Source organism: Xenopus laevis, chromosome 4L (assembly GCF_017654675.1).
Source record: "Xenopus laevis strain J_2021 chromosome 4L, Xenopus_laevis_v10.1, whole genome shotgun sequence".
NCBI lineage: Eukaryota > Metazoa > Chordata > Amphibia > Anura > Pipidae > Xenopus > Xenopus laevis.
In genome coordinates this window covers 72,248,799-72,320,887 of record NC_054377.1, presented here as the reverse complement: position 1 = coordinate 72,320,887, position 72,089 = coordinate 72,248,799, and the positions used below count along the sequence as shown (strand labels likewise).

The following is a 72,089-nucleotide window of genomic DNA, read 5'->3' as shown; positions in this document are numbered from 1 at the left end:
AAAACTGTGTACTTAACGACACTTTTGTGTCTTGCCCCATCCTAAATCTTTGCACTCCCCAAAATAGTTACTTTTTATAGTGATCACAGCATAATAATTTCTTGATACAGGTATGGGACATGTTATCCAGAATGTTTGGGACCTGGTTTTCCAGTTATGGGCTCTGTCTTTCGCTTCAATCTACATACCTTAAATCTATTAAAAAATCATTTTTTTAACCCAACCAATATGGATTCCTGCAGCTTAGTTACCATTAAGTACAAGACACGGTTTTGTTATTACAGAGAAAAAGGAAATCATTTTTAACAATTCTGTGCTTAAAATGGAGTCTACAGGAAATGGCCTTCCTGTAATTCAGAGGTTTTGGGGTAACAGCTTTCCAAATAAGGGTTCTAGTTGTTGTGCACAAGCCATGTTATCACTTTCAGTAGTTTGGACAAAGCTTAAAGGAACAGTTCAGTGTAAAAGTGTGCAAAATAAAAAATGTTTCTAATATAGTTAGTTAGCTAAAAATGTAATGTATAAAGGCTGGAGTGAGTGGATACAGAACAGAACAGAATCCAAACTACTGCTTTTCAGCTCTTCAAGTCGCTGTCAGTGATTTGAAGGGGTCAATTTTACACATCCAGTCACTCCAGTCTTTATAGATTACACAGAGCTCTCGACTTTTCAATATAGCTTGCCAGGGGAACTTGTGGTGCTGACGTCATATGCACACTTTGGATTTTTGCCTGTAGTCATGCAAAATCATCAGAAATCATGGGAATGCGTATAAGTGATAGGAGGCCAGGGGAAACAGCACAAAATCTGGTAACTCCTGGTAAAATAGGGGTTGCAAGCTCTGCATTACATTTTTGGATAACTAACTATATTGAAAACATTTTTTTATTTTGCACAGCCTATTTACCCAGTTTTTATTTTCACACTGAACTGTTCCTTTAAGAAGTATGCTTTAGAGCAGTGATCCCCAACCAGTAGCTCGTGAGCAACATGTTGCTCTCTAACCCCTTGGATGTTGCTCCCAGTGGCCTTAAAGCAGGTGCGTATTTTTGAATTCCAGGCTTGGAGGCAAGTTTTAGTTGCATAAAAACCAGGTGTACTGCCAAACAGAGCCTCAATGTAGGTTGCCAATCAACATAGGGACTACTAAATGGCCAATCACAGCACTTATTTGGCAGCCAAAGAACATTTTTCATGCATGTGTTGCTCCCCAACTCCTTTTACTTCTGAATGTTGCTCACGGGTTGAAAAGGTTGGGGATCCCTGCTTTAGAGCATATGCTTATACCTATTGGGGGGGGGGCTGCTTAATAGGTCTTATACTGGAGCAGAGCCAGAACTAGGGGTAGGCAGAAGAGGCAGGTGCTTTGGGTGCAACAGTGGGGGGCTAGGGAAGTACAACCTCTCTTGCCTACTCCTAGTCTGGGACCTTGTTCCCCTGATATTTACCTTGTCCTCTACTACAGCATACACAAACTATCTCTTTCATGAATGCACCTTCGTCTATGGGTATGCAAGTTCTTGTTTGCACGTGCGGGGGAGGGGAGGATGTAGCGGGTCAGAATTATTTCTCTTACCTGGAAGGCGACATACAAAAAGTCATTGTGACCTGATGACTGATTTATTGGTCTACAACACCTTTTATTTTTAGCCTGCCTGAGTCCATTTCTTTATATTCTAATCTGCAGGATTTGAGGAACTGGTATGTCTCTTAAAAGGTTCACCTTTAAATTTACTTTAAGTATGTTATAGAATGGCCAGTTCTAAGCAACTTTTTAATTTACCTTAATATTTTCTTATTTTTGAATTATTTGCCTTTTTCTTGTGACTCTTTCTATTCAGGCCTTCTTCATATTTCAGTCTCTTATTAAAATCAGTGCATGGTTGCTAGGTTACTTTTGACCCTAGCAACCAAACTGCTGAAAACTGCAAAACTGGAGAGCTGCTAAATCAAAAGCTAAATTAAAAAACCCGCAATTGATTAAAATGTAAAACCAATTGCATCAGAATATCACTCTACATTGTACTAAAAGTTAATGTAAAGGTAAACAACCCCGTAATGTTGTCTTAACAAAGGTGCAACAAGCTGCAACATATCCTGCTTTCCAAAGTCTTCTCTGTGCAGTTAAAAGTGGACACTTTTAAAGTTTGCACTCATATTTGGAGAAGTCTTTCTTCTGTTATGCAGGCTAGTGACTCTGAGATCAAAAATACCCTTTTATTGCGACCAATGGAAAGCACAGTTGGTAAAACACTTCTATGTCGTAACTGTGCAACATTACAGAAGATGGGATTTTCACACCATTACACCCATTGGTCATTGCCCTTATGTACTTGTCATATGACCTTGTCTGCCAGTCCCTTTAAGATCAGTATTCCCCTTGTTTGATGATAGTGTTGGATTGCAATTGTTATTAATATTATGGTATAGAGATGAACAGAAGATTGTTTTAATGCACAAGATGGTCATAATAAATAATAAAATATATATCACCAAATCCAGGATTTGGTTCGGGATTTGGCCTTTTTCATCAGGATTTGGATTCGGCCGAATCCTTCTGCCTGGCCGAACCGAATCCTGCGTAACTTTTTGGCATAAAACAAAGAAGTAAAAACTGTTTGCCCCTTCACACCCCTAATTTGCATATGCAAATTAAGATTTGGTTCAGTATTCGACCAAATCTTTCGCAGAGGATTCGGGGGTTCAGCCGAATTATATACAATCACACCCTTCTTCTGCCTTTGTAATGCACCAGACATCTCACTGGGTTTTATTAATGAGTGATGGAAATCCTTGGAAGTTAGTGAGACTTGTTCTTCAGCTTTTCAAAGCCTATTGTTCTACCAAAATGAACTCAAGCTGGCCACATATCCACTCTGCTATTCTTCTGTTCATGCTTTTGAAATGTCTAATGCTGGAGTAAGTGGCATTCTATTCAAACCTTCTGAATTCCAAGAGCATTTACACTTTTGTGCTTATTTTTCCAAGAAACTCTCTGCCAGGGGGGAAATGCAATATCAGAGACAGAGAATGCTAGCCTTCAAATTTGCCTTTGAAGAATAGCTTCATCAGGGATCTGTCAAGCCTGGTGCTATCTTTCCCCATTATAATCTTGAATACATCTCTTTAACAAAGCTCGCTAATGCTTCTTCTTGGCATCCAGTTTCCCACCCAATGTCTTACATTGCTACTGTTATTGCACTTGCACACTCCCACTACCTCACAAGCTTTGAGTTCTACAAACCTTCACCAGTCTCTGATTCACAGTGTTGACAGTATAGAGTGCAAAAGAGATGTTGTAATAAGTGATTTGGGTATGGGGCATATAATATATTGGGTATATGTCTATAAATGTAGATTTATAGTAATCCGTTTGATGAAGTAATATGATTTTTGTACAGTACATGTAAATGTCTGAGTTTCACAATAATGTTTCTATTGTTGAGTTATAGAACATTTTGTCATGCTGCATTTGTTATATTACAGCTCAGTGGAGAATGGGAGGCCACCCGATCCAGCTCACTGGGCCGTGGATGATGTTGTAAATTATTTCAAATCTGCAGGATTTGAAGAACAAGCAAGTGCATTTAAGGAACAGGTACATGGAAATGACTCCTTAGAACCCGATGTTCTGATGAAGTAACATTGTTCTGAATTAATTGTCATTTTTAAATGTGGCCACATGATGTCACTCATAGGTTTCCTTGCATCTAGTGTAGCACCCATTATTTTAATGCAGCTATTGGTGAATACCACAATCGCCACCATTATACACAAGAAGCATAAAACAAAGGCTTTAAGCATATAAAAAGATTCCTTGTCACAGATTTTTTTACCTTTAACTCCCAATGTTTGGGGTTTAGGGCAGCGGCACCACAGTCACACAGTCCCATGGTGAGTCAGTCCAGTGGAAAGCTGTGCACTCTGGACTTGAGAACATGGGCCACAACCATTTAAAGGGGTGGTTCACCTATAAGTTAACCTTTAGTATGTTATAGACTGGCTAATTCTAAGTAACTTTTCAATTGGCCCTCAATTTTTATTTGTTATTCTTCTGAGTCTTTCCAGCTTTCAAATGGGGGTCATTCAGGCCATCTGAAAAACGAATGCCCTGTAAGGCTTCAAATTTATTGTTATTGTTACTTTTTATGTTATGCACCCCCAAGTGCATGTATTTACTTACCTGAAACCCCGGGCCAGTGCTCCTATCAGCAGAAAACTGCACTGGCCCTGGGTTATTGCAGTGAGCACCACAGATCGATCGTATTCGGACTTCTTCTTGCTTCTCACGACTGCGCATGCCCATTAGAGTGAAAAGCCGAACTTTAACTAAAAAGTCGGCCATTTCATTTTACTGCGCATGTGTCTGCCCCGGGAAATTTGAAGAAAGAAGAAGTCGGAAGAGGATCGATCCATAGTGCTTGCTGGAAGAACCCTGGGTGCAGTTTTCTGCTGATAGGAGCACCGGCCCGGGGTTTCAGGTAAATAAATACTTTCACTTGGGGGTGCATAACATTTGGCGCACCCCAAGTGTGAAACAACATTCCTTTAAAGCAGGCCAAAGTCAGGCCCAGGGGCCAATTGCGGGCCGTTTTCAAATTTACACCGGCCCCAGCCTCTGTCAAGAAATGAATAATAATTCGCCCCGCCAGCACAGTGCAATCAGGAATTGCGTAGCCGTAGCAGTAATATTTGGGCACATTAGCAAAATGATCTGCCACTTGGTCTCTCTCTCTCTCTCTCTGTCTGTGCGTGTCTGTGAGAGGTACAGTGTCTGTGTCTCTGTGTGTGTGTGCGCTTGCACCCGCGCGCTTGCCTGGGCTGTTTTTTACTCCCAGTCTGGCTCTGTGTACTGGCATGTAGTGACGTGCCACTCTCGCATACTTCTTTAAGGCTGAAGGTGTCCATAGACGTACTGACGTGCCAGTACAGTAAACGAAAGACTTATGGGAGGGTGGCGCGTCACTACATGCCAGTATCTATTGCCAACACCTTCAGCACACAGGCAGCAGTATAGACCAAGTGGCAGATCATTTCACTTATGTGCCCAAATATTACTGCTACGGCTACACAATTCCTTGTTTAAATGAGGCGCGGAAAATAAGTCCAAGCAGACTCCACTTCTCCACTTCCTAAACGCTGTGTACGCCATCTCCAGGAGTGAATGATCCTGATCGCAAGCTAGTTACCACGGAATGGATGTCAGGCTGAATGGTCGGCCCCCAAACATTTTCACCTCACCAAATCTGGCCCTCGTTGCAAAAAGTTTGGACACCCCTGCTTCAAAGGGATTCTATCATGATTTATATGGTGTAGTTTTTATTTCTAAATTACACTGTTGACACTGCAAATAATTCACGCTACAATATAAAATGTAATTCCTGAACCAGCAAATGTATTCTTTTTTTAGTTGTAATATTGATGTGTAGGCAGCCATCTCAGGTCATTTTGCCTGGTCATGTGCTTTCAGAAAGAGCCAGCACTTTAGGATGGAACTGCTTTCTGGCAGGCTGTTGTTTCTCCTACTCATTGTAACTGAATGTGTCTCAGTGGGACCTGGATTTTACTATTGAGTGCTGTTCTTATATCTTGTGTTAGGGCGCTGTTATCTGGTTACTTTCCAATTGTTCTGTTGTTAGGCTGCTGGAGGGGGGGGAGGGAGAGGGTGATATCACTTCAACTACAGTACAGCAGTAAAGAGTGACTGAAGTTTATCAGAGCACAAGACTGAGCACAGGTCAGACCATGTAGGCCAGAAAAATTCTGGCCCTCGGTAGCACAGAATTTAGACAGCACTGCTCTAGAGTATATCGTTTTTGTAGAGATTTCACCTAGTGACTAGTCCATCAGGATGCATAATTCAGCTGCAGCTGGGCATTGTACATTTTCCCACTAGGTGAAGTAGTCTCAGCCAGTTCACAAATGAAGGAGGATTCCTCTTTTGGATTTAAGCCCTTGGCTTTCAGCAAGCAAAATTCTCAGAATACAGTTGTACCATAGCCACAGTGCTGCTCTCTAGCCATAGAGGTATTATAGATTGCATATATTTGGAACCATATAATATGTCTGGTTCTAATTTGCAATTTACAAAGTCTCTGCATTAAATCATTGCTTAACAAACCGACACCATCCCAGTTTTTGAGATTTTTTTTTTAAAGAAAACATGCCAGGTAAATAGAATTGTCCCCCAAGGAACTTTTTCTGCAAATTAACAGTTTTTCACAAATGCTGCTTTTAGAGATGTCTGCATTTACATGCCGTTATTTTGCTGGGTTGTGATTAAACTGTAAATTAAACTTTCAAAAAAATAACTGTCATTTTGATTTATTTTGTTTCATAGGAGATTGATGGAAAGTCTTTATTGCTTATGACAAGAAATGATGTTTTGACTGGACTTTCATTAAAATTAGGCCCTGCGCTCAAAATCTACGAATACCACGTGAAGCTTTTGCAGACCCAACATTTAAAGAGCGGCTCTTCCTAGGAATGAAGCAAATGGAGTGTATAACACAGCCACATCTTAATCAAATATGCCCAGTAAGATACTTGATTTAGGAAAGAGAAATTGACCAGCCCTGCGTGCAGAAATATTCTGTAACTTCCGTGACCGTTTTGAAAGGGAAGTAAACTGACGTGATTTTCTGCTGACATGAGGAAAAGGCAATTCATAATAGTCCCTTTGGCGTATGTTTATGTCTAACAGTGACAATGGCAACTTGAGTTACTGGAAAAGGCACATAATACTGTGTAAATGTGATTCTACTAAATACTACTTGAGCCATCCATTGATATTTCCATTGGACCCAGGTGCTGACAGCATGTGGCTAGTAAAATATTACGCTTCAAGTCCTATCGGCTCCTGCAAGCCAGAATGTTTGTTTTTGTAAACAAGAGTGATGGCTCAAAATGGTTCCATGCCAACTGCATTTTGCTGTAAGTGATGAACTTGTTGTACATGCATCAAAAGTTGTTGCTAGCAGAGTTGTCTGTTGGGGTTCTGTTCACTTATAGCTATGTCTGGAACCACATTGCACTGCCCAAGGCTTTGCTATGCATTGTGGGATTCAACATCTACGGAGTCCTTTGTTAACAGGGAGCTTCCCCAGAACTAAACTGCAGATTTATATACTTAAGATGACAATCATGCAATGCAAAATATATTTTTATTTGTGTGTTTACATTGATCATGACTGGCAGCCTTACTGACTTTTGGCACTGCTCGATGGAACATAGAATAATAGAATATATGTATTTTCTTGCTGGAGACTTAATATGTGTTATTACTGCTGCTTCTTCTCTTTTGTGCATTATACAGTACATTGGGCTGTGCACAAATCCCAGTATGTGTGAGTCGAGGATGCGGACATTGGTAGCTACGGAAATCTCTTCTTCTGCCTGTGTAGATCTGCCTCTCCTGTTATACCAGACTTACATACTGTATCACCAGCATTGGTTAATATCATTTATCCCCCATTGTCCGGTGCATGTTCACTTGGTGGCAAATATTCAGCCATATCTGATTAGGAACCTTTTCTTTTAGGGAAATGTGATAAAGATTGTCTGGAATTCTTATCTTCGACATGTTCTGGAGCCACAAACAGAAGGAAACAGCTTAAAACAGTGATCCCCAACCAGTAGCTCGCGAGCAACATGTTGCTCTCCGAACCCTTCGATGTTGCTCTCGGTGTCCTCAAAGCAGGTGGTTATTTTTGAATTTCTGGCTTGGAGACAAGTTTTAATTGCATAAAGACTATGTATAGTGCCAAGTAGAGCCTCCTGTAGGCTTCCAGTCCACATAGGGGCTACCAAATAGCCAATCACAGCCTTTATTTGGCATGCCACGGGACTTTTACAGGCTTGTGTTGCTCCCCAACTCTTTTTACATTTGCATGTGGCTCACGGGTAAAAAAGGTTGGGGACCCCTGGCTTAAAATATAAATGTTTATTGAACTTTGCTGTCAGTTTTCCACCACTGCTACAATAGGTGGGTTCTGCCTCTAACACAGGGTTTTTATTCAAGAACCACAAGTGCTGTTGTGTTTGGAGTTTTACATTGAAGTCAGCAAGTTAATGTGAGGTGCACAAAATACATGTGTAGTTGTACTGAGTTGCGACAATGACATTTTTATAGAAAAAAATCCAATGTCCCTTTTCTAATATGAATCCATGGGCATAATTTCACAAATATATGCTCACTAACACCCAAAATGTTGCAGCCACTGAAGGGGTAGATTTAATATACTTTCATAATATATAACTTTGGGACTCAGAGCACAATTTGCAAAATAAAAGGTTTCACAGCACAAAAACAATTCCTATAAGTGTCCCTCTAAAAATTCCTTGCTGGCTTTATGAACAGTACATGCTGCTAAGTGCCCATATAGTCAGGCAGTGGCATTCCATGGACACGAGCCCCGTCCTGTAGCTTTTACCTTAGACCGGCAAAGCCAGTTTGGAGCTGCTATAAGTTAAAGTGCCACACAGGAGCTGAAATCTGCCTGCTGAAATACACATCCTGAAAATCAACCCAATTCACCTCCTGTGTAGCACCAGCCTAAGGAGCAGACAAAGCCTGTGAGTTTCTTCTGGAAGAATAACTACAGGGCAATACAGAGAACTCATAATAAAAAATAATATTGATCAATGCACATTCCCTGGTTCCCTGCTCCTATAAACATTTGTGCCCTAAAATCAACCTTTCTTTTTTTATTATCCTGTTATACTGTATTTATAGCATGGCACCAATATTCAGTAGCACTTGAGATTATACAAGTTTCAGTGCTTGCCCCTGTGGAGCTTACAATCTAAGGATCCTGTCAGTCACACACACACGCAGCTATGGATCATTTTACCAGGAGAAAGTTAAAGGGGTGGTTCACCTTAGTCAACTTTCAGTATTTTATTGAATAGCTAATTCTAAGCAAATTTTCAATTGGTCTTCATCATCCATTCCTTATAGTATTTTAATCATTTGCCTTTTTATTCTGATTCTTTCAAAACCAACCTCTCTGATAGGATGAGTGTCCTAAAATAAACTGTGCTCATAATGTATAACCCATTGGGTTGTAAACACAGAGACCTAATTGCAGTTTTAGTAAGAGTAGTTAGTGTAATATTGTATGCAGTATGAGTGGAATGCTGAAGCACTTTTCACCAGTATACCTGCACTTCCAGTCCCTCATTACAACCCTTTTGAAGATATTTCTAAGTTTTTAAAATGTCAAATAGATTTATTTGATTGTTCCTTCCTTTTTTTTTTTTTCTTTGAAAACAAAAAATATTTTTAATGTTGTCTTATGTAAATGTGATTGGAATATCATGTCCAATATTTGGCCATTGATGTAAATGAATGCCTGTGGTGTCTTAGCCTGAAATTTGCCTTTCATATTTCCCAGGTACTGCCAGACACTACATCCCATTGTGGATGCTGAACGTTTGAGTTCTTGAAAAAGAAAGGATACAGTAAACTGTAGAAATAACCACATACAAAATGATTAATCATTCAACAGTCCAAAGGCTGCTAGTCACAACATCTTAAGTGATATAGTAGTAATTTGGACTATACGAAGTGGTGCTTATAGCAGCGTGGCCACTTTCTTAGGTGCTTCTAATTATGATTGGTGCTTAAATATGTATGTGCTTGAATAGGAATACTGGAAATGCATGAGACAATGATTGTGACGGCTCAGAAAATGTTTTTTACACATCAGTGTAGCTGGGGCTTTTTAATGCTTAATGTGTTGAACCTATATTCAATTGTAAATTAAAAAAAATAATTATTTGAAGAAAATAGGAGCGTATTCCTTATTTTGGTCTAACAATAATATCCTTTTACATGTCAGGAAGTGTCCAGAGCTTTTTTTGTTAATTTATTCTTATGATCAAGGCAGGTATGGGATTAGTTATCCGGAAACCCGTTATCCAGAAAGTTAAGAATTATGGAAAGGTCATCTCCCATAGTAGCAGTACAAACAGATTATTTTATATTCAATTTTTTACAATCTGACATGGGGCTAGACATTTTGTCAATTTCCCAGCTGCCCCAGTCATGTGACTTGTGCCTGCACTTTAGGAGAGAATTGCTTTCTGGCAGGCTGTTGTTTTTCCTTCTCAATGTAACTGAATGTGGCTCAGTGAGACATGGGTTTTTACTATTGCGTGTTGTTCTTAGATCTGCCAGGCAGCTGTTATCTTGTGTTAGGGAGCTGCTATCTGGTTACCTTCCCATTGTTCTTTTGTTTGGCTGCTGGGGGGAAAGGGAGGGGGGTGATATTACTCCAACTTGCAGTACAGCAGTAAAGAGTGATTGAAGTTTATCAGAGCACAAGTCACATGACTTGGGGCAGCTGGGAAATTGACAATATGTCTAGCCCCATGTCAGATTTCAAAATTGAATATAAAAAAATCTGTTTGCTCTTTTGAGAAATGGATTTCAGTGCTGAATTCTGCTGGATCAGTACTATTAACTGATTCATTTTGAAAAAATTTTTTTCCCATGACAGTATCCCTTTAACTCATTGCTGGTAAAGAAAGAGCAGAAATCAAAATAAATGCAGGGGTACTATGAGAAGTAGGGATGCACCGAATGCATCGTTTTGGATTCGGCCGAACCCCCGAATCCTTCGTGAAAGATTCGGCCAAGTACCGAAGCGAATCCTAATTTGCATATGCAAATTAGCGGTGGGAAGGAAAAACATTTTTTTACTTATTCATTGTGTGATTAAAAGTCACACAATTTCCCTCCCCGCCCCTGATTTGTATATGCAAATTAGGATTTGGTTCGGCCAGGGAGAAGGATTCGGCAGAATCCAAATCCTGTTGAAAAAGGCAGAAATCTGGCCGAATCCGGAACCAAATCCTGAATTCAGTGCATCCCTAATGAGAAGGAGGCCCATTTGAGCGCCAACCCTTGCATTAACTAGGTTAAGTGACCCTTGGAATTAAGTATTTGTGTCTCACTGTTTTGAAAAAAGCTGATATAAAGTAGGTCTTTGTAGAAATTTTTGTAAATTCTCTGGTTAAGCGTCTGATAACTTGCAGTGCACATGTGGATTCTATAGACATATTATATTCATTCATAAATCGGCAATATATTCTGCAGCACTGTAAGTAAAACAGTTTGCATACAAACTAACTGATAGAGGTAATGAGTATCCTGCCAACAATCTAAGGAATGCAATGGCCTTGTCCACCCAAGGGCCACTCAGTGATTTGTCCACAAGAGTGATGCAGTGTCAGTGATAAAGTGTACTTGTAGCCTCCAAACATAAACATTCAAATCCTCACTGTTCCCATGGGAAGCCCAAGTCTACCTTTCAGTTAGGGTATAGGGAAACTCAGCTTCAGGGCTTGGTAGTTATAAAGTGTCATCACTAGTCAATGGAACTGTCACTGAGAATGAATCAATGTGCATTTATATATATTGTTTGCAGTTTGAACCATTATGTGTAAAGCAAGTGGCTTATTATACACACGGCACCATTGGATGTTTCTTTTACTCCGTCTATAGATGGCAGAACATATTTCAGGTCTTGTAACTAAAACATTCACTACACTTTCACTAATTCTGCATACAGAAAATGATACCATATGCTCCAGTTTTAGAGCCAGAAGATTAATACATACACCCTGGTTTTTGTAGGCAGAAGCTTACTGCATTCTTCTCTGGAACACAATAACTAGCTGCAAGGCAAAGGAACAAACATTTCTCCACCTCAAGTTTATGCTACAAAGCCAGTAAATCCAGTGCTGCTCCCCGATTACGTAAATACAAAAGGTGGGATAAGACTCTGATGATCTAATTTTCTAAAATGGTTGTCAAGGCCCATATGCCGCTCACCATAAAGCGCTTTTTTGGTGGTATCAACCTTGGGGCCGGTATGATCCACCCGATCTCCCCATACACGGGACAAGTATATGAAAAGGTAAAAAGATGAGTCTTACCCCACTATCGATGTGATCCGGGTGCTGCTGCCCCGAGTCCGTCACTAAGAGGAACATAATCAGAGCATCAACCGTTTCGGCAGCGCGCTCCGGAACCACCTTGAAGAACCGTACTACTTCCAGATCACAGGTAAAAGCTGGCAATCTTTATTTTCATTTACACATCTGATTTACAAACATAGCGTCTGAGGTCTGACGCGTTTCGTGGCTACGCACTTTCTCAGATGCCTCCTCCTCAAGTTTATACTTGGTGCAAAGGAAATTTCTAAACTGAGTTTAAATCATTATTATTGTCTCTTATTTATATAACGCCAACACATTTATGTAATCCTTTACAAATCAAGTTTTCTTTTTATATTTGAACAGCTGCTACTTATAATGATAATACAATATTACTGTTAACTGGTTATTAAAATTCCTTAAGGTGTCTGAGGACTCATCAGTTGGTTCATTATCATTATTCATAATACTTATGTGGTAGTTCAGACTCAAACCACTGTATGTAATAAAAAGTTTGGGAGCAGTAACCCATAGCAACAAATGATGCTGGCTTTTAAACAAGTGACCAGTAAATTCTACCTGCTGATTGGTCGCTACTGGTTGCTGCTCCTGGGCAAACTTAGTGCCTTTTATTGCATAACCCTCATAGTATTTCAAAGTATTTGTCTTTGAGGTTGGTCAGCATGTGGCCTTGTGCCTTCCCAGCATTACTAAGCTAATTGTTTTCTTCTGGAATATAGAATTCGTGTATACTTGCCAGATGTCACTTCCTTTGAGAGATTCCAACGATTCTGTGGATCCACTGTGATTTGATTTTAGTGTTTCCCTAAAGGGTTTAGAATGCCACGGAATTAACTAGCACTAAACAAACCTGGTGGATGAGTGGGGAAACGTTTTCAAGATTACTCCTCAAGTCCACAGTGTAAAGAATGAAAAGCCAATGCTAACAGGTATGTATTTTATTTTGTGCATATTACAGTTTTGAAGATGGTTTCCGTCTTAAAGTACCAGCAATATTTCCATAAGGAATGTCAGCAGGCATCAAGACCTGTTTTAAGACATAAACATAATATGCATTAAATGAATGTTACCTAGTAGGCATATGTAACTTTATTCTGGTTTAAATTATCTCCTGGCTACTTATTTTTTTATATTCTCCAGTGTATGAACTGATCTGCCCCTAGACATTATGGAAAATAACACATGGGATGGTTGTCCGTATTTTTTCCACCCATGAGCTTTGCTACTTGGTGGCCAGTAAAATGCTCCACTGAGCTGAATGGCAATTGCCTGTACTCTGCAGGTGTACTCGCAGGTGTACTCGCAGGTCAGATGGTGTGTATTGTCTGACTTTGCAACTTTAGCTACCAACACACAAAGCCTGTGGCCTATGGCACACACAGAGAAATGCAGCAGGCAAAATGCCCAAAAAGCACCACCTCTGCCTTAAGCCTAAGGGTGATATTCATTTCCACCTCCAGTTATTCGTGTTCAGGAGAAGCCGAAAACTAGAGTTAATCTAATAAAAGAACTGTACTTTCTCCATGCCGTCAACGTCAGTGAATTCCTTTCATGTAATGTTCATGCCGCCCCTTTCACAGGGGGAGTGATTAAGGGGCCAATTCGATTGAATTCGATCGCTATTCAATTAGAATTCGGCCGAATACAGACCTATTTGATCAAAAAACAGACCTATTCGACCCAAAAAAACTTTGACTTAATTTCGGTTGGTTTTTTTGAATTTGAATTTCGAAGTTTTTTCAATTCTAAATTCGACCCTTGATAAATATGCTCCTAAAAGTTTCCATAGCGCAATATGTGTAGTTTTACCTCATCCTGGTTGGTCAGGCCCATTTTGCTCATGTCAATGGTAAAATAGTGTTTGTTAGGAAGGATAATTTCAATTTCTTCAATCTGCAAACAATGGAGACCACATTAAAATGAATGTATACAATAAATAGCATGGCCATTTTTAACTCTTGTTTTCAAAATATCTTGTTTAATCTCAGTCCAACCTAGTTCAAATGATTCTAGCAGATTTGGATGGCAAGAGTCTATATGTTTGTAGCTGAATATTATTTACTACCATTTCTCTCTATGATTCCATGTTCTCCATAACTATTGTCCATATCTTATACAGCCACATCTCACTCCCTCTAAACTTAATCAAATCCTAAATAATTTGCTTATTATAAATAATGGGGGTAAAATTCCCTTTTTCTTTGGATTTTTCAGGAAAAATTTCCAGGAAAGTGTATTAATAAATAAGCCAAAAAAAAAACGTGTGGATTTGGTCGATTTTTTTTTTCAGAAAATATTGTGGTAAATTCAGACTTTGATAAATAACCCCCAATGTGTTCCTGTCCTGTAGTTAAGTCTGTTGTCATGCTGCCCATTTTTTTTACTAGTTCAGCTTTCCAAAAATGAGCCAACAATGCAGTTGTTATAGATGGGCAGCTTTTATAGGCCTACCCCACAATGTTGATTGTTATACAGCAAAGTGTGTCATAAATACACTCATCACAAAGATCAGTTTCATTGTCTTACTAAGCAGCTCGTTTTGTGTTGGTTTAGCCTTAGACATGGTAACTGAGTCAGTTATCAGAAATACAATGCACATCCATCAATATGTTACATAGACGACTTTGTTACTTTGGATTCTATAAAGCAGATAATACCTCAGGAATCTTCTGTAGGCTCAGCACCTGGATGTCATAAAGAGTCTTCTGCACAGATGGAGAATATTCTCCTTTGTCATAAGGACCAGCAAATGTATCAAGTATGGTTTCCACTATGGTTTTCCTTAAAGCAAGGATTACATCTTTAGACTTAAGTAAATATGATATAGAAAAAAATGATATTAGTGTAGAATTACTTAATAGTAGCCTACATGCAGGCTAGTAAAGATCATGCAATAACTAGGAAATCAGGCTTGAATACCAGCCAGCTCTTCTGCTGTATGTATAAGTATTTCATATTCAGATCTGGTCCTGGATTCTGGCTTCTTAATATTCTAAATAAAACGAAAACACCAGAGTAGACCGTGGCATAACTAGGTTTAACTGGGCCCTCCAACAAATTCAATCTAGGGCCCCAAAACATTGCTAAGTTGACCTATTCTACTAAGATATACTGAATTGCTAATTAATTAGGGTCTTACTGGGCCCTCTACACTCCTGGGCCCCCCCCCCATGAACAACAGAGTCTGCTTCCTCTGTAGTTACATCCCTGATTGTAGAGCAGGCTTGTTTCTGGCTCATTGAGCTATATATTGCTGTAATTCAAGTACTCTTACCAAACAGCATCATAATCGGCTACTTTACTGGTGCCATATTTCCATTTGCAGTTAACAATGGTTGAAAAGAAGCGATCTTTCACTTCAGGAAGTGTAGTAAAACGGTCTTTTATAAAACCTTCGAATCCAGATTGGGTAGTCTTCAGAATTCTTAGTTCTTTGATACCAGAGTAAATAGCCGGTTGACCTGTTTGATAAAACCAAAATGTACTATGCAGTGTAAATTAAATAAAATGAGCAATAAACGGTTAAAGAACCTTGCTAATTTTTGATTCTGGAAAAAGAATAATCACCTGCATCTTTTTAGAGTAAGACAACTCTGTCTGGCCATTGCCCACTTATGCTTTTCCTCTGATGGATTTTAGAGTTAAGTGAGACATTTTCAAAGTCTAAATAGCTTTCAAAATGTCTCCAAAGCACTGGAAACATAATTTCTTGCTGCGAGTTACTGCAGTACCCCCTGTAGCCTGTGATGGTGACCCTGTTGCCTACTCAGCCATTAGAAATAGGATGCAGAGGATTATGTCAAAGAAATTGCATGGCATAATGTTGCTTTGTTGGGTTATAGCCTCATTAAACTTGTAGCTCATACTTCCCTTTAAAAGGGCCACTATACCTTCATTCTACAAGACTTTAGGGTGCACATTCACCAGCACAGAAGGAAAATACCAGCTTAATTAATTCCAATTAATTTTCCCTTATAATCATTGGTTACGGATGCATTCTTTCTATATAGCTATAGTTCGTTTTAGTTTTACAACTCAATCAACAATAATTCATGCCTTATTCTGCAAATACTATGGGGGTTATTGGTCCGAATGCCAAAAACTCGAAAAATTTATTACACCCCAAGAATGGAAAACGCCAGAATCCGAAAATGCGGCATCTCGCACCTACCTAGGTTGTATATAATGTAGGGATGCACCGAATCCACTTTTTTGGATTCGGCCGAACCCCCGAATCCTTCACGAAGGATTCGGCCGAATACCGAACCGAATCCAAACCCTAATTTGCATATGCAAATTAGGGGTGGGAAGGGGAAAACATTTTTACTTCCTTGTTTTCTGACAAAAAGTCACGCAATTTCCCTCCCTGCCCCTAATTTGCATATGCAAATTAGGATTCGGATTCGGTTTGGCCGGGCAGAAGGATTCGGCCGAATCCGAATCCTGCTGAAAAAGGCCGAATCCTGGCCGAATCCCAAACCGAATCCTGGATTCGGTGCATCCCTAATATAATGTCAATGGGAGAGGTCTCTATCCTATTTGGAAGTATCTGTGATCTGCACTGGAATTAGCCTGCAAATACGACTATTTTGGACAAAAATCCAAAAAAAAATTCGGGCTTTCCCAAAAAGAGAAAAACTTCGGATTTTCGTTCGATTTTTTACGTGTTTGTTCCATATCCAAATTAAATCATGATTTTTTTTTTTATAATAATAAGTGGATTCTAGTTTGGACTTGTTTTATTTAAATTGTCCGAACTATTCAGATTTTGATAAACAAGTCGCTTAAAGGATAAAAGCACCCACAAGTGATTAAAGCTAGTAAAGCTGCGTAATATACCATTTTAATTGTTAAATCATCTTTACTATTGCTTCTTTGGAACTCCATAACCTTGGTCCTGTGTTAGGAATAGAACCATGGCTTACCTCCTTTTTGTTGTTGTAGCTCACAGAAGTGAACCCCTTCAGGTGAATAAATAAATGCATGGACATGGCTCATTCCATTCTGGAACAGAAGAAAGACATGTTCTTCTCTGCAACTTTCAGTTGCCATATTATTCCAAAAAGCAATAAATATCTTAATTAACAGGACTCTTTTCTTACCTTTTCAATACGCCTCCATGGAGCTTCCTCGATAAAAACTTTCACGTCAGTAACATGGTTAAAGGAGGTGAGAAAATGTCTTGCTAGCTCCATGGAAAATTCTTCTATTGTTTTAATCTGTGAATCGATATTTTGTTTTTAGTATTTCAGCATCACATGTGAACTGCTCGGATCTTCCTAATAGATCTCTAACTTCCCAGCCTGCAGAGAAGCTCATTATTCTCTATACAGCACATCAGTCACAGCTTTAATCATCATCATCATCATTTATTTATATAGTGCCAGCAAGTTGTGCAGTGCTTTAGATTAATTAACAGCAAAACATGGGTCTTACATTAATTTAACAAGCAGAATTAAAATAGGATCAGAGGGCCCTGCTCACAAGACAATATAGCTTAATGTCCCTCGCAGTGGGCAAAGTACAGAAAAAGGCCAATCACGGCTTATCTTTGCACTTTACACACTGCATGGAGCATTGTATATGAGCCCTACAGTTTCTGAGTGGCCATCACCTTTACATTTAGAATTCATTCTTTTGTTTCTCAACAGCAGACAGAGTGGAAATAAACCAGTTAGAAATAGTTACCCCTTTGAGTTTAGTCAAGGCATAGATGGTATTTTTAATTGTGTCTGTAGGAATAATGTCAGCATTATCTCCCTCCAAATAATCCTTCTTGGACTTTAAGGTAAGTTGAACAGAGGCTTCAATTTCTTTAATAAAATGTTGCTTTCCATTCCTCTTGATTTGAAGGACTTTAACTGCATTTTTGCCATAGCCTGTGTCAGCAAACTCAACATCTGAATTCTAGAAACAAAATGCGTTGTATGTTAAAGCATTTATTCATTGATTCAGTCAGATTCAATACCAACAATGTAAAAATACCAGTCAAATAGTTATGACCCTTTATACACTTTTTTTATTCATACAAATGGAGACCAAGACAATAACGTATGCATAGAGCTGCTATGTATAGGACGTGGTATACTGGTCATATAATGTATATGTTTATATATATTTGCATAAATCTCCAGGCAGTAAATATATTGCAAACCCCCTATCACCAGAACCATAGGAACCTGGCATGAATGCCCTCTTTCCTACTACTGATTAACTAGTAATACAACCAATGCTAACAACTCTTGAAGGATTACAGCATTTTAATAGCACAATAGATCTAGAAACTACTGAAAGTAGAAAATGAATATACATTGTAAAATGTGCAGAGAGCCACTCTGAACTTGATGGACTTTGTTTTTTTTCAACCCAATTTAACTATGTCACTATCTTTCTATTCAGGCCCGATCCTATATATGTTCCAGTCTCTTATTCAAATATGCAAATTGTCTCAGAATATCACTCTCTACATCATACTAAAAGTTAACTTTCTCTACCAAGGTAATGGAGACCCTAGCCACTGAACTGGGCACACCACAAATAGTTGACCCATTGGTTTGTCTCCTGGGAGTGATTGACGATCTAATACCTACCAACGTGGCCAGAACTCGGTTAAGGTCCCTTATGTTCTACGCCAAAAAAAGCAGTCGTGCACTGGATGGGGAATACCCCTCATACCTTTCTGGAGATGTCTGATAGACGGAGCTCTTGCTTTAATTAAACTGATGTATGAAACAAGAGAGGCACCAGACAAATTCGACAAAGTGTGGGGGGCCTGGTGTGACCCAGACTCCCTGGAACACACACATGACCTATACCTCTTTGCTGTATAGCCTCATTTCCCTATAGGGACCAATAACAGCTGTTAACGAAAATGGCTATTGACATGACGCTGTATCTGCACCAACATAATTTGCAGCTATTATAACCAATCACAACTGAGACATGTATATTATTTTTGTTTGGGATTGTTTGTTTTGTGTTGTTAAAACAATAAATAATCATAAAATATCAACCTTGCTTTCATAATAAGAAATTGACCTTGAGTGAACTCACAGTCACAACTCGATTTTTAATTTAAGAAAGAACTCAAATGTAAAAAACTCGAATCAGTGTGGCTGGGGTTAGAGTCCTGCAGCGGGTCGGGTACCTGTGGGTTACCAACAAAAAAGCGGGCACCCTTACGAATGAGGGGAGGATTTTCAGGTGCGGGTATACCTGCGGTTCTGCGGGTTGCGTTGCAGGTCTCATCTAAATTTCTTATCTTTTGTAATATTGTCTATATTTTACTCCTTTTAAAGGTTTACAAAATGTGTTTCTGTCCCCACCCACTTTTTATGACTACACTTCCAGTTTGCAGCACCATCACTTCCTGTTTGATGTGGTCGGCGGGTCAGGTAGCAGATCAAAGTGGGTAAATATGCGGGTTGCAGTTCGGGTCGCGGGCTGTGGGTTGCAAGTTTGGGTAGGGTCCGAGTCTTACAAATTGGTTCCGCTGGGGTGAAAAACTCAAATTGATCGAGTTTTCGAGCGAAACCCACTGGAAAAAACCCGAACATCATGAAGGCTGTTAACATTTTCAAATGGTCCAAGGGACCTCTGCCGTTAACTTCTACATGACCTCGACAGGGTTTAGATGGTGTATTTTCGGATTCAATCGATTTCCAGCTTTGGGGTATAATAAATCTTGAAAAATGCAAGTTTTTTTAAAAAACCTTAAATATTTTGAGGTTTTTTTTAACCCAAAGAGTCGATTTTTAAAAACTTGAATATTTTGTGTAAAACAACAACTCGACCTTTGATAAAATAACCCCCTGAAAGTTAACTCAAAGGCAAACATCTCCTTTAAAGGGGACCCGTTACCCAAAAAAATTATTCACAATCCTATTTTATCACATTAGTCAAGCAAAATGAAATTTAATTACACTATATGAATTATTTGAATCTTGTTTCCTTCAGTCTGGGATTTCAAAATTATAGAAAGCAGGCAGGAGCCATTTTGTGGACACTGTTATTAAGACAAGCCTTGTATCATCTCAAAATCTTGTTTGTGCACCAGAATGGCAGACCTGATGTCCATCCCTTGCCCTGGCTACACAATTAAATGGTAAAGAGAACGGGGGAATGTGGGGAGAGCAATGACATCTAGGAAGTGCTGAATGGAAAGTGAAAGTAATTGTCTGTCCCGCCTCTATGCCACGGGCATAGAGCAGTGGCAGACAATATTTGATTGACAGCTGAGATTTTTAAATGAGCTTTCAACAGCTATGAATGCTTTAATAAAAAATAGAAATTGGATTTCATGTTTAATTTGAAAAGGACTTTTATTATACAGATTTTTGTGTCTGGCTGGCAGGTCCACTTTAACTTTTCTTACATTGGTTAATGTAACATAAAAGCTTTAGACTGGATGTATATGGCACATCAAGTTACACATCTTAGGGTAAGGCCACACCTAGCGATTCGGGGAGATTTAGTCGCCTGCCGACTAATTGCCTCTTCTTTGGGGTGACTATGAACAGAGAGCAATCTTCCAAGCTTTTAAACTTGACCTGCATTCTTTACAACACAGACAGGACCCACTGGACACAATATAACCCTGTAATGATATCCATTTTTTGAATACCACGTGTAAATATTCCAATCAGTAGTCAAAAAGGAGGTTACATATGCTCTAAAACCTGAGAAACAGACCTTCCAATAAAAAAAGGAAAATTTTCAATACATACCATGCATTTCTCATATTCCTGGCTCATAGCCATTATAACAGAGAGAATAGATCAGACACAATCAGTCGCTGAATCAATATAACAAGTCTGCCAAAGAATAACATTGAATAACACTGATGTGTCATATTTATAGTCAATCACTTAACAGACTGGTTTTGAAATACAATGTTTCCTATAATTATCATGTCATTGGTGCCTGAATGTTTGTAGAGTTGGAAGATCAGAAGAGCATTTCAGCCTTAAGTGTCTGACACAAAGAAGCAGGTTTAATAAGTTGTAGTAAATGCAGTAGCAAAAGTAAATTCAGTGCCCATCTGGCACGAAACGTGTTAGGCTATAAATGTCCTAATAAACATTTTAAAATTGTATAACTACTTTTGCTACTGCATTTACTATTGGTGGGCCTCTTCACTCTAAGGGTTAATAACCTTCAACAGCATCTGTTTTGGACTCATTTTATAAAAGAGCTACCTTTTGCAGTTTCCTGTAACAATCCTACACTTATCTTATCTTAAAGGACCAGTAACATAAAAAAAAGTCTTCTTTTTTAAATTTGTTTCTTTGTAATGAAAAAAACCCACCAAGACAGTTTTAACTTTTAAATCGCAAAGCTTTTATTAAGAAATTACTTACCGATTCTCTGCATGTGCTCCTCTTCAGAAATGGCGACAGGTCGACGATCCATTGTGCGGTGCTCGATTTCTCCTCCCTGGTTATCTCCTATAGAAGTCAGGGAGGAGGGATTGAGCGCCGCACAATGGATCGTCGCCTTGTCGCCGTTTCTGAAGAGGAGCGCATGCAGAGAATCGGTAAGTAATGTGTAAACAAATGGGTTTGTAAGTTATGTCAAGGGTATAATTAGCTTAAAGAGCAATAAGAACAAGTTGGAACTGGCATCCTGTCTGCTGTGTCTTTCTTGTTCCCAAGCTCGTATTCTCCCAGCCGGAGGGATCTGTTCCAGATTTGCATTCACACGTTCAGGAACCCTAACATTCATTTGTTGTGAGTTTTACCATTTTTGGCAACCTTTGGACTGGCTTTTTTTGTGATGAGACGGCATGGATAGGGTTGAAAGCTGTCCAGATTTCACCCGGACAGCCCAGTTTTTGGAAGGTCTGCCGGGTGAAAAGTTCCTGTCCAGATTTCTAAATTAGGACCAATCGCTGATCGCCACATCCACGTCCTGCCCCTGATGTCAACCGCCCCTGCCTCCTGACTGCACTGCCCCGCCCCCTACGACACTGACCTGCACCCCTATGTCACAGGCCCGCCCACAGCCCATTTTAAAAAAAAAAAGGTGACAACCCTACACATGGAGATATTTCTTGCAACCTCATACTGTATGTATATTTACTCCTTCGAAGCACACATACACAACATTTTTGTTCATTTAGTAAGTTATAAACATGCCCACTTGTGGTTCTCAGTGTGGGGTTGAGGTTCACAAGTTGGCATATATGTTGATTGCAACAAAAACTAAACACATATTTTATTACCCTACACATTACATCTTAACCAGATGGGGCACTGACTGATAAGCCATTTTACTATATTTTGCAATTTTCAAAGTTTTAGTATATTTTCATAAAATGTGTAATTCTTAGTGGCAGATTTACTAAAGGTTGAAGTGACTAACGCTAGCGAAAATTTGCCAGAATGACATCATTTCGGTACTTCACCGATTTACTAACGGTAGCTGGTGTAACTTCGCTAGCGAAAGAGATAGGACTTTCTCAAAAAATAGTCCCAAAAAACGCTTGTGTAGTGTAATGTATTTGCTGCAACATATACGTACATTGAACATTAACTTCCCGCCGAATGCAAGTTAGGCGACGCTAGCGCAACTTCACTTCGCTTGCCACAGTAACGCTAACGCTACTTCGCCAGCAATCGCGCCCTAGAAACAACTTGAATTAGCGTTGTCCTGGCGAATCTACGCCTGGTGAAGTTTTGCGATATGAGCGAAGCCGTCACTGTCCAATTTTCGGAGGTTAGTGAAGTTTTAATATACTTTCAAACAAAATTGTAATTCTCAAGTCTTAGAGGGATGGCACACTAGGCTTTTGGGTGCCATTATCTTCTCAGGGATTAAAAAAGGCAATGCAAATGCTTTCCTCCTGGCTGCGGTGCCCAGGTGGCCCAGGTGCGATCGCACCCCCTGCACCCCACGGTAGTTATACCACTGAGAGTCATCTGTGGGTTATCATGTATTGAGTGGCATTATAGAAATATATAAATATAATTTTGTATTTTGTTTTTATTAACCCAAAATATGTATTTTCTAGAATATGAAAAAAGTATCATTCAGCCCCATCTTATTTGTTGCAAAACAGTAGTAATGCTGGGAAGCTGATTCCCTTTACCTGCATTAGTTTTCATGGACTATCCAATTGGTGATGCCTATACACTGGGTTTTTGAGTGCACTTACAGGGGCCTATTTATCATGCTGTGTAAAATGTGGCGTGAAGCATTACAGGTGATGTTACCCAGGGCAACCTATTAACAATTAGTAACTGGTAAAAAACAAAAGCAAAGATCTGATTGGTTGCTATGAGCAACATCAACTTTTTGCACAGTTTGATACATAGACCCCTTAGATCTCATTTGCCGACCTGTTTAGCTTTTGTTAACTTTTGTACAATCATCCTTGTAACTTTAGACCAACTATCAAGTTTTGAACCTGATGAAGAAACTACCCTCAAAAACGAGATTCATTACAGGGGTGGACATTTAGTAGGTAATGGCCACTTTTATAGTTTTTATAGTTTTCAAAATTCCAGCTTTCAAATGGTCATCGCTGACTCCTATCTAAAAAACAAATACTCTGTACGGCTACAAATATATTGTTATTGCTACTTTTTATTACTCATCTTTCTAGTAAGGTCCTCTCCTATTCATATTCCAGTCTCTTATTCAAATCAATGCATGGTTTCTAGGGTAATTTGGACCCTAGCAACCAGACTGCTGACACTGCAACTGGAGAGCTGCTGAATAAAAAGCTAAATAACTCAAAAACTACAAATAATAAAAAATTAAAACCAATTGCAAATTGTCTCAGAACATCACTTTCTACTTCATACTAAAAGTTAACTCAAAGGTGAACAACAATCCCTTTAAGTTGTGTGTTTAGAAACCATGATTTCCATTTCATGAGATAGATTCAGGCAGAGCTTTGTGACTTTCAGACAGGATTCAGGGTTTTTTTTCCCTACCTACCTAACTACCATTTTATTTTGGGGGAAAATCCAAGTTCCTTCCATGCTCTCTGTAGAAAGGTGACAGCTGGATATGAATGGATAGAAATCCAGAGGCTTACACAGGACATTCCACTAGATAGGTAATCATAAATCAGATTTATAGAGTGCATACATGGCTTGATGTTCAATCCATTGCATATGAATATTAGAGGCAGCAATAAAAGGCAACTGATCTTGCTTAAGTAGCACTTTTTTTACTACTTTCTAACGTTTATACATTGTTTTTAATAAATGCATTATTTTGATGAGTGTATCTTTAATTTTTATGTAGTGCAGTATTTGTTAAACTATGCGCCATGTTTATACCACTGTTAACTAATAACAAACACAAAATATGACACCCTTTTCCCACTAATTGAAGCTGGCACCGGCTGATTTGGGTGTGTTGCGTGAAGGCATGATATATAATGTGACATGGCACTATTCAGTTACTATTATAATGACTGGACACACATTGTAAATATGCAATTGAGGTCTAGAACTTTGCAGACAGGACAGGAGGTTGTACACAATGTTCTCAATGATATTGCAATTACTGACCTGTTTTGGGGTTCATAAGTGAAGGGTTTAAGGCTTCCTCCAGCGACTCAAAAAATAGGTGTTACGCTTGACAAAGGGCTATCTAGCCTGAAAAATGCTGTGCAAATAAAACCACATTGTTTGCAGCTAGTTCTGCAGTTGTAACCTTTCTTGAGAATCCTAATTTGGAGGTGAAGGTGTATTTCAAGAATTGGCTCTGCCTATATCCCCAATTGTTGGTACCTTAGTGGTTGGTCAATTTCTTTATGATTACATTGTTCTTTCTCCAGCAATTGGAGCACTTAGAGATTGCTCTCTAATCCTAAACCTCTTTTAAAATATCCACCTGTCAAATCTAAGCGGCCATTTATGAAGTGCAGAGGGCAAAAAATAGGGGCAAACTGCCATTTTTTGCACCTTTGAGCCTTGACAATTTCAGCTTGTGCAATAAAGTACAAAGACCTGTGCTTCCCTCATGAACACAGTGTTGTAACTAGGTGTCCCCTCACCTACCTCTTAACCTGTGCCTCATTCAGACATACAAGTGAGAGACCCCTATGACAGGTGTTAAGGTCAAGGCACCATTGTAGCCACCAGTGCTTGGCTCTACACCTTATTGTGTGCCCCTTAGTGCTCTAGCAATTGTGTCAGGGGCATATGGAAATGAAGCTCCTACATTTTATTCCTAAGGATTTATATGCAGTTTTGCTGGCCATGTGCAAAAATCCATTTGAACCTCTAAAAGATGGTGCCCTCAGATACCTGACTCAAAAAGCTGTGTTGTACTTCCGGTCAAAGACAGAGTTAGCATTAAGCTCTATTAAGGGTGTCCTTCACCTCCTTTTCCCCTTTCTTAAATGGGCGGTTCACCTTGTTAACCTTTAATATGTTATAGAATGGTCAAATCTAAGCAACTTCTCAATTGGTCCTTGCCTTTTTCTTCTGACTCTTTCCTGCTTTTAAATGTTGGTCACTGACCCCATCTAAAAACAAATGCTCTGTAAAGCTACAAATTCGTTGTTATTGATCCTTTTTATTACTCGTCTTTCGATTCAGACCCTCTCCCAATTATTTTCTGTTCTCCGATTGAAATCAATGCAGGGTTGTTAGGGTAATTTAGACCCCAGCAACCAGATTACTGAGATTGCAAACTGAAGAGATGCTGAATAAAAAGCTGAATAACTCAAAAAAACACAAATAATGAGAAATGAAAAACAATTGCAAATGGTCTCAGAATATCACTCTCTACATCATACTAAAAGTTAATTTAAAGGTGAACCACCCCTTTAAATAACGGGGCTATTCCCCCTCTGTATTGTTAAAATTTGAAATGCAAATTAAAAACTTTTTTTATAAAAAGATATCCATCATAAACACAAGCAAACACATGTTTAAGTATTTCTGTTCATTTATACAGCACCAGCATATTTCCTTAGTGATCATCTAAGGTCTCTATCACATTCATACATAGTAGGGCCAGATTTATCAGGAGCCAATTAATCTGCATGTGAACAGGATTAATGTTTAATGTCCAAACTTTACTTTTCATGGGAATGAAAAAATAATTTTTTTGTATCCTTTCTCTGATACTGACATAAGTTTAATAGTCTACACAAATGTTTTCTATAGTTCTACTTATCAAGGATTGAAGATTTCTGCAAGGCACAGAACCAGAACCGTATTATATTTTTTGGGTCAGTAAAGCCATGCTTCAATCAAAAAGACTAGTTGCTTCCCATAATCATCCTTCAATCGTCAGCATAACCATAGCATGTAGCACTGTGTTCCTATACATATGTATTCAATGTGTAACTAGAGTCTGCTCTATGTAATTTTGAGCTTTCTGGATAACGGATCCCATTTTTATACTAATATCTGCCTAAACCAAGCAGTAAGTACAGGCCACCCTTTGCCTATTGTATCTATATTTACTTACTGTTATTGTATCTATATGTACATCTGTAACCCTGTTTGTAACGTTGGTACGGGTGAACCCTGGGTGTTGAATATAATAAGCATGCGAGGAATGGGTGAGGGAAAAAACAAGATTGGGAACCACTGATCTAACACGTCAAAAAGACTGGATGATTTCCAGTTGGCTGAACCTGCATCCAGTTGAAAAACAAGTTAATCATAATGGGAGGAGGCTACAGACTGGGCCACAGTCACATGAACTAATTAAGACTGAAATGTGAGCTTACGTGACTTCTGCCATCTAACCACTACAAAATCTTAACAATGAAAAAAGAATGACGTATTACTTAGTATGAATTCTTCATTATTTTTCATTACACTTATTTCGTCTGCATTATTCTTTTATACTGAACAACAGATACAAGTGTAAGTCTTTGAATGAACAGAATTGTCTAACATTATGTTTAAACGTAAAATAGGTTTTCATCTGCTATGGAATTTAAGAGATTAAACACACATGCATGGTAAATCCAACAAGAACTCTGAGAGATAATGCCTCTGCCATAAATAAACCCAAGCACCATAACTTTAAGGCTTATAAGAACATTATACAGCAGTAACCTTTTCAAGAATTCGCAAGTGGTCAACATATTGATTTTCCTGGTATCCTTGGTGGACAATGGAAACTGGTCATTTACAAAGTTATTTACAAAAATGTTTAAAAAATTAAAATCAATAGAAAGTGCTCTATATCCCCACATATGATTTTGCTCAGTAAACCAAACCATCTTAATCAAGGGCAGTGATATTTAAAATAAAATGAAAAGATTCCCAATATAGTCATTTAAGATATTTTTCCTGGCAGTTTTGACATTTGCCAGCCTACCTTTAATAGACGTCCATGGTACTGCGCCATTGTTCCTGAGATTGTGCAAAGACACTGTTAAAGCTAATGGCTGTGACCAAATGCAAACTTCACTTGGCTTGAAGCTTTCTGTACTGTACTGGAAGATTCAGCCAATCAGATTTTATTTGCTCACTTTACAGTGATTGCAATAGTCCAATAGTAAAAGAATCTGACATTTTATTTGTGGTCAGTTACCTTTTAACTTTTGGAAGCCTTTGAGTAATTTTTGACAGCATGTACAAATATTAACTACACTAAAAGAAATGGTAATTTGTCTTCTGGGAACAAATGGATATTTGATATTTTTTTAAAAGATATTTGTTGGTAATACACAGTACTTGATTTTTAAAAAATATTTTTGGTGACATACAGACATAAGGGTATTTTGGCTTTCTCTGCATTCCAGGTTCACATAAGCATGACAATATATATTAAGGTGACCAGATTTCTGGAAAGAAATCCGGGACAGGGGAGAATGCTGCGGTGCACGTAGTGCGACGTGGCAATTTTTTTTAGACACACCCCCACTTTGTAAGACACACCCCCACTAACCACTGCCCATTTTATAAATACATCCTCGGTGAATAGATAAATGAACATGGCAATTCCATGTACAATACTCCAGAATTCATAGTAGGATGGCATAGAGACAATTCCATGTACAATACCCCCAGAATTCATAGTAGGATGGCATAGAGGCAATTCCATGTACAATACCCCCAGAATTCATAGTAGGATGACATAGAGGCAATTCCATGTACAATACCCCCAGAATTCATAGTAGGATGGCATAGAGGCAATTCCATGTACAATACCCCCAGAATTCACAGTAGGATAGCATAGAGACAATTCCATGTACAATACCCCCAGAATTCATAGTAGGATGGCATAGAGGCAATTCCATGTACAATACCCCCAGAAATCATAGTAGGCTGGCATAAAGTCAATTCCATTTACAATACCCCCAGAATTCACAGTAGGATGGCATAGAGACAATTATATGTACAATACCCCCATCATTCACAGTACGTTGGCATAGAGGCAATTCCATGTACAATACCCCCAGAATTCACAGTAGGCTGGCATAGAGGCAATTCCATGTACAATACCCTCAGAATTCATAGTAGGACGGCATAAAGGCAATTCCATGTAAAATACCCCCAGAATTCACAGTATGATGGCATAGAGACAATTCCATGTACAATACCCCCAGAATTCACAGTAGGATGGCATAGAGACAATTATATGTACAATACCCCCAGAATTCACAGTAGGTTGACATAGAGGCAATTCCATGTACAATACCCCCAGAATTCACAGTAGGCTGGCATAGAGGCAATTCCATGTACAATACCCCCAGAATTCACAGTAGGCTGGCATAGAGGCAATTCCATGTACAATACCCCCAGAATTCACAGTAGGCTGGCATAGAGGCAATTCCATGTACAATACTCCCAAAATTCACAGTAGGCTGGCATAGAGGCAATTCCATGTACAATACCCCCAGAATTCACAGTAGGCTGGCATAGAGGCAATTCCATGTACAATACCCCCAGAATTCACAGTAGGCTGGCATAGAGGCAATTCCATGTACAATACCCCCAGAATTCACAGTAGGCTGGCAGAGAGGCAATTCCATGTACAATACCCCCAGAATTCATAGTAGGATGGCATAGAGGCAATTCCATGTACAATAACCCCAGAATTCACAGTAGGATGGCATAGAGGCAATACCATGTACAATACCCCCAGAATTCACAGTAGGATGGCATAAAGGCAATTCCATGTAAAATACCCCCAGAATTCATAGTAGGCTGGCATAGAGGCAATTCCATGTACAATACCCCCAGAGATACAGTTAAGGGAAATGTTAATGGTGGCACAATGGGAGAAACTAGATGAAGCAGCTAAAACTTTGCAAGAGCATTGATGAGGGAATAGTGGGGGGAGTGAAACGGAGTGAGACAGACAGAGAAAAAAAACAGGACATTACCAGCATTCTCTGCCTGCCACTGATCATCTGGGGAGAGGGGGAATCAGCAGCATAACTGGATACTGGAACATGATCCTGCAGAGTCCACCAGACTGAGGTGCATAGGCTTGTGGCTGTGCTGCTCTCTCCTGCTCTCTCCTGTGCCCCCTGCCTGCGGAAATATGCAATGCGGGCCGGATCGGCTGCTTCGCGGGGATTTTTTTAAGATAGCGCTGCAGACGGGGACGCTTCACGGGGCAATTTCAAACGGGGGCCGAGGTCCTGAAACGGGGACGATTGGTAAGCTTAATATATATATATCTATATATATATATATCTATATATATAGATATATATATATCTATATATATATATACAGATCTTGGATACGTGGGTGCACATCAGGAGCCTTTAGACAAAAAGATGTTTAGTTAAAAATAAAAACTTTTATTAGAACATTTTAAAAATTGGCCAATTTTTAAAATGTTCTAATAAAAGTTTTTATTTTTAACTAAACATCTTTTTGTCTAAAGGCTCCTGATGTGCACCCACGTATCCAAGATCTGCATTTAATTAAATTTTTGTGAGTAGCACACGGTCAGTTGTGTTCAGTAATGGTGTGCGGAATTCCTACGAGTTTTTATATATATATATATATATATATATATATATATATATATATAGATAGTACTGAGGGAAGCCATGAAAGGCATGCTGATTAGTGTATGTGTCTGATATCAAAAAGTGCCATTTATGGATATGATTGACAGTTTAGCCAATAGGGAAACACTTTTAGGAAGTGCACCATTTACCAAACAAATTCAAAAAATGCAATTAAACATGAGACATATATGAACAAAAGTGACACACACACACACACACACACACACACACACACACACACACACACACACACACACACACACACACACACACACACACACACACACACACACACACACACACACACACACACACACACACACACACACACACACACACACACACACACACACACACACACACACACACACACACACACACACACACACACACAGGCATATTTACTAAAGGGCGAAGTGGCTAACACTAGTGACTTTTCACCAGAAATCACATCCTCAGGGACATCGCCAAATCACTAACTGGCGCAGATGAGAATTCGCTAGCGAAAGAGACCGTTGCCAGCTTTCGTTTGCACTCTCTCGCCAGGCGACTTTTCACTCAGGAGCAAGTGAAAGAGGGCACTCGAGTCATAGCCTTCGTATAACTGCTGCAGTACTTGCCCCACAGCACTTTTGGTCGTGTTGATTTGGAATTTGCTGATTTGTCATTCCTGGTTGTGCGCTGCAAATTCACTACAGTGCAGATTTTACTGTACCTTACCTCTTTCATCAGAGATGACGTTGCCACCTCAGACCAGACGAACTGCTAAAATGAAGCTACATCTTCCTCAATGTCACTTACATCATTTCCTGTCTGCCGAAAATGCATTAAAGTTGAAAAAACACTGTCAACTTTTTCTTTTTTAAGCGGGATTGCCTGCAAAAGTCCCAACTTTTTTGGGTTAACATTTTTCCCTAGACATTTGAGGGCCATGGAACATTCATTTTACAGTGGGCTCAAGTCTAGGACATTATATGATTTATTTTGTCTTTATTAAGGTTCCTTGGACATTTGTAATAAAAAGTGGCCACTTCAAGCATTTGCACCAACATCTCTAATAAAGACATCCATACAACGTCAATGTACCCGCCCCATTCAAATTGACCTAAGCGTAAGATCACTAGCGACTTTTCGCTAGGAATAAACAAACGCTAGCGAATCTTTGCTATGAAATGCTATCTCTGAAGTAGTATCGCTAGCGAAAATTAGCCATCGTTCGGCGCCCAGGAGGCAATTTTGCATTTTGAATTAGCTTAGTGGTAACGAATTTTCGCCTGGCGAAGTGGTGTGAAGTGTGTGAAGTGGTCTCTGGCGACAATTCGCCCCTTTAATCTTTAGGGTTACCTTTTTGGTGCTATATGCCCTCAACCTTGCTGCATGATAGTGATGTTTAGTCCCACTACTCTTGTTCCTGAGCCTGTTAATGCTTTATAAAGGTTTAGGGTGCTGTTGCTTAAAGAAAATATGCTCCTTAGTCTGTACTGAATGTGTCCTGAAAGTCTTACCACATATTTCTAATTCCATTCACACTGAATAATGTTCAGAGTCAGTTTTGGTGCTTTGAGAAAGGCCTTGGAGTAGGCCAAAACGTTAGTCCTAAGTTGTTTCAACAATAAAACTTTTACATAGTCTTAAGACCTGAGAGTGCTGATCTTTATTGGATGGATATATATATATATATATATATATATATATATATATATATATGGATATATATATATATATATATATATATATATATATATATATATATATATATATACAGGGCCACCATCAGAAATCGCAGGGCCCCATACAACAAAATTTCTTGGGCCCCCTGGGCTGCACCCACCGCAAGCCCCACCTACAGGTCCGCCCTCCCCACCCCACAGGTCCACCCTCCACAACACAGTAAAAAAACAAAAACAATATTGGTGGCTAGGGTTCCCACATGTTAATAAAAAATAAAGATATTAAATATATTGGTGGCTAGGACCCCACATGAGAAAAAAAAAATCGGTGGCCAAAATTGGTGGCCAGGCCCCCCCACCAACATTATGAGAAAATTGGTGGCCAGGGCCCCTTAAACGTCCATGCCTTCCCGAAGTCAGCAGCTCTCAGAAAGATGGGGGGCCCGGCTAATCAAGTAAGTGTGGTGTGGCCGGGGCCCCCTTACCCTCGGGCCCACTACAACTCTCCCCCCTGTCCCCCGCTGATGGCTGCCCTGTATATTTATCTCCACTATTTATGGAGGACTTTTCAATACATTTCTACACATCTTCATTCCCTGTCTTGTGTATAGTGCATCTGGTATCCCTGTAACTTTGGTTTAGCACAACTTATGTTATTATTATTACACTTATGTTACTGTTCTTCCCACTGATGTTACTCCGATTACTACAATATGGCAAATCCTAACATCCTGCAATGTCAAATTCAGTCAAATGTGGAACTTACATAGTTAATTAAAATGAAACACTGAGATCCAGTCACATGGTTCCTTTACAGGCAGTAACATTAGATAAATAAAAGAGCGACTTCTTTTTTTTTAGAACAAATGTGGTGGAATTCGCAAGAAAAAGAGGATGTTTGGTCTGTACCAATTTGCAGTGTTATAGCTATGGTTGCCGCTGAGATTTCATGCTGAAATGAAGCTGGTGGCCCCATAGATTGGTGGGTAAATGAAGGACACTAAAGTAATGCAGGAATATGAAACTCCAGATTTTTCCAAACTAAGCCCCCAACATTTCTCCATATGCTGAACTGGCAGAGAGATGATAGGGGCTCTATTACAAGTCTACTAAAACGTCCTTTAAACATTAAATAAACCCAATAGGATTGTTTTGCCTCCAGCACAGATTAATTATATCTTAATTGGGATTCAGTACACTGTACCATTTTATTATTACAGAGAAAAAATCATTAAAAAATTTTTTTATTAATTATTTGATTAAAATAGAGTCTATGGGAAATGGCCTGTACGTAGCTTTCTGGATAACAAGCTTCCAGATAATGGATACTATATCTGTACTGTACAATCTGGAGTGTGATCCCCTATCCCTGAAGGGAATAAATTATTATATCTGGACTTCTTAAAGACAGGAACATACAGTCCCTCTGATTCTAAATAAGTATTGGTATTAAAGTTTTATTCAGACTTGTGCATCGAGTGACGAGGCTGAGGGACCAGGCTGTAAGTACAGGGCTCCGTCTCAGCCTGCACCTGCTGGCAGTCCATGACTTTAGTGGATGGGTAGGGGATAGGTAAGCTTGGACCTATGTTCAACACCTGCACACTCCTCATAAATATGAATGCAGCATCATTGTATTCATGGGGCTCACACAGGTCTCTACACTCTGAGCTGGAGAGCATAGAACAGCAGTAATTCAGAAAAGTGCAGGGCTGGGTGCAAAGTGTACAAAACATCGATTTGTGTTGGGTTTGTGCACTTTGCACCCTGCTCTGCACTTTGCAAATGATCCCCACTGTGTGATAGAACACATAAAACTGCATCACACAGCAAGTATATATTTACATACCTTTAAAACAGCTTGTCCAGCTGCAATCAGTAATGAAACCCTTGTCCGAACAATTTCTAATAAGATAAAGTACAAAAAATATGCTAAAATGAAACATATTATGACATATATATCTTTATCTTATAGGTTTATAGTTTATAAGTTACCTATGCTAAAACTGAATGAAAGTACTGGGTCAGGCCTGGATTATTTATACATGGATTCAACAAACCAGGAATGACAAATCAGCAAATTCCAAATCAACGCGACCAAAAGTGCTGTGGGGCAAGTACTGCAGCAGTTATACGAAGGCTATGACTCGAGTGCCCTCTTTCACTTGCTCCAAGGTTCATAGTACACAAAGGGTTACTGAATGGAAGATGGAAAAATAAGAAAATAAATTTTTTATCGTTGTACTGATTTCGAACATGCACCGTTCTGCCATAGAGGGCTATGCCAGTGGAATCACCAAGTTAAGGGGGCAGAGCAGGAAGCACCATATTATATTGAATATACCTTACCACTTCCCACAGCCATGAAACGTAGCTTGTTTTTTTTAACAAACTTTGGTTGCTTTGCATGTGTAATATTCATGTATTATAATCATTAATTCAGTCAATTATTCATTTGTATTGGTCCAAAAAGAGAGGAACAATACATTGTAAGTTTGGGAAGCACTCACAACAGCAGGATAACTGCAATTAAGCTTTAATGTTGCTTCCACACGACATGTTTCAGGCACACAGGCCCTTTTTGAAGTGTGTACAGCCAATTATGAAGTGAACATCTTTATAGCACCACACACGTAGTCCCACCCACCAATTACCAAGTGAAAGCAATTAACTCATCAGTCCTTGTTCATGGCTTTGAAGATTTTAAATATAGCAGTTAATTTGCAGTGCCAATGTTTAATGTGAATATTTCCAAGTCCATGTTGATGGCACAAAACGTGATCATCCATAGCCAGAAAATCATATAAATAGTGATACAAAATGAGGTTAAAAACAACTCTGTATTAGTGATGGGCGAATTTGTCCCTTTTCGCTTCGCCAGAAAATTTGTGAATTTCCTGTGAAATTTGTGATATGGCGAAAAATTAGCGAAACGCCGCCGGCATTTCGTTTCTGACGCCAGTGAATTTTCACAGCAGTTTCTCAAATTTATTCTGCCTTTGACAAAGCCCGCGACTGGCGGGTGAAATGCGCATCAGGCGCAATTTTAGCTTGCAGTTAGGCAGGACGTCTGATAGAGACCTGAATGGGAATACGGGTCAGGAGGGTGTCTCATGAGGGTGAAGGGGTTGGATTTGGTTGAATGATCCGTGGGCTAGAACTGAAGCTAATTGCTGGAATTAAGTGCCTGAGGCCCATTGTACTACAACCGAAGGGTATTACAGATCGGGAGGGTGTACTATGAGGGTGAAGGGGTTGGAATTGCCGGTGGGTTAGAATCTTAAAATAATCGCTTGAATTAAGTTCCTGAGGCACATTGAATTCCAACTGATACTACAACTAGTACTTTCCAGTGTGGCTAGGTAGCCATTTGTTAATTTGGCTTACACCCTCCTTTCTTGCATATTATTCAAGGCCTTATGCTTTTGATATTAATCTCCTTTATGTGGCCAATTTCTCATTATGGGTGAAGGAGTTGGTGTTGTAATGGTTACTCTTCGAGTGATTATCGCATTGTAGTTGCAGGAAAGATATCCAATACCCATTGGGACTAACCAATCATTACTGGTTAAACTGGTGTTTAGCACCACTCACTATAACCCTCTCCTTACCCGGTCAATCAGCCTCCTGCTTCTAGCTGCTCTTTTAATCTTACTGTTTGGACATCAATTTTAAATGCTCATTAAAGGTTATGTTTTATTTTTAATACTTCTAATTTAATTTGGAGCTCATGTATGGGTAGGTGCAATTATATGGGCCAGTTATTTCATTCTCTTTTCTCTTTGCATTCATATACTGTACCTACAGATGACTAAACCTTGAATTTATCTGGTCGGGCTTTTTGGGGTAAAAACTAAAATTTTTGGCGTAAAAAAAATTAGAATTTTTCAAGATTTATTATACCCCATGTTGCATCTGAAAATCTGCCATCTCAGACATTTTTAGGTCCTGTATAAGTCAAAGGGAGAGGCACCTATCTCAATTTGAAGTTATCGTGGTCTGAGATGGGTTTAGCCCGGTAATCTGACTTTTTTGGGGTTTTCGGGCAAAAAATAAGAAAATCAAGCGATTTTGGTTTTCGCTCGACTTTATTGAGTTTTTCCGTGATCCGATTAATTCGAGATATTTTATTAATAAATAAGGTCAAATCGAGCATGGGAGTTTGATCATGGTTTTTTTTAATAAATATGAGATAAATTAAAATTTTAGTAAATAACCCCCTTAGTGTAATATGTAAATCAATTGCAACATTTCTTTATGGACATCTGCACCTTTTCTAACCATGAACACCTACTGTGTTCCTTAGTTAAACAATCTATAGGGCATCGGTCGATGACCATCTGTTTCAACCTAGTGTCTTTTGACCCTGTCCATAACAGTATATTTATTGTATGCTTATAGTATATGCTTACAAGAGTATGGGTGAATTGATGACTGAGGGGATTTCTAGCAGATTCCTCTGTTGCTGCTGATTGATGCAGCTGTTTTCTCATGTTCATTGACAGAGGTGAGACATCAGGTCAGGGTTAAGAGCAATCAGTTTAAGCCGTTTGCATGGGATTCGTTAGCATGTTAATTATTGGCAGTTTTTACTTCAGCTAACTTTGAATAGGAAAGATTAGTTCTTTGAAATAAGACCCTTGTTTTTCTGCCTGCAACTAAAATTATTTTGGCATTAGTTTCAAAGAGTGTATGGGACTTCGGTAACATATAGGGGGTTAGTTATAAACCTCGATTTTTTCTGGTCAAGGTTTTTTGGGCTAAAAAATGTTTATTATACCCCTAAGCTGCAAATAATCAGAATCAGAAAATCCGCTATCTTGAACCTGTCAAGGTCATGTAGAAGTCAATGGCAGATGTCCCTTTTACAATTTAAAGATATCGGGCTCTGGGCTGGGTTTCGTCTAAAAATCTGAAAAATTCAGAGTTTTGTGATAACCCGTCAAATCTGAAAAAAATGGTATGATTCAGGTTTTCACTCAATTTTATTGAGTTTTTTCCAGACCCAACTGAATTTGGACAAGCTTGGTTTAATAAAAATATAAGATAAATTCGAGTTTTTGTAAATAACCCCTATAATGTAGTATTTTAAAGAGACAGGAATTCTAAAAAAATAAATAATGGTTCCTACTGAGGCCTGCAAGAAACATTAAGATGAAATTTAACACAATAAACTGGAGTCTGGAATGTTTTATTTCAGAGGAGTGAATCATTATCCCTTTTTTATCCCTTTTCCTGCAACCAATATAAAACTGGCTTTATTTAGCAAGATTGCTATGTTTTGACAGTTTCCCACTGATAAATAATTCACCATAGTTATTATTGCGGATACCAGATGCAGATATCAGGCTGACACTGATGTGTGTTTATATTCTGCTGGAGAGGTAACAAGAACAGATATGGGCAGTTTGTATTTGCTGAACTACATCCTGAGGAGTTTTTAGCACATGCTGACTACTTGGTGATCCCCCCAAATCTTCATAGGTCATGTTTCTGTGCTATGTAGTAGGCTGATTAGGCTGATGAGGGAATTGGTTGTGCTCCCTGCTGCTATTCATCACCTTGTTTTTTTCTGGTTTTCTTTTCTTAGGGAACGATTGTTAATGAGAACTGATCAGTCTTGATTATTTTTTATCAAGCACCATTAAGGTAGCATTTTGTTGCAGGGAGGTTTGTATATTGTTTAATAATTAAGGAAGTCACAATAATGGACCAGTTGCACATATTTTATATTCTACAAATTTGCCAACCTTTCACTTAAAATATATAAAAACAGGAAGGTTAAACAAGGCAGGATGTTAGGATGATAGATGGTAGGTACTGGCATAGGGAAGGTAAACAGGCAAAGGGGGATAATGTCCAGAACAAGCTACATAAGAGGTTCGGAGATCAAAAAAAATGGCTAGGTCGGGCAATCTACGAGTCAGGACCAAGCCAAGGTCTTTACCAGTAATAGAAACTGAGCTTGTACACAGCACATAGCACCAGCCAGGGTTACCAAACAAACTGGCAAAGTTATTGGCATCAGTGTTTTTTTTTTACTTTGAATTTGGCGCCATCCAGTGGCACACTAACCTCTTGGTGTAACCCCTGTTGGCTACTGAGGCACTCAAACAAGTTGGTACCCTGAGCATAATGGCATTGACTTCACTGGATTGGTGACATGCCATGTGCTAAGACACAGGAGGAAGGTTGCCCAGTCTAGAGCCTGCACTAGCTTTACTGAGCTGCCAGACAGGAATATTAAATTTTAATTAAAAAAATGTAACGCATGGAAATTATTATTATGAAAAAAGCTTGTATTTTTGATGTACTATCTGAACTGAAAAAAAGTTTTAGACGGTGAACAACCTTTTTGATTTGTATAACACCAGTGAGAGGATTTACTCTAACACTCACGGGTACAAGCTGTGTGTTTGCCTCTGATATCAAATAAAGCTATTGTGAGGCAAGGAAGGGGGTGCCACCCTAGGCACTGGACTCTCCTTTTGTGATCAGTGCATGTGTCATAAATGTATTTATTTCTTTTTATGCTTTGATCGCCAAAGGAAACGAACCACCTCCCTGTAAGCTCCATTGCCATATTTAACCATGATGTGTCCAGAAACAGCCAGGAATTATTTTGGCAATATAAATATATATTAATACTGCCCTAGGAGTAGATGCCACTCGTGTCATTTTGTGCACAATGGGCAGTTGCTGGCAGCAGGTTTCTCTAAGTGCACAACAAAACAGTGTCATGTAGCTATAAGAAAAGCTGCAGCTTGGAGTTTGTTTATATGGAGCTCAATATCGCCATATAACGAATAACATGTATTGCCAGGTCTAATTTTCAAAACCAGCCCAAGTCAGCTCAAAACCAGCCCAAAATTAGCCAAGAGACACTTCAAAATGAGCCCAAAATAGCGCAATATGTGCAATGAAATATATATATATGAAAATACGCCTTTTTCAAATTTCCACTGATTCACACATTTTTTTTGCAAATTTTTCATGAAGCAAAATGGAATAGATTCGCCCATCACCAGGGACGTAACTACGGAGGGGGGCCAGGAGATATAGGGGTCCCATAAGGACCTAATAAGTAAACATTTTCAATAAATATTGAACCTCAACCTCTGACCAGCAGATTTTTGTCTCAAAATTGTCTGAAATTGATGAAAGTCACCGGAAAATGTGAGAATGCTTAAGAGGGATGGGAGGTTGGGATCCAGAACCCCAAAATCTGGTAACTCCAGTCCCATTGCATGCTGGGTATTGTAGTCTTACATAAAACTTGGCAGACAGAAAATTGTTAACAAAAACTACATAACCCAACATGCATTGGGAGACACAGGATCGGCAAGAAAAAACTTTGGCTGGTTTCCACAGTACAAACCAGCCACAGGCCCAAAAAGTAGCCCAAATCCGTACCTTGGGCCAATTGAAATTGGCTGGAATAACTCCAACCTGACAACCCTGCGAACAACCATTTTTATAGGAGAGAAGATCAATTAAAACAGAAAAGTCTCTGCAACAAGACCCCGGAAGCGGAAATCGCTTTCCGGAAGTTGAGGTTCCTTCTCCCAGTTTTCTCTACACGTTTTCCCAGTAACTAGCATGGCCGAAAAGAAGGGACCGGAGGCGAAGAAGCAGAAAAAGATGAAGAACAAGACCAAGGTTGAAGAGACTGATGCGGGAGATGAGCCCGGAGGAGCGAGTGGGGAACAGCAACATGCGATTACTCGGTTTCCACCGACGTTCAGTTTGGCTGAGATCAAGAACAAGCAGCGCCGGCAGTTCATGTTCATGAGGCTCAAACAGGAGAAGAGGAAGGTGAGAATGTTGCTGTGCTTCCGCCAAACCAAAGAGGCTTGTGATGTCCCGACTATTCTGTTTGTTGAATGTTAGGGGTTGACCCGAGAAGGGAAATTGTTTGTAGCTGGGGAATTGGGCAGTGACAGTTCTCACAATGCTCCATGCGGCTAAACTGCAGTGCGATACGGCTGTGCTGTGTTCTATGTGCAGTTTTCATTCCTTTGCCCTCTTGCCTTATTACTATTCTCTAGTTATGTAGCACTGACAGACCCCTCAGTACCTGCATTCAGCATCATTCACAACAGTTCCTTTACACCTCACAATCTAAGGTCACTTTCACACAGTACATCTTCTATTATTAGCCTTCCTTTATGTTTATGGAGTGTGGGAGGAAACCCAGGCAAGAACTGACAGTAGGGTTTTATAATGATTTTATTTGAACTGACAGTAGGACCTGGTACCTAACTTAATCCCAGTACTGCAAGGAAGAAGTGCTTATATTTACTAACCACTGCCACCAGGCCTATGTCATGAATAACCACATTGGCACGAGTTGTTTTATAGCACTTTTTGAAACCAATAGCAGCACAGCCACATTATATATCATATATAAAGGGGTTTCAAACTCTATAGGTTCAAGCCCCTCCCTCCAGTGTAGCTCAACATTTAGTCAGCAACTTGGCAGATGTAACAGACATTTAAAAACATTATCATATCAGGCTCCATGTTGTATTTGAATATTGAAGACCGCATATAATTATTCACTGTAAATACAATCCATATTAGCCTGTAAGCTGGGGGTTCCAGGAATATCCAGGGAAATAAATGAGTATTCACCCTATATATCACACTAATTGGCTTTCAGACTGATGTGTGCCCCCATTTGGGCACAGGTGGTTTCCAGTATTTCAATGCCATTTGATTGGCTCCAACCATATAAACACCTAGTGTGCCCAGTGCCCACCTAGGTACCACACCTCAGCTTGCCCCTTCTCCCAGGGCTGGATAATTGTGCAGACTGTTTGGGAATTGTGCTGGGAAAGCAAGTACAACTTCCGCTATCCTTTCAGATTTTGTCAAAAGTATCTAGCTGCAGACTTGGGATTTTTTTGCACTTTTTTATTTACCATATATACACCCATGGGCCACACCACTAAAACTGCCAACCTTAGACATGAGCCCAACAGTGCCTGTGTGGTCATAATGATATTCTGAGATGACGGGACAAAGCAAAAATGGTTAGATGTTGTAAGCTTTTTAATTTATGTTGTTCAATGCTTAAACCGAAATAAAAAGATCTAAATTATGTCATCCAAACTAAGATTGCATCTAGTTAGCTTTGACACAGAGAACTGGCTTTTATACAACTGAAACCAGCTTTAGCATGGCAATCAGATTCTTTTATAGAGAACCAGGCAAACCTTTTTTCTTTTGTGCTTTGAATTGCTTGTTAATATTTATTTCTTTTTTAAACATCTACAGGAAAAGTTGTCTCTCAGAAAAAAACGCAAGAAGGAGAGAGAAGCACTTGGTGATAAGGTTAGTCGGTATATCCCTCATTGTGTTGTGTTTTCAAATCTAGCTATCCTCTTTTTATCTTAAGCAGGTGTAGTATCACCAGAAAACAACAATGGGTTTGGGCCCAGCAGATATGTCAGAAACGACTAAGAGGCCTGTGACAACTAGTATAGAACAGTAGACTGAGCAGAACTGATGGTAGGAAATACTTTTGCAAATTCTGGCATAGGTATTAAAGGACAAGAAATGGGGAAAACTGTGTTAATTTATTGGAAAGGTATGTTTAAAAACACCAGTAACACTGACAATTATTATAATGCTTACCTCAGCCACTGGGAACTATTCTAGTGAGTGTCAAACCTCAATCTTCTTTTGTCTATCCCTGAGATTTCTTCTGTGGCCCTGGGCTTTGTGAAAGTGCATTAGATCAAAAGTTTGGCTTTTTGCATCTAAGTTCCATTTTTGCCCTGTGCACGGGCACAGCCCAGGGCAGCTGCAAGTTATCCTTGGGACAGGTGAAAAGATGATGGCATGGTGCTCAAAAAAATAGTACCCTGGGCTAGTGTGTTTTCAGTGAAGAGGAGTGTTGGCCCAGGGTCTTAGGTAAGAGCTTATAATCACTTGGGGGATAGGTTTCTAACAAATAGGCACCTCTCAGTGATTATTATTTCCTTCTCCTTTAGGGCACATGGAGTGTTTTTTCTTCAGGAGGAAAGAAGCATATCCATTCCCTTCTGTATCTCCGTGTATCTGCACTGAAACGTACAGTTTCTTTCTGAGAGCAGTTACATGGAGCGGAAGTCAGCCAAAAATGCCAGCATTTGTGTTTTTTAGGCTGAACTCTGCACTGTGTAAATGCACTGCGACAGAATTTGTACTTTTCAATGCAGATACATAGACATGCAGAATGTAGTGGATCTCTCCGACTGCATAAAAAACATAGGGTGAGAACAACATTGCCAAGGTTCCAAGTGTCCTTTTTCTTCAATGTTTGTGCTACTTTCCTCTCTAGCTATTTTCTGTTGCTGAATCTCTGCCCAAAATATAAAAACATTTTCACAGATCGCTAAAAACTCCTGAGTTAAATCAAATAATTTCACCATCAAGGAAGCTGTAAATATTGGTATTACATTTTTAAATACTTGCAAACAGATTTAAAAAAAAAAAAAAAAAAGCATGGGATTATAAAGAAAATAAATAACTGTGCATAATAGATGCTGCCATGTTGTAGATTGTTGTGAATTGATAAATTGTGGTATCTGTCTATAATAATGGCCCACAATAAGGATGGGTAGCAGTAGGCATTATTTGCCTTGGTTATATGGCTTATAAATTAAAGTACTTGGTTTTGAAATGCTGCAGATCTCACTAATGTTTGTATGTTTTCCACTTGTTTTTTTTCTCCTTAAACAATTGAACTGGGATGTCCTACTGATAGGGCACAGCTGTGTAAAACATATATTTATCAGTACTGACGTTAAATTTTGTTTGTTTTTAAAGGCTCCCCCAAAACCAGTTCCAAAAACAATCGAAAATCAGCGTGTATATGATGAAACAACAGTGGATCCCGCAGATGAAGAGGTAATTCATTGCAACAACTTCCCTGCCCTTACTTTAAAAGTGCAAATATTTGTCTTTAGCAAAGTTATACAGACGCAAGGATCTATTATCCAGATTGCTTTGGACTTGGGGGTTTTCCGTATAAGGGATCTTTATGTATTTTGAATCCACATACCTTTATTCTGATAAAAATCATCAAACCCAATAGGATAGTTTTGTCACCATATACTGTGGTATTGCAGAGAAAAAGGAAATCATATTGAAAAATTGGAATTATTTGCTTAAAATGGAGTCTATGGAAGACCTCCTGTAATTCTGAGCTTTCTGGATAACCTTTTCCTTTCTTTTTGCCAAATACATTTTAACAATTTTTGGCATTAATAAATTTACTACACTTGACCTGGTGCTGACTTTTGAAAATCACATTTTAAAAACATAAGTAGTTAACTATAACTTTTTTGATAAATGCAGTGATATCTTGAGACATTTTATAATTGATCTTTATTTTTATTTTTTTAGAAGCTATCTGGTTCCTAGGGTCCAGTAGCAAGCATAGGTTTGCTGGAAAATAAATAAGATGGAGTGAGTAACAATAAAATTGTAGAAATCATTTTTTTGACTGCTGGGGTTAATGAACCTAAATTGAATTCTGGAAAGAGGTAGAAAAGGACCGATTGAAAATTTGCTTAGAAAAGGATATTTAACAATTATATGCGACCATTTATTTTTCCTTTGTTCGCTATAATGAGGTTTTTTCCTCTAGTGAGCTGTGGCGGAAACAGTACTCACAGTGCTGATAAAATAGTATTTGTAAATAAATGCCAACAAGTGTCGCTTTTACAAGTTAATAAATATTGAGATCTTTACTTTATCAGGTGGCATTGGATGAAGCGACAGATGAATTTGCTCCATATTTCAACAAGCAGACAACTCCAAAGATTCTAATTACTACATCTGACAGACCTCGTGGGGTATGTAATGATGTTTTGTTCTCTTTATATTCTTTATGAAAATAACAATTTGGCCATGTCCATGCATTTAATTTTAATCGGAGAATAAGTTTACTGCACTCATTTATTTATCACCGGAAAAGGTTACCACCACCAATTTGTTTTTCATCATCTTATTTCCATAATCCTTGAAAATGTTAGACCTGTTTTCGGATACTTAACTGATATACTCACAGCCCTCTACATTCATATTGGTCATGTGTATACATGCACACCAGTTCTGTCTTGCAAATTTAGCACAGAGTAAATGTTAAGGAAGCACACGTACTACCGTGCTGCAAATCAGAGCTTTTGGGCTGACGCATATAGGGCACACTTAACTACATATCCACCAGGTCTAGAGAAACAAAGTGGGCTTCACTTTAACATACACCATATGTATTGGTATGATGTTGAACATAGGCATATATTGTCTGCAGCAGCATATTACATTATGATTTCATAGAAAGGTCACATAGAGATTGATATGTAAGCAAAGTTGAAAAAAAGGCATATGCATGTTTTTTTTTTTAATTAGTTTATTTGTTTCTTTTCAGAGAACTGTGCGGTTTACAGAACAGTTATCTTCGATTATTCCCAACGCTGATGTGTACTACAGGAGGGGCCTTGCACTGAAAAAAATTATTCCCCAATGTATTTTAAGAGATTATACTGACCTTCTTGTCATCAACGAAGATCGAAAAGTGCCAAGTATCCTTTATAATGTTAGGATAAGATACCAGGATATCCAGTGCCAGTACTAACTGTCAATGTTTAGGAGATTACTGAGCATTTGTAATTTAAAGGGGAACTCCACAAAAACATAACTTATGCTTTTTGAAAAGTAAACATAATTGCAAGCAACTTTGCAATATACATAAATTAAAAAATATGCAGACTTTTCATGATTTTTAATGGTTTCTGACAGTTCCCTAAGCCTAGCCCCCTGCTCTCCTGCTGATCTCTCTGACTACTTTGCTGACTACTGTTACTTTTTTATCAACAGCCAGCTGTCCTTAGATTGCATCCTCCAACCCCCACAATTCCCTGCACATGTGATTTCAATAAGGAACGGAACATCACAGTGCAATGCATTGTGGGTTATGTAGTTCCTGCATGCTGTCTGTAAGCATTAGCTTACATGGGTAATCTTGAAGCTGGAGGCACACATCTCCATAAATTAAATTTGCCTTTTACAAATATTTGCCAAATGTTTCCATCAGCACAGGTGCCTGGCTCCACTATCTGTTCATGCAGCAAACTTAGGGTTGTGCACACTTCAGGGGGTCTGCAATGCATATGACTAGCTATTCTTATCATGATGTTACACACCATTAAAGGAGAAGCAAAGCCTAACTAAAGAAGTAAGCTAGAAATGTTGTACATTATGTTTTGAGCTTCTATACCAGCCCAAGGCAACCACATCCCTTTAGCAGTAAAGATCTGTGCATCCAAAAAGGCCCCAGTAGCTCCCCATCTTCTTTTATGCTGATTTTTATCCGTAAGTAATGTGTGAAACCTTTTAATGAGCAAATTGGGACCTTACAAATTATTAGGCTGTAAAGAATATCTTAAACTCAACTTGGAAACCTCTTCCTTAATCTAAGAATCCTAGATGGACTTGTTCTTTGCCATTTACCTGATGGGCCGACTGCTCATTTCAAAATGAGTAACGTTCGTCTGCGGAAAGAAATGAAAGTAAGTTTGACTATGCTGCTTTGCATTTTGTTCCTGTACCTAATGTATTATAAAATGAGCAGAAACATGCCCTCCATGGCTTAATGAATCTTTCATTTGTGCTGCCATTTTGCATGAGTACTCGAAAACTGCTGCATGATATTCATGAATTTGACATAAGCATAAACATGTTGAATATGTATCTTAAAGGGGTAGTTTAACTTCAGGTTAACTTTTAGTATGTTAGAGTGGTGAATTCTAAGCAGCTTTTCAATTGGTCTTCATTTTTCCTTTTTGAATAGTTTTTTTTTTTTTTTAGTTATTTGTCTTCTTCTTCAGACCTTTTCCAGCTTTCAAATGGGGGTCACTGACCCTATCTAAAAAAACAAATGCTCTGTAAGGCTACACATTTATATTTTTATTTCTCACCTGTCTATTCAGGGCCTTTCCTATTCATATCCCAGTCTCTTATTCAAATCAATGCATGGTTACTGGGGTATTTTGGATCCTAGCAGTTTGCCAAAATTGCTAACTGGAGAGCTGCTGAATAAAGAGTTAAAGGGGGTGTTCACCTTTGAGATAACTTTTAGTATGATGTAGGGATTAATATTCTGAGACAATTTGCAATTGGTTTGAATGTTTATTATTTGTGGTTATTTAGCTTTTTATTCAGCAGCTCTTCAATTTGCATTTTTAGCAATCTGGTAACTAGGGTCCACATTACCCTAGCAACCTTGCATTGATTTGAATAAGAGACTGGAATATGAATATGAGTGGCCTGAATAGAAGGATCAGTAATTAAAAGTAGCAATAACAATACATTTGTTGCCTTACAGAGCATTTGTTTTTTTTTAAAAGCTGCAAAGAATCAGAAGAAAAAAACCCCCAAATAACTACAAAACTATAAAAACATAAATAATGAAAACCAATTGAAAAGTTGCTTAGAATTGGTCGTTCTATAACATAATAAAAGTTACTTTTAAGATGAACCACCCCTTTAACTCAAAAACCACAAATAATAAAAAAAATTAAAACCATTTGGAAATTGTCTCATAATATCACTTTCTATTAGGGATGCACTGAATCCACTTTTTTGGATTCGGCCGAGCCCCCGAATCCTTTGCGAAAGATTCGGCCGAATACCGAACCGAATCTGAACCCTAATTTGCATATGCAAATTAGGGGTGGGGAGGGAAAAAACATTTTTTACTTCCTTGTTTTCTGACAGTCATGCAATTTCCCTCCCAGCCCATAATTTGCATATGCAAATTCTGATTCGGTTCGACCGGGCAGAAGGATTCGGCCGAATCTGAATCCTGCTGAAAAAGGCAGAATCCTGAACCAAATCCTGAATTCAGTGCATCCCTACTTTCTATATCATAGTAAGTTAATTTAAAGGTAAACAACCCTTTAAACTTACCAGCTTTTCTTTGGCTTATGGAAAAACAGAGCTGCTAGAGCATACAGAATATGAAAAACTAGATTGCCTATTCATTTCTTACAGAGGAAAGGCAAAGAGCCAACAGAACACAAGCCTGAAGTCATTCTGAATAACTTTACCACAAGACTGGGACACAGCATAGGCCGAATGTTTGCCTCTCTTTATCCTCATGATCCACATTTTACAGGAAGGCAGGTGGCAACATTTCACAATCAGCGAGACTACATCTTTTTTAGATACCACAGGTACGTATATTTTATATCACTGAAATTGTCTGGAGACAAAGCAAGCTTGTTGCACCACCAGATTGCGAATGGCCAGGTCTGTAGCCTATTCAGCCACTCACTGGGCAATAATCTGATTGACAGAGTGGGATACAAGAGAGAGGATCACAAGGGACTCATGCAGCCACTGGCAGATGAGATTGGTTCAACATGAAGAGTTAAATTAGAATTTGCTCATATGTGAATGATTATAGATACTTTGATGATAATTAGTAATAATAAAGCATCGATCTATTGCACCATACATTAAAGGACAAGTAAAGGCTAAGTCACTGGGGTGCCAAAATGGAGGGAACCCCCAGTGAATTAAATTGCTACGTTTTTCAACAAGAGTATGCTCCTTTTCAGAAATTCGGAAGATGGTGCTGTGCCGCCATGTTACTTCTAATTCCTACGTGTCCTTTGTGTAGGTTTGGGCTTGTGAATGCAAATAATATTAAATATTATTATTAAATATAATTGAATATAAATATATTAAATTACACATTTCTATTCTGCTCTCAATAATAATGTATTCTGAATTCCTGAGTACCCAAGAGGTGGGGTCAATACAGTAGGGATCAATTCGACTGGAGCAAAGACAAGCAAAGCATTCTGCCCATCACAGATTGGTTTGATTATTTAGGGCATACATTTGCTAAGAGAATGTGTCAAGTACAGTCCTCCGTTGTGCCTAAATTTTAGGCAGTGGCTCAGATGCTAAGTGTGAGAAATACTTCAATTTTACTAAACGTTGGTTAAATTAAATTGCATCTTCATTTGTTATCAGGGTGCCTAATTATACATGTTTTGGTTCATAAACAAATGCATAAGAACAAGTTATGGATTTAGTATCATTTTTTTTTTTTACAATAGGTACATTTTTAAAAGTGAAAAGAAAGTAGGGATACAGGAGCTTGGTCCCCGGTTTACACTGAAGCTGAGGTCTCTTCAAAAAGGAACATTTGACTCAAAATACGGAGAATACGAGTGGGTTCACAAGGTATGCAGTGTCATTTCTCTAGCAGAAAAAAATAGAATGGGAATGGTTCTATTCTTTACTGCAGGAAAATATTTCTTGGTTCTTTGTGTTGCAGGATACACGCTAGCCATAACAATGCAAAGAAATTGACATTACAGTGTAGTAGGTGTAGTGGATTAGGCTCCAATAGGAGGTTAAGTTACTTTAGGATTAATTCTAGGATCAAAACAATGACGGATTCTATTTAATATGTACAATAAAAGCAATATGGCAGTTTATCAGGAAGGCAATCTATACCTCTTCTGATGGAAGGATTTTATAAAGATTGACTTAATACTCCATGGGTGGCAGAAGTGCAGAAACGTTTACAGGTATGGGACTTGTTATCCAGAATGCTCAGGACATTTGTTTTTCCTGACAAGGGGTCTTTCTGTAATTTGAATCACCACACTTAATCTACTAACAAAAAAAAATCCAATAGGTTTGTTTTGCCCCAATAAGGATTAATTATATCTTAGTTGGGATCAAGTACAAGCTACTGTTTTATTATTACAGAGAAAAAGGAAATCATTTTTGAAAATGTGAACTATTTAATTAAAATGGAGTCTTATGCAAGACGGCCTTCTTATAATTCAGAGCTTTCTGGTTAATGGGTTTCCGGATAACATTTTGGGGTTAGAAATGCATGCATTCAACATCCTCCTAAGATGTGATGTTTTTTTAAAATACATGTTACTTTGGGTTATGAAGTGCAGTTTAAAGAGAACTTTTTTCACATTTTTCTTTCCTTTTCAGCGCCATGAAATGGATACCAGTCGAAGGAAATTTCATTTGTAACCTAATATGGAATCGAACTGCAGTTGAACTTTTGGGTTGGCAACATCTGGCATTGGCTTACAAAGACTAATTTATACAACCAGGTTCACTCCTGAGTGACCATGGCTCAATAAATACTTTGTGATACATGTTGCTCTCTATTTTCATTTTGTCTATAATGCAGGTACAGTGGCTGTAGAACAATGGAAGCTGCACAGGATATCCATTTAGTACAGTAGTGAGCTCTCTTGTAAAATTGGTTGAAACAGCAAATCTCTCTAAGTTCCAGCTTCTGAAGAAAGGTGGCACTGTTCAGCTTTATTTAAAGGAGAACTAAACCCTAAAAAGTGGCTAAATACTGAACCTATTGCACCAGCCTAAAGTTTCAGATTCTCAATAGCAGCAATGATCCAGGACTTCAAACTTGTCACGGGGGGTCACCATCTTGGAAAGTGTCTGCGACACTCACATGCTCAGTGGGCTCTAGTGTTGGGGTTGTCTCAAATTATCAAGCAGAAAATGAGGTTTGCCTGTAATATAAGGGCAGATTATTAAATTCTGATGCTAATTGCACTGGTTTCTGTGCTGCAATGTAGTGATAATCTGTATTAATCAGCCTTATAGTGTGACATTTATATTCTATGTGTACTGTATATTGTGAGTTGGTCCCTAAGCTCAGTAACTGACGGCAGCACAGAGCATGTACAGAGAATCAGCAGAAAAGAAGATGGGGAGCTACTGGGGCATCTTTGGAGACAGATCTTCCCTGCTTAATGGCTGTGGTTGCCTTGGACTGGTACATAAACCCAAAACAATGTACAACATTTCTACCTACTTCTTTAGTTCTCCTTTAAGCCACACATTCTGTCCCAGTGACGGCAGAAGTCAATTCTGCAACAAGCAGTTTATTTTTTCTTACCATTTTTTGGAGCATGTTATTAGTGGGCACCTCTTACCCCAAAATTGGTGGGGGAAATAATTTTTGTGATTGCAAGCTGAACACACCACAAGGCAGGGAGCTCTGTGTGTGGGTCACCATGTTTAATGGCATGCATGAGCATAATGAGCACTTCTAGTGCTTATGAACATGCGTGTGATGTTACACACGCACATCACAAGTGAAAGCCCTGGCACTTTTCTCCGTGCTTGTCTGCATCAGAAGCTCCCTTTATTTTTTTTTTTTAAAAGTTTTTATTTTCAGGTTTTCAACAGAAGAGAAAAAGAGAAGAAAAAGATAGAGAGAGAAGGGAGAAGAGAGGAAAGCGAAGGCAATGGGAGCAGGGCAAGTTAACATGTCTAGCAATCAGGAACAGCACAGTTCAACAATTTACATTTCACAGCAGAGTAACCGGGTTTTCTCCGTAGGCCAGCCACAAGCCCCATATGTTGGTAAATTTTTCCGGACAGCCACGGGAGAGGTATGTCAGTTTCTGTTTAGACAGAGAGCTGTTAACTAGATTCAGCCAGAACGGTAGAGACGGAGGGGCAGTAGATTTCCAATTCAGTAGAATGGCTTTCTTTGCGAAGTAGAGAAGTTGGAGATAGCAGCTTTTGGAGCAGCGGTCCAGATCTAGGTCCTCAAATAGGCCAAGTAGACAAACCAGTGGGGACACAATACGGGGCATGTCTACGGCTTCAGAGGAATAAAACACAATGTCCTTCCAAAATTTCTGAATGGTGGGACAATGCCAAAATACATGCATATATGAACCAACATCACCCCCACATCTAAAGCAAATATCGGACGCATTAGAGAACATTTTACTCAGCCTATAGGGAGTCAGATAGACCCGATTTAGGAACTTCATCTGAATGTACCGATCCCTCACAGGTATAGTAATCTCGGGGATCTGCCTGAGGCTGTCCTCCCACATGTCATCGGTCAGTTCAGGAATATCCCTCTTCCATTTACCCAGGACGGAAATTAGTGGATCAGGGGAGGCCAACCCTAGCAGTGTGTACGAACGGGAGAGAGGTTTGTTTAGGCCCTCTTTACGTAAATATTTTTCTATAGCAGTGTCTGACATGTTCAATGGTCTCTCAGGGAATTGGGAGCGAAAGGCGTGGGAAAGCTGGAGGTACCTGAAATACATACCCTGGGGCAGGCGAAATTCGTCCTTTAGTGCTTGGAATGACTTTAAGTCCCCTTCCCTTATTACATCCTGCAATTGTTTGACACCACATGCAGCCCAATGATAGACATCCGGAATAGTGAGAAACTGAGGAAGACAGCTGTTACCCCAGAGAGGCGTCCACTTGGACCATGTTGTTCGAGACCCATGTGCCAGTTTAAGTGCTTTTTGGTAAGCCGCCAGTACTGTTCGCATGGTAGTGTGTCTTATAGAAGGTCCCCTATAAAGGAGGTGTGCTAGGGCTTCCAATGACCCCACAATGTTAGCTTCTAGGATTGTAGCGGTGTTGTCTCTACAGGGAACCAGCCACCAATGCGAGTATGTCAACTGGCCTGCGAGAAAATATAGCTTAAGGTTGGGAAGGGCTAGTCCTCCTCTAGCAACTGGGGCTTGTAGGGTTTTAAAACTTAATCGGGGGCGATCCCCAGCCCAGACAAGTCTCCTGATAAGCCTATCCACATATTTGAACCACTGGGATCTGGGTGTAATGGGGGAGTTGTGGAGGGCATATAAAAATTTGGGGAGGAAAATCATTTTAAAGAGGTTCACTCTGCCAGGGAGGGTAAGGGGTAATTGCGTCCATACATCAATTTTGTTGGCCAGCGCCTTGGTGATTGGGGACAAGTTGGCCTCCTCAAAACCCTTGCAATCTTTCGTTATGGTGATCCCTAAATATTTAAAGGACTGTACCACCCTGAGACGGCCAATGTTAGCAGCAAATTCAGCAGGGAGGGGATCTATAGGGAAAATCACAGACTTCTCTCGGTTGACCTTTAAGCCAGAAAACCTCCCAAAGTCATCAATGAGGTCTAATGCAGCAGTGAAGGCTCCTCTAGGATTAGCCAAGTACAATAACATGTCGTCTGCGTAAAGGGAGACCTTTTCCTCAAGTCTGCCTATTTGCAACCCAGTTACAGTCGGGGAGTCCCTAATCTGTATTGCAAGTGGCTCAATTGCAAGTGCAAAGAGCAGGGGTGAGAGGGGGCAGCCCTGCCTAGTTCCCCGTTCCAGCTGTATGGCGTCAGAGAGGTTGCCATTGACCATTACCCTAGCCTGAGGCTTTAGGTACAAAGCCTTCACCCAGGAGACGTAACGAGGACCTATACCGAAGTGTCGGAGGACTTCCCAAAGATAGGTCCAAGAGACCGTGTCAAATGCCTTCGCAGTATCAAGGGACACGACTAGCCTACTCCCTGCGTTGACATGGGGGGCATCAAGGTTATTAAAAAGGCGCCGGATGTTTATATCCGTGGCATTGTTTGGCATAAAACCTGTCTGGTCTGGGTGGACTATCCCCCTCACCACTCTCTTAAGCCTATTGGCCAGCACCTTAGCAAAGATCTTAACATCACAGTTTAGGAGCGAGATGGGGCGGTAAGAGTCACAAAGTTCCGGGGACTTGCCTTCTTTATGAATGAGGGTGACATGCGCCATATAGCACGTATCGGGGAGTGGGCATGTCTCAGAGGCGTTGTTCAGGATGGGCTGAAGCTGGGGGGTTAGGATTTGGACGTGCGCCTTGTACCACTCAGCTGGTAGGCCATCAGGCCCTGGGCACCGGCCGGACGGCATGGCCGCTATAGCTGCCCCTATCTCATCCTCCGTGATATCAGAATCTAGAAAGAGCCTCATGTCTATGGGGATGGATGGAAATTCTATTTTCCCCAGATATTCCGAAAGCAGTTGGCCAGGCAGAGGAGGAACGGCAGCATACATGCCCTGAAAGTACTCCCCAAATCTCTCGGTGACTTGGGCCTTATCAGTGAGAAGAACCCCAGATAGATCTCTGACTCCTGCAATCGCTAAGTGGGGGGTATCATCTTTGGACAGAAAGGCGAGAAGTTTCCCATTTTTGTCTCCCTGGCTGAACCATGCCGCTGAATGGTATAATTCTTTTTGGGAGTATTTGTCTATGTGTATCAGGTCTACATCTCGTTGTGCAGCTGCCATAGTCTGTTTAGCTTCATCACTGGGGTTAGCGGCTAGAGCCTGTTCCGCCTCTCCTAACTTAACTTTAGCCACTGTCAGGTCCGCCTCAACCTCCCTTCTGGCTGCAGAGATCAGTGAGGTGTACTGGCCTCGAGTATGTGCCTTGCAGGCGTCCCAAACTGATTGGTCAGGGGCTGTGTGCACATTAATCTCCCAGTAACTTTGTAGCTGGGCAACATATCTATCTTTTACCCTAGAGTTGGAGATCCACTTTGTGGGAAGTCGCCAGGCGCGGGTATGGGCGGTCCCACCAGTCTCAATAGTCAGCAGTACAGGGGAATGGTCTGAACATACCCGGGTGCCAAAGTGAATATTCGAAACCATTGCCAGAAGGTCTGACGTGGTCAGAATGAGATCAATTCTAGATAGGGCAGATGTAGCAACTGAGTAGCAGGTATATTGTCGGAGGTGTGGATATTTCCACCTCCACACGTCCACATAGTGCGCGGAATCTAGCCAGTTACCAAACGCCTGGGAGTCATTGACACTTGGCTTTAGCCTATCCAGGCCAGGGTCGGGTACCATATTAAAGTCACCTCCCCAAATAGTAGGATAGGGTTCAAGGGTGGCCACTTTTTGGAGAATTTCATTAAGGAGAGTAGTGTCTGCGGGGGGGGGGGGATATATACAGTCACTAAAATGTACAGCAGGCAATTCAACCTGCATTTAACAATGACATATCTGCCCATCCGATCAGTGATCACCCGTTCTAACACAAAATTAAGGGATTTTCTAATTAGGACCGCCACACCTCTTGAGTAGGTGGAGTATTCCGAGTGATATACAGCCGCTACCCAGTTACGTTTCAAAGCTAGCACTCGCTGACCTATAAGATGTGTTTCTTGAAGCAGGACTATGTCTGCTCCAGATTTCCGAAGCTGGCCCATCACTACAGAGCGTTTTATCTTATTATTTAGCCCCCGGGTATTCCAGGACAACACCGTGAAAAAAAACTTGGGGCCCCAATAAAAAAAATACATTGGTGGCAGGGGCCCCCTTATAAGTTAAAAACAAATTGGGGCCCCAAAAAAAAATTTCACCGCTTCAGGACTTCAATTTCGGCTGTTTTTGTGACTTCGGGTCTTTTCGCCGCTTCAGGACTTCGGCTGTTTTCGTGACTTTGGGTCTTTTCGGCACTTCCACATTCGGCAACACAGAGGCAAGACATACGGCTCGGGTGCTCATAAAGGGGGCCTGGATCTTCAAAAAATGCAGCGCTGCCGGGCCCCCCTTCATGCCCAGTACGCTTGTCCCCCTCTGATGGCGGCCATGTTTGGGCATACACATATTCTTATGACTATTTCTTCAGACACACACCCTAATTTATCTAGGCCCCAGAAAATAGAGCCTCCTTACCTATAATACATGGTTTTCATCTCAGATTTTGTAGGCCTACCCAACAAACAGTGCTGCCTCTTTTAAAGATTAACCATGTTATTGAAATTATAGGAAAGAACACCCTCCACTTATTAGTCTTTGCTTTGCCTTTTCCAATCCTTCTACTCCACCTTTGTTTCCCCATGTACTTTTTACTCATTGTTCCATTTCTATTCTGTACCCCCTGCTCCGCTTATGATTATGTTCTTCACTTTCTTAATCACTCCATTTTTTTTTTCTGAATGATTCCCTCTTACCCCATTAACTTTTTGCCTATATTTTATACTTCACCTCTACTTCCCTCATATGCTGCTCAAAACCTTTACATTATGGCCTCCATTGCACTTAGCCATTGACTTGATTATTGTTGTTGTTTGTGCTGCTTTTTGAACCAACCTCTTTTACCTTCATCCTCAAGCGATGGAACTTTTATATAGCAAGTTTATCTAAGCAGGTACCTTCCAGAGTAACATTCTGAGAAAATTTGCAATTGGTTTTCATGTTTTATCATTTGTGGTTTTTGAGTTAGCTTTTTATTCAGCAGCTCTCCAGTTTGCCATTTCAGTAATCTGCTTGCTAGGGTTCAAATTACCCTAGCAACCATGCATTGATTTGAATAAGAGACTGGAATATGAATAGGAGAGAGCCTAAAAAGAAGGATGATTAATACAAAGTAGTAATAGCAATAAGTGTGTAGCCCTACAGAGCTTGTCAGGCTTAGAACTGGCCATTCCATAACACTAAAAGTTAACTTAAAGGGATCCTGTCATCGGAAAACATGTTTCCCTTTACGAACTCCATGTCAGTACTTACTGGGTTAGCCCCTCCCCCATGCTCCCATCAGAAGGACCCTCCCCAAGTCTTTAAAGACCGGCCACACCCACCTACCGGCGTCTTTTTTTCCTTCTCATTTTGCTCTCATCGGAAGCAAAAATGGTTTTCTTTTAACCTTGGGAAAGCATAGGCCTGCCCATAAGGCGTCCTAGGGACAGGGGTTTTTGGTCCATGGGACCTTTTGTTCCCCAGCACTCGGCCTCATATCCTGGAGTCGTCTGTGCTTCAGCTTCTGGATCAGGTAAGGCACTGGTGTGCAATGTTTGCTACTCCTGGTCTGCCTGTGTTTCAGTTGCGTTTCTGTATTGCTGTCAGAGCATTCGACGGCAAGTGCTTGTCCCCCCATCCGGTGTGCCCTCCTGACCTGCCCAAAAGGCGTCCAGGGGCAGTGGTGTATGTGGCCCCTACACACCCTTTATTTTTACGGATGGGCGAGGGAGGCGGCAGTTAAAGGGTCAGCCTATTATTAGGCAAAATTAGTTAGGGGCCTGAGCCTTACTGCCTCCTGTTTTTCTTTTGTTTTTCTTGTCTTTTAAATGGAGGACTTTCCTAAGGTGGAGGTCATTTAAAAAAAAAAAAAAAAAATGTCCGCCTTATAGGTTTCAGCTAGAAACGGTGCATGGCTCTGTTAGGCGATACCAATTATCCAATTTGCCTCTGTGTAACCACAGCAGTTGCTTTTGGTTACCTGCTTCTGCAGACAGCACCTGAGTTTAATCAGCGGGTTCCACTGGTAAAGTGATCCCCCCATTGAACACAATTATGGGATTCCTCTGTATGTGCAGATACCAGCTGAGTATAATCAGGTGATTCCTGTGCAACTGCCAGCTATAGCAAGTGGAGATGGCCCCGCCCACTCTCTAACTCTGCAGACTGGAAACTCTGTCCAGCAGCCTCAGGTAAGTACTGCTATCAGTAAACTTGTGAGGCCTGTTAACAATGAACCTGGTGTCCTGCAATATGTGGCATTAGAGACCTACTTACAGCCTGGCACAGGTAAGGAACATGTTCATATTCTGTTCTGAAGTGTACTGAGCTAATCCTTTGCTGATCTGCACTGTGCAAGGCTCTGACCTTTTGCTCACCTGAAACCAGCAGTGTATGCTGAGTTCTGGCTAATTGCTCACTTTATTCCAATAGTTCTAGTGGCTAACACTATCCTATGCAAAACTACAGTGTACTGAGTCCTGTACATTTGCATACCTGACAACAATAGCCCTAATGAACGCTGCTATTTGTTCTGTGAGGTGATGTGCTGAGGTTTTTGCTATTTCTGGAATCAGTATTGCTCTCCAGTATTGCTCTCCTGGAACCAGTAGCCCTTATGAATGCATCCCTGGGCTGGCTGGCGGCTAGGCTTTGATATACTGTATGCTTGCTCTAAACAGCAGCTAATTCAAACTATGTATAACATGTTGCTGTGATTGTATCTTTGCAGGATCTAATACACTTACATCTGAATGTCTTATAATACAATGCATTCTTCTATGTTAAGGTATTATTTATTCAATTAAACATGGAATTGTATCAGGTTGATGTTCTCCCTGTGCTAGGTGAGTTTACATATTGTTTCTGATATACACAGCAGGAACGGCTAAGCCTGTCTGCTATATGGATTACAGGTATTAATTGTACAACACAATGTTTGGGGCCCTTCTCTGCAAGTTTTTCCCTGTTTTGTGTTGCAATTCACTGTCGGCATTACTGGAGGGCCAAGGCAGTTTGCTCCTTATTCCGGTCAAATAGGCAGTATTATTCAATATCCATAGCTGGAGCTCTGGGGTTGGTCAGTATACTCTCAGAGAGCAGTATCTCTAGGTCCTCAACAGAGGCCTATGTAATAATCTGCCATTACAATACATGTGGCTTAATACATGCTAGCACCATGGCTCTACACCCTGTTGGTGGTCTCTAAAGGATCACTTATGGTGGCTTTATATAAGACTAAGTCGTCTAATCATCCGAGAAGTATGCTTATCCTAAAAAAGCCAATACCTTCAGAATGAATGCTTAACCAATGGTTAACTGTAGCGTGTTAGTGTTCTGCATAAGAGTCTTACATGTGTGCGTATCATGCGTGTGTGTGTGTGTGTGTATATATGTCAGTATATATGTATACATATATGTATATGTGTATGGGCCATCTGCATATATGTTCATGGCTAATGCATGTTGAGATAAAGCATTATTTTGGCCTCATGGGGCCCCTATGCCTCCTGGGCTCCCTGCAGCCGCGGGGTCTGCTTCTTCAGTAGTTACGTCCATGTCTGTACCTGGAGGTCCAGACCCGATTGTGCCCTTAGCTGGATAGCTCCTTAGTCCCTCCTAAGGGCCGTAGGTGGTGACTGCCACACAGAATTATGCATTGGCACATACTACTAATAAACCTACTGTCATAACACACACATCACACCCCTCAGAGATGACCTTTGTTCAGTCACTAGGGTTGCATCGCTAAGTTTAATTGTTATTAAATCTTACCTATATAAGCTCTCCTGGCAGTTAGATTGCCGTGGTATAAAATATGATACAGGCTGAACATCGCTGTTGTGGTTTAAGTCATACTACCAGCAAAACAGAACATCTCTGTGGCCCAAAAGCCAGGTTTCTGCTCTGTGTCTAGAAGACAGACTTAGTCAGTTGTCCATTTGTTTGTCTAGTCTCCTAGATAAAAAAAAAAAAAAAAAAAAAAAAAAAATGGAGTATCCATGTTTTGAGGCTAGCTGTTCTGCATACCATATGGGTACTGATTTAGACTGCAAATGATGGAAGCATCTAGTGAGTGTTGATTCTTCCCTCTCTTTATATCGGTGTCCTCCTGAACCACCAGTATGGAATCTGCATCGTCACGGTTACATACCTAAAGGTTCTACCCATTTTATTGCCTCACAACAGAACATCTTAAAGACTGTCTTAAAGATTTTATCAGTCTTGCATTTCTTGAGGTGTGTGCACTTCTCTTACTTCTATTTCATTGGTGCATAACTGGGGAAATTAAGTCATCGGTACCGAAATTGTCCCAGTTCAGCGTGTATAGTTCACCTGACCCAGTGGGCATAGTTCACAGTCTGCATGTTTCACCTTTCCCGGTAGGATGGTTCACCTTTCCCGGTAGGATGGTTCACCTTTCTCGGTAGGATGGTTCACCTTTCCTTGTAGGTCTGGTTCACCTATCCCATTAGGTCTAGTTTACTGGACCTAGTATCTGACCTGGCAAGTCTCGGTCATCTGACAGGAGGTTCATTCATCTAACACAGTAGGTCTAGTCTGGTGGATTGGAAGCCTTCTGATGTTACTCAAACATCCTTATGATCAGTCCAGTCCTAAGTACTTGAGCAATTGATGCCTACGCACATCCTCTGCATGCCCAATGGTGGGCAGCCTGGTACTCAAGGTAAGAGGATTCAGCTACCTCAAATATAGTCAATGTGAGGAACACACTGACACAAAAGACATATGGCTGCAGGGCTAACCCCTGCCATTTTAATAATGCAGAACATTGAGGAAGTTCGCATGATATAGGATGGTTGAATTTCCTACATCTACACATGTTCCTTTGCTGGAAGGAGGAAATCTGATTGGTCTCATGAGACTCTGAGCATCTCTCCAGGTTACTCTACAACCTGCCTATGTGAGTCTTGTGGCTATCATAGTATTGCTTGGGTTATTTTATTCTGACTCCGAAATCCTCTAGGGGTTACCAGTTCTATGTCTCACAAGGCTATGCTCTGCCATCCAACTGGGGTTTTATTCTTCAGGTAATTGCCCTGTCTCCATCTGGCATTATCTTCTAGAGGTTGGTACCAGTGTTTCCATCGTAAGGATCATACACGGAGTAAGTAATTCTCACCCCAGATAAGTTTCAGGTTCCCATGTCCCTGTTCTCTGGGTTTGCTTTCCAGTTAGAGCAGATCTAATTGCTAGCCAATCAGATAGTTAGGCATTATAGTACATGCCTCATTGTGCATTTTATGCCCGGCACTTTTGTTTATATTCTAAACAGGCCACACATACATAGGGGTCTGTTTGGGATTCTAACTCCTACCAAGTGTTTTTTTACAGGTGCTTTACAAATCTGCACTGAAATTAAGCATACATGTGATGGATGCTTTCTGGTGAGTAGGAGAGTAAGTATTTTAAACTGTTGAGTTTGCCAGGTGACGGGAGGTCTTCATCCCTCTCTCTCTTTTTCTTCTGGAAGAGTCAAGCTGTTATGGAATTCATCTTTTCCTCACACTGACGCTGGGCTAACGTCTCTTTTTCTGGGGTATAGAGCCTATGATATAAGACTATTCTTATCCCTGTCACTTATTCTTGAGCTTTCACCGGGAATCTTAACATTCACTTATGGTCTCTTCAAAGTCTTGCCATCTATGGCTACAGATTCTTGTTAAGAGCCTATTACCCTCCCACTGGGAAAATACTAGCTTGCTACGTCCCAGTAAGTACTGACATGGAGTTCGTAAAGGGAATAGGGAAGATTTTAACATACTTACCGTGATCTTCCTTTCCTGTACGAACTCCATGTCAGTACGGCCCGCCCTTTTTCAAGTGATTTTAGAAGCTTGTTACAAAGACGCCGGTAGGTGGGTGTGGCCGGTCTTTAAAGACTTGGGGAGGGTCCTTCTGATGGGAGCATGGGGGAGGGGCTAACCCAGTAAGTACTGACATGGAGTTCGTACAGGAAAGGAAGATCACGGTAAGTATGTTACAATCTTCCCTATTTTTCAAAACGCATCAGTTAATAGTGCTACTCCAGCAGAATTCTGCGCTGAAATCCATTTCTCAAAAGAGAAAACAGATTTTTTTTTATATTCAATTTTGAAATCTGACATGGGGCTAGACATTTTGTCAATTTCCCAGCTGCCCCCAGTCATGTGACTTGTGCCTGCACTTTAGGAGATAAATGCTTTCTGGCAGGCTGCTGTTTTTCCTTCTCAATGTAACTGAATGTGTCTCAGTGGGACATGGGTTTTTACTATTGAGTGTTGTTCTTAGATCTACCAGGGAGCTGCTATCTGGTTACATTCCCATTGTTCTTTTGTTTGGCTGCTGGGGGGGAAAAGGAGGGGGGTGATATCACTCCAACTTGCAGTAAAGAGTGATTGAAGTTTATCAGAGCACAAGTCACATGACTTGGGGCAGCTGGGAAATTGACAATATGTCTAGCCCCATGTCAGATTTCAAAATTGAATATAAAAAAATCTGTTTGCTCTTTTGAGAAATGGATTTCAGTGCAGAATTTTGCTGGAGCAGCACTATTAACTGATTCATTTTGAAAAAAATGGTTTTTCCCACGACAGTATCCCTTTAATGGTGAACCACCCATTTAACCACATAAGGGGTAGTTTACCTTAATGTAAACTTTAAGTATGTAATAAAATGTCCTAGCAGCTAGAACAAAAACATTTGTTACTACCAAGTCATACTAAAAATTACTTTAAAGGTGAACTATTCTGTTAATTTAATTCATACATAAATCATCAGTTATCTTTACAAATTGGGATGTGATTTTTATTAAACAGACACATTACACCAGAATACTTTAATATGTATTTAATATGTTTCATTGCATCCTAGCTTTTGTGTTAATTCAAGACAAGACCATTGTTCAGTTTTAAAAAACTGTACCACACAAATGTAAGATGATATACATTTATTGTTAGTTACCAGTGTATAAAAAGAATGGTCTTAGAATATGAACAGAAATGCACATTACTGATGACATCTCACAATGGAGAGGTAGATGTTAAGATTTGAAGATGCAAGATTACAGTAAAAACAAAACAAAAAAAACTTGGCACATCACAAGGCTGAGCTTTGCACAGGCTCAAACCAGTCCACTCCTTTTGATGGTCTTCTAGAATCCAGCAGACTCCAGTAATGAAAGTTAATGGTCTGGAATAAAATGAAAAGATAAAAGTGATGCACTGCTTAGTTATAGCAAAATGAATGTGTATGTATATATAACTGCACAGTCCATGAAAAAGCACTAAAAGGGGAAGAAAAAAAAAGTAATTGATTTGCATATTTCATTAGAGAGAAGGATCTGCTTGGTGGTTAAAAGGAACAGTTCAGGGTACAAATAAAACTGGGTACATAGGCTTTGTAAAATAAATAGTGTTTCATACAGTTGGCAAAAATGTAATGTATAAAGGCTGGAGTGACTGGATGTCTGACATAAAAGCCAGAACACTACTTCCTGCTTTGGTTTCTAGGAACAAAAGCAGAATCATGAGACAATAAAGCAGGACATTTAACCCATTTAGTAGTCAAGTTCAGCCACCTCAAACAGTCTGATAGTGTGTCTGCAAAGACTCTGCTAAGGCTGCTATCATTGACTGGCTGCATGGCCAATATTATGATCTAGTCAAAAACTTATAAGTTGTAGATGTATAGCGCTCTTTATTTACTTACTCAGAGGTCATTCTGAATGTACCATTTAGTTACAAGTTATCAATAATAGGTAATAGAATAGTTACTTACCAGGAAAAATAAAAAGGAAGGCATTTACAAGAACGAGCAGACTTTTTGGGGTCGGAATGGATTTGTACTTGAAGAGACTCCAGTTAGAAGTGGATCATGCTGAGCATTCTGTAAGCAGAACTGCTTTAAATCCGCCGCAGCCTGAGAAACCTATAGGTGAGAAGATTTAGAAAAACAAAAACAGGATTTAAACATATTATTGGCAGAGTAAAGATTTAGGAAAACTGATTTTTTTTTTTTAGCATTCTTTTTTTTATTAAAGGGAAGGTTCCACCTTTAAGGTAACTTTTGGTATGTTATGCAACAGCTTTCAAATGGGCATTGCCAACTCCCTTCTGAAAACAAATGCTCTGTAAGGCTACAAATGTATTGTTATTGATTTTTCTATTCACACTCTCATATTCAAATCAATACATGGTTGCTAGGGTTATTTGGACCCTAGTTACCAGATTGCATAAAATGCAAATTGAAAAACTGCTGAATAAAAAGCAATAACTCAAAAACCAATAATAAAAAATTCTCTCAGAATATCACACTAAGGGGCCGATTCATAAAGGGTCGAATATTGAGGGTTAATTAACCCTCGATATTCGACTGGGAATTAAAATCCTTCGACTTTGAAAATCGAAGTCGAAGGATTTTAGTGCAAATAGTGCGATTGAACGATCAAAGGATTATTCCTTCGATCGAACGATAAAATCCGTCGAATCGAACGATTCGACGGATTTTCATCCAACACTGAAGGAATATCCTTCGATCAAAAAAAACTTAGGAAAGCCTATGGGGACCTTCCCCATAGGCTAATATTGAGTTCGGTAGCTTTTAGATGGCGAACTAGGGGGTCGAAGTTTTTTCTTAAAGAGACAGTACTTAGACTATCGAATGGTCGAACGATTTTTAGTTCGAATAGTTCGATTCGAAGTCATAGTCGTAGGTCATAGTAGCCCAAAAAACGCTTTGAAATTCTAAGTTTTTTTTACTTTAAATCCTTCACTCGAAGTTAGTGAATCGGCCCCTAAGAGTTATCTTTAAAACAAGACTAATGACAGACTGGCTTTTTAAACAAATAAAAACCATTATGACAATTTGGCCAATGATTCATTAGCATCTCCAAATAATCTCAGAGTTTCTCTTCAGAAGCCACTATGGTAGCTCACACTGAACTAAACACGTAGTATATAATCCATGCAACACGGGCAGAATAATCTACTCATGTTAAATTGTATGAATATAATTCTTAATAGGGTATATTTTCTCCCTTTAAAATACAGGCCAAGACTGAAAATACTGTACTTGAATAAATGACAGCATTCTACCCTTAGATGGAGATTTCACACATGGTTCCCGAGATACCTATGCAGTAATTTTCCCTGTCATGTGTAGTCCATGCACGGATATGCTATGCAGGGTCCAAAATGAAAGGCAGACCAAACCGGGAAATACAGTTTTTTCCCTTTTGTTTGGCTACCCACAACCTAGAAGGTATGTAAGGCACCCACTCTTATTTACAACAGACAAGAGCTCTGTTAAAAAATGTTTTTTTATTTTAAAAACCCTTTCAACCTTTGCTGTGGTAAACGGATAGGCAGAAATCCATTATGCAGGCATGAATCTGTGAACCAGTAATCTGAGAAAGGTATAATGTTTAAAGGGTAACTCCAAAAATTGATAAAGAGGTCCACATAACAGTTTCCTGTTTCTACTTCAAAAAGTATGAATAAATGCCATTTTCTATGCTGAAATCCATCTGTTTAACAGTTCTCTTTCTGCATCATTTGAAATCCTGGCAGTGACGGAGGGACTAAAACACAACTTCTCCACAGCTTACAGACAGCATGCAGGAACTACATAACCCAAAATGCATTGCACTGTGATGTTCCTTTCCTTATTGAAATCACATGTGCAGGGAATTGTGGGATTTGGAGTATGCAATCGAAGGACAGATGGCTGTTGATACAAAGTAACCGTAGTCAGCCAGCTCAGCAAAATAGTCCGATCAGCAGGAAAGCAGGGGGCTAGGCTTAGGAAACTGTTCCAAACCATTAAAAATCATTGAAAGTCTGCATTATTTTTTAATTGATGTATATTGCAAAGTTCCTTGCAATTATGTTTACTTTCAAAAAGCTTAAGTTATGTTTGTGTGGAGTTCCCCTTTAATTCCTTCAAGCTTAAGAAATAGCAGAATATGTTCAGCACAAGCCCTATTCATTGAATTTATGTTGAAGAATATGGTATCAATAAAGCATAAAGGTGAATCAATCACAGCTCCAAGCAGTAGTTTTAAACTGCAAAATTTTTATTAGCAGTGTTTGCGCACTACATGTTTCGGGCAGAGCCCTTTTTCACTTGAAAAAGGGCTCTGCCCGAAACATGTAGTGCGCAAACACTGCTAATAAAAATTTTGCAGTTTAAAACTACTGCTTGGAGCTGTGATTGATTCACCTTTATGCTTTATTGATTACTAAGGGTGTAACACAGACACCTGAATCCACAGCCACAAAGAATACAGCAACAGTGACCTGAATCAGAAGCACCCTGTTTTCTGAAGAATATGGTATACTGCATCTGTAATTCCAGTAGAATTAGACAAAGTGTGCTGCTTGTTCTCATATACCAGTCCTCATAACGGAATATTAATAAATGAGCCGAGACTTTAGTTGACTTGTAGAGGAATACTGTTCTCTTTAGAAGTAGACTCTGAGCTGCAGGAACAGTGCCATTTGCTTCACCACATTGATCTGAAGGTGCCATGATCTTTCCTTGGCTCGAGTACAAATGTAAATACAAGCAGCTCTCCTCTCCCAAAACCCTAAAGACATGTAGCAGCACCGCTGGGCTAAAGGAGGCTTTGGGGGTTCTCTTCTACAGAAAGCAGACATGGCTATTCATGCTTAGTACAGTAGAACCCCCATTTAAAGTTTTTTGGGGCACCAGGAAAAATGGTGTCAAATCAGGAAATGCATTATATATAGGCAAGGCACAAAAAAAAGCAATGGAAAATACGTAAACTGGGGTCGTAAAATGTAAGTTTTACTGTAATTAGGGATGCACCAAATCCAGGATTCAGTCTTTTTCTTCTGCCTGGCCAAACCAAATCTGAATGCTAATTTGCATATGCAAATTAGGGACAGGGAGGGAAATCACTTGACTTTTTGTCACAAAACAAGGAAGTAAAAATGTTTTCCCCTTCCCACCCCTTATTTGCATATGCATATTAGGATTTGGATTTGGTTCGGTATTCGGCCGAATCTTTGGCAAAGGATTCGGTCGAATCCAAAATAGTGGATTCGGTGCATCTCTAACTGTAATAGTGACACTTTTCAATGGGTTTTCATAGCAATAGGGCTGGAAGCACTAGTGGTTCCTCATTCCTGGGAACATCCCCAGGCAAAGGAATAGGCGGTACCTGCTACTGAGGATGTTGTGGAACTACACCTCTCCTCTCCCCATACAGCCGGGACTAACAGGTTCCTAATACGCGCCTCATATAAAGGATGGCTCTGTCTGCCCGATTAAAGTCAGGCAATTAATTACAGGGAAAAGCAGAACAAAGAGCTAATAATATTCTCCAATGAACCCAACTTTGAGGCTACAAAACAACTCCCCAACGGAGAGCCAAGTGCAAGTAGGGAGCCCAGTTCCGGCCGCATCTCACGGTGAAGTTGGAGAAGTCGGGGCCCTGGCGATGGCGGCCCTTGGGAGGGGCAGCCCCACTCCTTCCTCTAAACAAACTTTCTGGGCTGTGAATGTATCGCCGCATTCCCCCTGCCCGCTCACCTTTACACGACTGAAACTGGCTTCCAGCCGCAACTGGTGAACCACTTTCTTCATAGCGGAGACGTTTGCTGGAGCCGACATCTTGTTCCCCCCAAATCAACTTTCTGCCGAAGTTTCCGGTCGCTAGTAATACTCTTGTAGCCGAGTACGCATGCGCACAGCTGGGAGATCTTCCTGCTTAGTGTGTGTGTGTTTAGGGACCTAAAGTAAAGAGAGGGGCGCGCCTGAGGGAGGCGTGGCCTCTACTGACCCATGCCCGACTCTTCTTTTCAGGAAGTTCATGTACTGCTTTGTCACTACACGCCCGTGTGTGTCGGTGTCGATAGCCTTTAACGTTTGATAAGCCGCTCAAGGTTGAGGCTTTGCTTATTATGAGGTGAAACCTTGCAGAAGTTCCCCTCACATTCAAGTTAATGGGGGTAAACACTCTGTATTGCCTTGAAGTAGCAGTATATTTCACTTGATTATAAAAGTAACATTTTCAGAGGCTAATTGAAAACAATTAAAGAAGAAGGAAACCCAATGGGCGCAAAAATCTCTCCCCCCTCCCTCCTCCACCCTGGCCTACCTGTCCCCCCCTGCAAATGCCCCTAACTTGTTACTCACCTCTCTGCACAGGTCCTGTCCACGGAGCTCGCGGGACAGGTAGGCCAGGAGGGAGGGGGGCAACAAAGGGGAGGGGGGGAGGGATTTTGCGCCTAGGGAAAGTCAGTATTCTGTTTAGTGTCGCTGACACTCAGAAGGAAGCCTAGCACGATGCAACATGGGTGGCTCACTCCTTGCCATAGACCCATGTCATGACACAAAGGTTATATTTATCAAAGAGTGAAGTTACAGATCACCACAGTCCGCTAGAGTGAAATACCGCCTCTCTCCATTCATTTCTATGGGATTTTGAAAGGCGTATTTCTCATAGAGCCAACTTTTATTTTCACCCTTTGATAGGGTTGCCACCTTTTCCAGAAAAAAATACTGGCCTTCCTATATTCTTGCCGTTTTTTCCTATTAATAACATTGGCACCAAGCATCATTTTTACCGGCCAGCCCGGTAAAATACAGGCCAGGTGGCAACCCTACCCTTTGATAAATACGCCTTTTAAAATCCCATAGAAATGAATGGAGAGAGGCGGTATTTCACTCTAGCGGACTGTGGTGATCTCTACCTTTCTCTGGATCTACTAGCAGTTAGGCAGATTAAAAAAAAACAAAAAAAAAACTAAAAGGTTGAACTTGATGGACCTGTGTCTTTTTTCAACCTTACTTACTATGTTACTATGTTACTTTTTGATAAATATACCCCAAAGGTTCCTGTTCTAGGGCTGAGAGGAAAGCTGGCCATCCGTCAAAGCATTAGCAGTTGCAAATCCGTCCTACCTCTGGATCTGAATTACTTGCAAGTGTTTGCACTAATGCAGGGAAACACTGGATCTACTGCCACCTTTAAGCTGACACTAACTCCAGGATTTCCACAGCTGCCATTTTCAATATAAACAGTGGAATTGTGCCTATATATCACATTTTAATGGTAAGAGCCAGCAATTACAGCATTCAGACTAATTATTTGGGGAAAATACTGCATTGTGGGAAAACCTGGCATCTTGCATCCAAAATGGCACTTGGCACATTGCACTTCTGGTTGTAAATGCCCCATCACATCTGGATTTTTGCAGCTCTACCTGATCATACAACATCAATGCAAATTAATCATGTTTTGCAAAACAATGTGAAGGAAGTATAACAAAAACACATTTTGTCAGCGAAGATGTGGCTCTAACAAACGAGTACATGAAATATGATCATGCATAATAAAACCTTTCCTTTGAACATATAACAGATTGCAAAACAGACCTTGTGTTACAACCTGTCTCCCAGATACCAAGCATTTGTAACTTGTTACAGTTTCAGATTTTTGCCTATTGTGCTGCACTCAAGTCATTCAAGATTTGATTGGTGAGCATGATAATAATTCCATTATTATACATGTATTACAATTGTGCAAATAAGTAAATCCACAAGAAGATTTAATGGAGGATATTGATACCTAAGGATCTATTTCTCCATCAAGACAGAGTTTAGGGGTATACTGCAGGGAAAATAAATATTGAACATGTCAACATTTTTCTCAGTAAGTATATTTCCACGTAATCCACACATACAAAGAAATCAAAACAAATAAATCCATAGATTAAGTTATGTGTAATAAAGTGGAATGACACAGAACTGAATGCATAAAAGGAGGTGCAAAAAGGCATGGAAAGCCAAGAAATCTGCTGAAATCTGTCAGTATTTAGAATACTGCCCCAATCAGTAAGAATCAATATCAGCTGGTTTATCCTAATTGATGGCCTGTAAAAAGGTTTTTCATAACCAAAGTATCACACAAGAAGCATCTCATGATGGGTAAAAGCAAATAGCTCTCTTAAGACCTTCACAACTTTATTGTTGCAAAACATACTGATGGCATTGGCTACAGATGTTTTTCTATGCTTCTGAATGTTCCAGTAAGCACCGTTGGGGCCATAATCCAGAAGTGGAAAGAACATCATTTTGCCTAAACCAGCCATGACCAGGTGATCCTCACAAGATTTCTGACAGATGAGTCAAAAGAAAAATCAGAAGAGTTGTCCAAAAGCCATGGATCACTCGTGAATAGCTTCAGAAAGATCTTGAATTAGCAGGTACAGTTGTTTCAAAGATCAAAGAAAACAATACGTAATGCACCCAACTAACATGGCCTCTATGCACACTAACTGGGACATTCTTGATAAGAATCTGCTGCCATCTACCAGAATGCTGAAGGTAAAGCAAGGGTGGACATTTCAGCAAGACAATGATCCAAAACACACAGCCACTATCAACTGGTTTGGAAAAAAGCAAATAAAACTGCTAGAATGGCCCAGTGAATCACCCGACTTCAATCCAATTGAAAATCTATGGAACAACTGAAAATCAGAGTTCGTAGAAGAGGCTCCTGGAACCTTCAATATTTGAAGACATTTTATGTGGAAGAATGGGCCAAAATCACATCTGAGCAATGCATGCGACTAGTTTCCCCATACAGGAAGAGTCTTGAAGCTGTCATTATTAACAAAGGCTTTTCTACTAAGTATTAAATACATTTCAGTAAAGGTGTTCAACACTTATTCCCTGTGCCATTCCACTTTATTACGCATAGTTTATGGACTTGATTTCTTTGTATGTGTGGATTATTAGGGTTTTTACGACATCTGGTGTAAATGTCATATCAATAGCCCCATTAAAAATATATTTACTAAGAAAACCGTTGTCGTGTTCAATACTTATTTTCCCTGCTGTATATCAAAACACAGGCTCTGGCTACCCTAACTCTCAACAATACCCCCGGATGCCATAAGATTCAATGAATATCGTGTGTTCATCAAAATGTCCTTCCCCTCCCGCAGCTTCTTTATGTATGAGAAAAATCTGTGACAGAAACTTGTCTAGTCAGCTAAGTATTAAAGGAGAACTAAAGCCTAACTAAAAAAGTAGGCTAGATATGTTGTGCATTATGTTTTTGGCTTCTGTACCAGCTCATTAGCATTAAAGATCTGTGCCCCAGTAGCTCCCCATCTTCTTTTCTGCTGATTCACTGCACATGCTCAGTGCTGCTGTCAGTTACTCATCTTAGGGACCAACTCACAATATACAGTACATATAGGATATAAATTAGGGATGCACCGAATCCAGGATTCGGTTCGGGATTCGGCCAGGATTCGGCCTTTTTCAGCAGGATTTGGATTCGGCCGAATCCTTCTGCCTGGCCGAACCGAATCCGAATCTTAATTTGCATGTGCAAATTAGGGACGGGGAAGGAAATTGCGTGACTTTTTGTCAGAAAACAAGGAAGTAGAAAACATTTTTCCCTTCCCACCCCTAATTTGCATATGGATTTGGTTCGGTATTCGGCCGAATCTTTTGCGAAGGATTCGGGAGTTCGGCCAAATCCAAAAAAGTGGATTCAGTGCATCCCTAATATAAATGTCAGAATATAAGGCTGATTAGTAATTAATACAGATAATTACTACATGGCAGCCCAGAAATCAGTGTAACTAGCATCAGAATTGCAACTAGCATCATAATTGAATAATCAGCCTTGTAGCATCATCTTATATTACAGGCCAAACTCATTTTCTGCTTGATAATTTGCGCAAACCCCTAAGCTTAGCTTATCAGCAGCTGCTCATAGCCCACTGAGCATGAGATTGTCACAGACACTTTTCAAGATGGTGAAGTCCTGAATCATTGCTGCTATTAAGAATCTGAAACTTTAGACTGGTGCAATTAGTTCAGTATATAAAATATGCCATTTTTAGCCATTTAATTTTTAGGGTTTCGTTGTCCTTTAATGATGAACAGTGCCAGCCACAGGTAACGTACTTCCCATTCACACAAATGGAAAGTAATATATTGTACCTAGTAACATATATAGAAGTCGAGGTTGAAAAAAGATTCACTACATAAAGTTAACCTTTTTGTCTATGTGAACCTGCCTAACTACTGATTATTCAGAAGAAAGCAAAAAACCCTGAAGTCTTTTCAGTTTGCTTCAGATGTATAAGTCCTTACTGACCCAATTGGACCAGTCTTTGGAGCAACTTTGCTTTAAGCTTGTTTTTACCTTCTTACAAGGCATCCAAGCACCTCTTCAGTGTAAATGATCCAAACTTTTAAACGTTTCCTCATAACTGAGACGTTCCATACTTTAGTTTCTTTACCACAAGATACTGGTTGGTAATGAAAAATGTGCTTTAGACAAGCTAAAATAGAGATGGAAAAGCGTATTTCAGCAAAGAGTAAAATTAATCCAAAATAATTTTTTAAATATGTAAAAAGTAAAAAAAATGAAGCAAGAAGCGGTGGGACCCTTAGAGTGAGATCAGTTGGTTGATGACAGCAGGGAAAAAGCAAATATTCTGTTATTTTTTTGTCTATCTACACAATGGAGGAACCAGCAAATGAAGGTTTGCTTTTTAATAGACCTAATTCTAGAAATATTACGATGTAATCTTAAATTTTACAGTTAGAGGAGTTAGTGTGAGTGTGCGTGTATTAAGTATGTGCACTGGGAATCATTTGGAGGGGCTGAACTTGATGGATTTTGGTGTTTTTTCAACTATGTATGTATCTGTGTAACTATGTGTATGATAATCTCGAAAAATAAAGCCCTTCATAGAGTTACAAATTAACTTCTTCTATAATCTTTTATGATTTATTGCCTGTACATGTGGGGTTTAGGTGTTATGAGAACATCAACAAAAATACTTGATTGTATTCATAATCATCTCAGCAGAAACAATATCTTGTGAATTATGTCATATTATACGATTGTTCCCATGTTGTAGAGGGATATGATAGCATCTTTACTTGATGTTGAAAAGCATTTTGAGAGACTTTGGGAGGGAAATGGCTGTGCTGCCATAGGGCAGGTGGTAAAAGTGCACTGCAATAGAACAGACGGACAGGTCAGGGGTCCATTGTGGCCTCTGCCGCTTTGCCCTACTCTCATGAATACAGTGCTTTTGAACACAAGTAGCAGAGAGTGCAGAGACCCATAGAAATGCTAGAAAAGAGGAAGGCAGTGTACAGAGTGCAGAAAATTACAGATTGCGACCTTGTGCTCACTGCCTTTTAGTCTGTAGCCTGTTTTCCAGTGATATTTTTGGTACCACTGGACACAGTGTTTGTATGTGTACACATCTTGTGTTTACTAGTGTCTCTCGTAAATCTAAAGGAAATATTTTTATATGACAGGCAGAGGAAGATGAGGTGACAGCATAACACACCAACAGGATAAGAATACACAGCTTGCTCAAAAACAGGATGTCACTGGGCAAGGCCTTCCTATATTGAAAATACCATTTAGATTATCTGCCAGCAGAGAGGTGAGCCGTTTCTGGATAAAAGACACACACACACTGAATAATCTGTTTTACTTAATGTCTCTATGCACAGCAAGTATTTTTAAAACAAGTTCAGTAAAAATGTGAATTCATGAATATATATATTTGTATTTTCCAAGATAATCTCACATTCCTAGGTATAAATAACCAGAGACAAACTCCTCTTTGAACGTATGATACCATAGAACATTAAGAGGGAAATATAATGAAGACAAAGAAGAGAAAAACAGGTGCACAAATAGGACTAAAAGTTCTCAGTTTGCGATATAATATTCTTTATTGGACTGGTATTGCATTGCAATACAGGGGGAATGTAATAAAAGCCGGAAATGGAAAAACGATTCTCAATGCAGAATTATATGCTTCTGAGTGAGCAAAGCTAATATAGTTTTTGCCAATCCAGAAACTGTTTAGCAACCACTTCCAACAGTGGAAGAAAGATTGGAAATGTTATAGTTTGCATCAGTAATGTAATAATATTTCTTAATGAACAATTTATGTTTGCTACAAAATATTACACCATCTTCAAGTATTCTTTAAAGTGCACAACTTGAAATTAAAATTTCAATGTAGTAACAGCCTAATGTTTGTGCAAATTATTTTCTCTTTTATTACATATTCCCTGTAATCTTTTGGAGCAAACTTAACTTTTTCAGTAAAAAGTTTAATTAATTACACTGCACACTGGCACAAACTATAAAAAGCACTATTTTTCAACTGTCGGTTGCTAAACATATTTTCGGGTTCGTAAAAGTTATATTAAATTTGAGAAAAGGAAAATTTGTCACATTGTGAATATTTTTCCTGTTACCATTTTTTATTACATTCCCGTGTACATTTCTTTATTGGCTCTCCAGGTAGAGAGAAAAATGAAACACAATGAAAAATTCTCATTTCATGCATGCAGCACAGGATGTTTCATATTAAGAATATCAGA

General features: G+C 39.7%; 5 protein-coding genes across 8 annotated transcripts in view; 3 read left to right on the top strand and 2 right to left on the bottom strand.

Annotated features, from left to right (window-relative positions):
* Nucleotides 1-7,266, top strand: part of samd13.L (sterile alpha motif domain containing 13 L homeolog) — a 20,741-nt gene extending 13,475 nt beyond the window's left edge. For all 3 annotated transcript variants that reach the window (XM_018258155.2, XM_018258154.2, XM_041590297.1), the window contains 2 exons: nt 3,487-3,598; nt 6,341-7,266. In XM_018258155.2, the coding sequence (XP_018113644.1) occupies nt 3,487-3,598; nt 6,341-6,484 (256 nt within the window). In that variant the 3' untranslated portion in view covers nt 6,485-7,266. The remainder of the gene's footprint in view (nt 1-3,486; nt 3,599-6,340) is intronic.
* A 5,621-nt stretch (nt 7,267-12,887) lies between these two features.
* On the bottom strand, nt 12,888-27,340 carry uox.L (urate oxidase L homeolog). Of its 2 annotated transcripts, none has more exon segments than NM_001090165.1 (8): nt 12,888-12,991; nt 13,774-13,857; nt 14,622-14,745; nt 15,239-15,425; nt 16,890-16,968; nt 17,067-17,183; nt 17,653-17,871; nt 27,268-27,340. In NM_001090165.1, coding segments are annotated over 8 exon segments (915 nt in total). In that variant the 5' UTR covers nt 27,298-27,340; the 3' UTR covers nt 12,888-12,916.
* An 11,709-nt stretch (nt 27,341-39,049) lies between these two features.
* rpf1.L (ribosome production factor 1 homolog L homeolog) lies at nt 39,050-48,785 on the top strand. The gene is made up of 9 exons (XM_018256793.2): nt 39,050-39,408; nt 40,873-40,929; nt 42,409-42,489; nt 43,344-43,439; nt 44,015-44,168; nt 45,073-45,155; nt 46,639-46,820; nt 47,715-47,841; nt 48,616-48,785. Exons 1-9 carry the CDS (start codon nt 39,193-39,195, stop codon nt 48,655-48,657), a joined length of 1,038 nt encoding a protein of 345 aa, XP_018112282.1. The 5' UTR covers nt 39,050-39,192; the 3' UTR covers nt 48,658-48,785.
* Nucleotides 48,786-60,509: 11,724 nt separating this feature from the next.
* Nucleotides 60,510-65,348, bottom strand: gng5.L (guanine nucleotide binding protein (G protein), gamma 5 L homeolog). The gene is given in 3 exon segments (NM_001092487.1): nt 60,510-60,866; nt 61,455-61,604; nt 65,232-65,348. Coding segments are annotated over 2 exon segments (207 nt in total). The 5' UTR covers nt 65,313-65,348; the 3' UTR covers nt 60,510-60,866; nt 61,455-61,478.
* Nucleotides 65,349-70,979: 5,631 nt separating this feature from the next.
* spata1.L (spermatogenesis associated 1 L homeolog) overlaps nt 70,980-72,089 on the top strand; it is a 21,411-nt gene continuing 20,301 nt past the window's right edge. Inside the window, exon 1 of the mRNA XM_018258152.2 lies at nt 70,980-71,134. The gene's annotated coding sequence lies outside the window, so the exon portion shown is untranslated. The remainder of the gene's footprint in view (nt 71,135-72,089) is intronic.

Excerpts from the sequence above, each read along its gene's own strand:
- rpf1.L (XM_018256793.2), top strand. The coding sequence starts at position 39,193 with ATGGCCGAAAAGAAGGGACCGGAGGCGAAGAAGCAGAAAAAGATGAAG. Across the intron at positions 43,440-44,014 it reads CATCTGACAGACCTCGTGGG|AGAACTGTGCGGTTTACAGA; the intron begins GTATGTAATGAT and ends GTTTCTTTTCAG. Across the intron at positions 46,821-47,714 it reads ATCTTTTTTAGATACCACAG|GTACATTTTTAAAAGTGAAA; the intron begins GTACGTATATTT and ends TTTTTACAATAG.
- uox.L (XM_018256563.2), bottom strand. The coding sequence starts at position 20,723 with ATGGCTATGAGCCAGGAATATGAGAAATGCATG. Across the intron at positions 15,426-16,889 it reads GCTACAACAACAAAAAGGAG|GTCAACCGGCTATTTACTCT; the intron begins GTAAGCCATGGT and ends TTTATCAAACAG. Across the intron at positions 13,858-14,621 it reads GCCTACAGAAGATTCCTGAG|ATTGAAGAAATTGAAATTAT; the intron begins GTATTATCTGCT and ends CATTGTTTGCAG.